Below are 50,821 nucleotides of genomic sequence, written 5' to 3'. Positions count from 1 at the left end.
GTTTGGCTCCATTCTGTTCTCAATTTTTTATATTAATTTATTGTTTTTATTTTTTAGACTTATTTTGATAAAATGGGCTTTATTTTATGACTTTTGAATATTACTTGACAAAATTTCAAAGCTTTTTTTCCATAAATATTTCTAAAAGACAATTTTTCAAGAACTTTTAAATTACTTTTACTATTTTAAATATAAAACATTTATTTTTATATCAGAAAAATTAAAGTTAATTATATATTAAATAAAAATAAAATTCAATTTAATTTCGGTAATCTCAATTTTTGAACTTATATTCTATAAACCATTCAAATATCTCAGTTGGATACGATTTTGCTGATTTTTTTCAGCCGTTTTATACAAATTTCATAAGATGAAAGCATCAACAGTTTTTTTCACATTAAATATCCACTATTTAGAACTCCATAATTAATTCAAGTTGAATTAATCAATTTGGATTTTATTTAATTAATAAAAATATTTTTATTGTAAATTTAATTACAAATGTTAATATATATATATATATATTTAATTACAACAAATAACTATTCAAATATCTCTAATTCATTAAAATAAAATTTTGGTTTAATGATAAAATTAATATCTAAAAATTATAAAAAAATCTCTAATTCATTTCGATATCACGAGTAAAATAACATCAACACAATTAGAGAATTAAACAAAACGTAAATAAAACTATTTAAAAAAATATAAGATGAAAAGAAAAACTTTTAGGTACTGTTTGGAATCACCTAAAAATTGGATCTAGTATACTTGCTTGTAGTTACACAAATATAACATGTTTGAGTAATCATTGTAATTGACAGATCCCATTGAATTGGGTCCAATTGGAGTACTTCAATTACAGTTTCTAATTCTTTGGGGATGGTGAGAATTGGAGTAATCACGCAAGTAATTACACCTAAAATCCAATTTTTTTTAAAATTATTTTATATAAGTTATAGAAATTATATTATAAGTATTAACATGCATGAGTTGAGATGATTATGACCAAAATGTTCTTATATTATAAATCCTAAGAAATTATATTATAAAATAATTTGTGTATTTTATAAAGTTATAACAAAAATATATTATTTAAATCCTAAAAATTTCTAAAATTATGGTCAACAAATTTATATAAGAAATAATTTTACATGTTATAAAAGTGTTATAATTTATTTATTTAAAAAAATTATGACTAATAAGTATGAACATAATTTATTTACGTGTTTATGCTATATATTATAAAAATAATATATTTATTCATAAAATATTATATTTTTTGTCATAACTTATTTATAAAAATAACTTTCTAGAGTTATAGCAAAAAAAAAATATTTATAAGCAGTGTTACGAGAGTTTTGAAAAATTTTAGAACTTTTCTTTTTATAAAGGTTAAATATAATAAATATTATATTATTTTTACTTAATTTACGTATTATAAAAGAGATATAACCTAGCATAAGTCTTTTTCCAAATTAAGTTTATATAAGTTTTTATAATTAAAGTTTTTGGATTGTGGACTCAAATATTGTAAGGTCAACGCTGATTATGTAAATAGAAAATATTTTCTTACACCGTATCGTGGGGTATGATACCATTTAAGAGAATGATGCTAGACACAAGTACAATAGACAACTTGCGAACTCTTTAATTTGAAATATTCAAGGCTTCGAAATGTGGTTGAGAAGACATTTATTATTCTAAAAAAATTTCTTATATTAACAATAACACCTTAGTATAACATGAAAAAAAAACCCAAGTTAGATTGTACTAGCATGTTTCATATTTTATAATTTCAATTATAGGTGGAATCGAGATGATTCATATTTCAAAGAGTACATGGAAGAAAGAGATCATGATAGTCTTAAAGATGCAGATTTAGATGATCTTGAACTTGGTCTAGGACCAACAGATGATGATAAGGAGCATATGTTGAATATTAAAGAGAGAATAACCCAACAAATATGAACTAGAACAGTTAGATAAAATTGCATATGATGTTTATTTTTCTTGTTATTTTTAGTAATCATATTATCAACTATTTTTTAGATTAACACAATACATATGATTATTTGATTTTAATTTTGTTACGTATTTTGAAATTATTTTATCATACTAATAAATTTTTGTAGTAGTTAATAGTTTAAAATGTAAATTATGTAATTATGTAATTACATTTTGTACTATCAAATATGACATAAGGAATTACGATATAATTACACTCATCACACAAACACGTCTAGGAAATTGCAATTTCTTGCAATTACAAGAGAGTGTAATTACTAGTAATTAAATTTTCATTTAATTACTATGTGCTATCTAAACCATTATTCTTTTTATTTATTTATTTATAGAAAAACACTAGTTGCTCAATTTTTTCAAACTAAATCTTTGCTTTGGCAGTGGCGGCACCGACTTTGAGGTTGGTCGCGGCTTTTTCAAAATTATTTTTTGTTGTTTTTATTTTATTTTTAATTTCAATCCACATTATTATTGTTTTGTCCACAGTTTTGTGGTTTTATTTTGTCTATATTTTTCATGATTTTTGTTTTGTCTTCTTTATTTTCTTTGAAAGCAGATGTGATTTTATATTTAATTTTTAGTTTCTAGTCATATTTTGGCGTATATATATGAGATTTTCCATTGTAAGGATGCCGCTAGATCTATTAGAAATCGTTCTCGAATGGCCTTATTATAATGGATTATAGTGATAGTGATAAATCCAAGATGATCAAGTTGATGTATTTTTAGTTTGTTTTTGAATTATTCTAGTGGTGCAATTACTATTAGTTTATCTTTCGTTTTTTTAAATTATTTTACAAACATTACATTTATACATTAATTTGTAGTAATTTATTTATAGTTTATATTATATGTCATGTTTTTGCATTCTTATTGTGGATGATTATGTGTATATATATATATATAAAAGATGAAGGGCGGATTTTTTTTTAACTTGAAATACTAATTAACAATCTATTAAGAAAATGACCTACTTTTTATTTTTATTTTAAACTCAAAATTTTCAATATGATATTTCTTCCAAACTTGCTAACATAAGATGCCCTTCTTTGTCTTTATGCTTGATGAATCTCTTCTACCTGTTTCAGACCATGCACGAGTCTTATGATCACATACACATGTATGTATGTATGTAAAAGGTAGTAGGGCAGAATTAAGAGAAGAGAGAGGAACTATATATATATATATCTTTAATAGTAAGTTGTCTACTTGTCAAATTGAGCATATCATATGACTTTAAATTGAAGGACCAAAGCTATATATTATATAGCAGCCCAACACTCTTCACTCTCAAGTCAAGTTTCAGTAACCAAATAGCCACTACCCATTTACCACACCCAGTCACCCACTGCATATATTTCAGGTGATGATGATGATGATTTACCACTTCAACCTTATTCATCTAGATTTTATATAGTAAATTATTATTCAACAAAAAAAAACTAATTTCAATTATACATGAAACACATGCCTGATTAATTCATATACATAAAAAAAAAAAAAGTAATTGGGTGAAACAACATAGTGCTTAAATGCTCAGTGGGCATCATAGGCATTCATGATGTGCAAGCACATGATACTATATAATATAATACAGTTTTTGCCTTGATCACTTAGTATTTGACACCTCTTCACCTATCAGTACACAAAAAAACAAAGAAGAAGAAAATTAACAGCTAAACATTGTAGTAAGATGCCGGCAAAGAGGGCACAAAAGAAGGGATTTTATGGGGATTATCAACTAATATATAAGACATTCACGTTGGTGTTTCAATGCAAAGATGAAAGCCGGCTGGCTGCCTTAGCTTATTAATTTTGATGAACAAAAGGCCGGCAGCCATTATCATCACTATTCGACAGTTCCTGACAATGTAATAGTGAAGATAACATGAGCTAACATCTCAATTCCCTTTTTTTAAATAAAAGAAAAATCGCACACAGCTTTTCTTCTAATATATGATTTATTGTAGGGAACTGTTTCATAAGAGTGGACAATACTGCTTAAATGCGATACTTTCGCATTCACTTTCTACAGGAAGATAAGATTTTTTTTTAAATAAAGAAAAAGATCGGCCTTGCAGTTTACAACTCTATAGGTTCAAGTTGTAGACTACATTTCAAGGAAATTACCTGATCAAGCCAAAATAATTTCCTTTCTTTCCAAACAAGCTGTCCAGTTTTCTTTCTTTTCTTTTTTCAGCTACATCTTTCCAAATTGAGGTTTAAAAAATAGGTGCAATCTGCAGGGTTGTAATTAACAGGAGATGAAAGTACAGTTCATTTGTAAGAATAGATCTTCTCAATCTCAAAAGTACAGCATTGCCCCCCAATCAAATCACTCCAATTGACATGGTCTCAACTCACCAAAATTACCATTCACCCCCCCTATTTGTAGTACCAAATAAGCATACCCTTTCCCTTGCTTACATCGAGTGAATAGCATATACATTTATTTATTTTTTTAAAAAAGAAGAAAGAATAAAAGAGTGGAAGCTTTCACTTAGAAGAGTGGGGACAGTGGGGAGCTGGCTATTCCTTAATAGCAAGACAAAGGAAAGAATAGTTAGGGAAGGGCAGTTAGTTTTATAGTAGCTCACTTCCTCCTACACCTTTGGGATGCTCAACCACTCAATAAATCACAGCCATTGGATATGGAACTAATTCATGTATTCATATAGTATTTTTTTTATAGGGGATGGCGTAGGATTCTCAGTTTGAGTGCATGTGCTGCTATCTTTCCTCTCTCTTTACTTTCTTTAACTTTTTTATTTTTATTTTTATTTTTTGAATCTTTGCTTCCATGCATGGATTTCTCCTCCAAATATAATCTAAGTTTTGTAGAGAAAGTGAAAGGAAAAAAAAAAACTGAAGAGAGAGAAGGGAACACTTACTCTCTCTATTTTTTTTTCTTTAAACTTTAGTTTTTGTATTTGGCTTTGTTCATCGCCATTATTAGCAACAAAGCTAAAAACAATAGCAAACAGAGTCCCCCACTTCTTCGAACTTTTTGATCCTTTTCTTCGTATTTCAAGTTCTCAAACTACCCCCAACAAGCCATATTTATTGTTATTTCAGTTAAGCTTCTTTGGTTCAGTTACCAGATCTGTTTCTAAAGTGTAGCCCCAAAAAAACCCCCTTAATTTTCTGATCTGAGTTGTTACTATTTTTGTCTTTACAGTGTTCTGTTTCATTGCCATTTGGCTTTTTTTCTATGTTTCATCAGATCAACTATTCCATCATCCTTTCCAATTCTTTGACCAGATTTTAAGTTCGGTCTGGTTTATTGATCTTTGAACTGCGAATTGTTGAGGTGTGTTTTTTTCAATGGAAGAAGAACAAGAATTCAAGCATGTATGCAAGTTCTGCAGCAAGAGTTTCCCTTGTGGTAGATCTTTGGGTGGTCATATGAGGTCTCATATGAACAACATCATCATCAACAACAACAATTCAATTGAAACAGATGAGAAGCTGTGTAAGAAAAAGCTTGTGACTCTCAACAATGTCGGCCATGATTCAAACACTGATGAAACTGGTGTTGATGGTGGATATATCCTGAGAGAGAACCCCAAGAAGACATGGAGACTGACAGATTTAAGTGAAGACAGTTCAGTTCATGACAAGGTCTGCAAAGAATGTGGCAAAGGTTTCCAATCATGGAAGGCATTGTTTGGTCACATGAAGTGTCATTCAGACAAAGAAAAAAGCCCCGTTAACAGCTTGGAAGAGCAAGATTCTTGGAGTCATGGTGAGCAAAAGCCGGTTGTTGATAGCCAATCCGACAATGAAACTGGTGTTCCCAGTAAAAAAAGGAGATCCAAAAGAAGAACAAGGTACATAGGAACTCCAAATTCTGTCATGTCTGAAATTGAGCAAGAACAACAAGAAGAGGTTGCTTTAAGTTTGATGATGCTTTCTAGAGATGTCAGACATTGGGTTGGTCTGAATTCAGACAATTCTATGTTTTCGGAAGCTAAAATTCAGATTAAGAATCCAAAGCTGAAGAACTTGGAATCTGCAGTAATGGAGTCTGAGAGAAAAAACAAGAACTTAGTGATTCAAACATATGATCAAGCATCTGATGTTGTTGAATCTGAATTCTGCAAAGATCCTCACAAAAGAAGCAAGTTCGAATGCACAACTTGTAAGAAGATTTTTCATTCATACCAAGCTCTTGGTGGCCATCGAGCTAGTCATAAAAGAACCAAAGGCTGCTCTGCTTCCGACAACAGTGAAACCAGCACTGAAACTGAAACCTCCCCGGAACCAAACCCGACATCCGCCACCGACACTGCTAACTTGGTTTCAGACAGCTATGGGGTTGTTAAGAAGAACAAAGGCCATGAATGTCCCATTTGTCTCAAGGTTTTCCCATCAGGCCAAGCTCTGGGTGGTCACAAAAGATCTCATTTAGTAGCTGAAGCGAAAGAAAACCGAAGCCAAACCATTGAAACCCAAAACCCAATCCCTGAAATTCGTGATTTCCTTGATCTTAACCTGCCAGCTCCTGTTGAAGAAGGGACAAGCAGTGTTCATATGGGGTTCGAACCATGGTGGGTCGGAACCACCCACAAACACGAACCATTACTGGGGTTGATTTCAAACTGAATCCGCCATTGTTGTTCCGGAATAAAAGCTTTCGAGGAATGTACACTGTACAGTAGAAAGAGAAAAAGAAATCTTCATATTATTTCATTCATTCTTTACGGATTCAAGGTAATGCTGCTTATTAGTTGTTTTGTTTGAAGTAGCCATTGATGTTCAATCTTACAAGTTGTTTTGTTTGGTCCGATTAACTTGTTGGTTCGAAATTTGTAGTTGATTGATCTGCTATGACAATGTACACTGCAATTGAATATTTCATGCTTCTTCTTGTCATATTTGGAATGTACCTTTTCAATGAAAAGCAATCATTTTTTCTTGGCATCAAAGGTGAAATGAGTGATGTGCTGAAGCTTCAATTTGTGTGCTAACTTAACCCGCAACATTATACAAAAATACCAGTAGATAATCGTCTTGTGTTTAGCATTATAACATAAAAAAGATTGATAGTGTACATGTGAGATGAAAGGTGGTTGTTTAGTCACCTACCATAAAGCATGACAACGCATCTCTCACATACTTGGTAGTCATTACACTATTGCTATTACTTTTATATTCTGTTTTTTTTACTCCAAATCTTGTTTTGCTTACACTAAACCCTTTTTCATCTAATCTTTTCCTTTTTTTTTTATTATTGGTAATTTTTTTATAATAATTCGGTTATTTTGTAAAAATCATCCCTAGCAACATAAAATATCAAACTTTCTTTTAAAAAATTGTTTTCCAATTTTGCTTTACGAGATGAGGATAGCTCGGGTTGAAAAAAACAAAAAAAACAAAAGAAAAAGAAAGAAAGAGGGAGGGGGAGATTGGACCACATCTTCAACTAGCTGAAGTAGGTCATTTGTTAGTTCTGCAAGAAAAAAAAAAAAAAAAAAGGCAGTACAGGGTCACAATTCACAATATCAGTTGAAGATATTAGAGTATTATTTATTTCAATTTACATACCATACATTAAATTACCACAGACTCCGGATTAAACCTTAGCTCAATTAGTATCAATATTATTGTTAAGGGTTGGAGAGAGATTAATGACAGTTGTATATAAAAAACCATCCAGATCGATTTCATATATTGAGAATAGGATGAATATTTTTGATCGATGCTGGGTCAAGTTTGGCCCCTAACTTCCAAACTGTTAGTGATTAGGGGCCTAATCTCACACATGGCGGCCAGCAATGGTGAATACTCCTTTCTTTTTGTCTTGCCAATTTAGAGTAATATTCAAAGCTTGGATTATTTTTTGTGTGATTCAAGTTGATAAGGTTGCATATTTGTGTAAGGTGGAAGGTGTGAGGCTAATAGTGTGGTGGTTCATTGGATCTCCTAAAATAGAGGCAAAACCAACCTACATCGCATAAACAAAATATTTGGGATCCGAAGCAGAGATGTTTATGTGTTGATTTGTGTAATATCATACTCGTTAACTAAGTTTAAGATTTTATTTAAATTCTTTCAATCTAAAGCTGATTATTTTTTAAGAAATTTGAAAAAATATATATTTTTTAATATTTAGTAATTATATAAATTTTTTAACATATATATTTTCTTTTATTAAAATTTTAAATATAAACAACTTAACATATTCTTTTTAGTATTCCTATTATAATATAGTGCACTTATTTTTCAAATTAAGTGCATTATGATATTTTTTTTTCTATTTCTCTCCTGGATAGTTTACAAAAGTTTTTACATTTTATTTCTCCAATGCAATATAAATGGAATTACTCTAGTGCTAGTGTTACACGTATTGAGGCAAAGGTACCTCCATCACCTTACTCCGTTAAACATATATATTTTGGACCTTCATCAATGATGTCCTCGTTGCAAGACCTACTTTGCTTCATGCACGCTTCACTTGTGATAAAAAATACACCAATCACTTGTCACACACATACCCTTTAATGAATCACATCAAATTTTATTACTAACCTAACAAGAAACTGTTATTACAAAACTCCGGTAAGGAAAATCTCGAACACACGATCGGAACTCGAAAAGAAAAAGAAGAAATAGGACAAGGCTCCAAGGCGTGTATCAAGCCACTATCTTTAAGGTTATATTCGCCCCCACTTATCTTCAGTGTGCAAATGAGTTCCAAGCAAATTAACCTCGAGGATACAATGAAGCCAATGACTATTTGCGTTTTGCACTGACGAGAATAGTCCACTATGCATCGAGTAATGTATAACAAAACTCAATTTCTACAAAGGATTTCTGCAGTAATACTTTATAGAATAATCTAATAATATTAGAAAATGAAGGATGAGAAGAAATAATATTAGAATTTGTTGATATATTTCCAAATGAAAACCCATTCCTATTTATAGGAATTTTCTTGTCTCTTCATAGAGACATCTTTCAATAGGTGTCTTTATGAATAAATATATAATAATAATTATTCATTTAATTTTGTAACTATTCAAATAATATTTTTTGAATAATTATAATTCTTTTTTAAAAAATCAAATGATATAACTTTTGACCAATGACCAAAAGATTTATCTTTTGATTAATTACACCCATTCATTTATAGTTATTGGGATACTATAAATATTTGAAAATGTTCCAACAATCTCCCCCCATTTTCAAAATATTTAGATTTTGATATTCTTGGAAATCAATTTGCATAAATAAAGGTGTCTTACAATTGAACCTTCACTTAGTGAAAAACATGTTAAAGTTAATCGAAATTGCATGGTAGACTAAGCTTTGAACCAACTATTCCATTTGATTAACTGAACACATCTCACACAATGATTTCAACATCAGTCAATGCTTAGTATCTAGGGACACTATTATGGCCATGTGTCTATGTCCTCTTTTCATGAGTGCTGTCAGAGCCAAGCCCTTAAGCTCCTAGAAGCGGCCACACTTCCACTCACATAGGTAGATCCCATCAAAAGTGTTCCCGTAATTATAACACTCTAACATATTTATGTTATGGGTCCATTAAGAGTATATTACTCATCCTTCCCTTATCATTACGGGTACCTAGCACTTTAATCTTAGGATGAATTTATTTATAGTGCTAATAAATCACATACTAATGATGTACTTTGTCTCATTGAACTCAAGACTTGACGTTATACCAAGCGTTGAGTCGAGTTTCCATCATGGGTGACTCTAATTAATAGGCTTGAGTCCCATCCCTTTTGAGGTCCTTTTCTGCATCTCTAGCAAGACTTTTGTCAAAGGATCGCCAAATTTTCACTTGACCTCACATAATTAATAGTGATCACTCCATCGAGATTAATTGTCGGACATAACTATGTCTTAATCCAATGTGTCTAGACTTTCCATTATATACTTGGCTATATGCCTTTGCTAGAGTAGCCTCACTATCACAACAGATAGAAATAGGTGAAATTGGCTTAGGCCATAAAGGTACATCATAAAGCAAATTTCTTAACCATTCGCTTCTTTAGATGCAATGCTAATGCAATAAATTCTCATGTCATGGTGGAATCGAGAATACATGTTTGTTTCTTGGAACCCCAAGAAATGACTCCTCCACCAAGAATGAAGATCCATCCACTAGTAGATGCATGATCTTCCAAACTTGTAATCCAACTAGCATCCGAATACCCTTCTAAAACTGGAGGATATCCATTATAACACAATCCATAGTTAATAGTTTTCTTTAAGTACCAAAGTACTCTATTCAAAGCTTGCCAATGCAAACTACTTACCTACTCAATTTTCCAACAGCATATGCAATATCTGGTCTTGTACAAGTCATTATATACATAAGACAACCAATTAGACTTGCATATTTCAATTGATCAATTTTCCTACCAGCATTAGATACTAATTTTAATTGAGGATCCATGGGTGTAGATGCTGGTATACAGTTGAAGAGACCAAACTTTTTAAGCACATTTTCAATGTAATGTGATTGTGATAAAGCTATAGTGCTTTCATCTCGGGTTATTTTAATCCCAAGAATAACATCTACTACACCCATATCCTTCATAGCAAAGTTGTTTAACAAGAATTTCTTTGTGTTTTCTATTTGTTCCAAATCCGTGCCAAAAATGAGCATGTCATCTACATATAAGCAAATTATGACACCCTTTCCATTATCAAATTTGCTATATATGCACTTATCGGATTCATTTATTTTATAGCCATTAGCTAAAACAACCTTGTCAAACTTTTGGTGCCATTGTTTTGGTGCTTGTTTAAGCCCATATAAAGATTTAACAAGCTTACATACCTTATGCTCTTGTCCTGGAACAACAAATCCTTCCGGTTGCTCCATGTACACTTCCTCTTCCAATTCACCATTTAAAAATGCAGTTTTGACATCCATTTGGTGAACAACCAAATTATATATAGAGGTAAGTGATATTAATAGTCTAATTGTAGCAATTCTTGCTACTGGAGCATAGGTATCAAAGTAATCAATACCTTGTCTTTGTGTAAAACCTTTTGCTACCAACCTTGCTTTAATTTTATCAATGGTTCCATCGATCTTCATTTTCTTTTTGAAGATCCATTTACAACCTATTGGTTTGGAACCTGGTGGAAGATCAACTAAGATCCAAGTTTGATTTCCCATTATTGAATCCATCTCATCATTTATTTCTTCTTTCCAAAAAGCAAAGTCTTGAGATTTCACTGCCTCTTCAAATGTAATAGGATCAGATTCGGTATTATAATAATAAGGTATCTTATTGCATATACTTTCACCTTTTCCTTCTACAAGAAACATAATGAAATCTGGTCCAAAATCTTTTACCTTTTTAATCCTCTTACTTCTTCTTAATTCTTGACAAGATTCATCATTATTATCAATTTGTTTCAATGGGATCTCATTCTCATTTGAAGAATGAATCAATTGTTGTGGTTGTAATTGTCTTGATATAGAATTAAATCTATTTTCATCAAAAATAGCATCTCTTGATTCAATAACAGTATTAATTGAAATTGAATCATTTGGTTCAATTACTATGAACCTATATGCCTTGCTATTATGTGCATAACCTATAAATATGCATTCAATTCCTCTTTCACCTAACTTTTTACGTTTAGGTGTTGGAACTTTTACAATAGCTCTACAACCCCAAACCTTCAAATAATTAAGGTTTGGTTTCCTTTTCTTCCATTGTTCATAGGGGGTTATTTTAGTTTCCTTATTAGGAACTCTATTCAATATGTGACAAGTCGTTAGAACGACTTCTCCCAAAAACCTTGTCCAAGACCTGAATATGATAACATTGAATTTACCATTTCAGTCAAGACTCTATTTTTTCTTTCAGCTACACCATTTTGTTGTGGTGTGTAAGGGGCTGAAACTTGATGGACAATTCCAGTGAGTTCAAAATAACTTGGATTATAGTATTCTCCACCTCTATCCGATCTTAAGCACTTGATAAATGATTCACATCAAGTTCAACTTGATTTATAAACTTTAAATTTATCAAGCGCTTCATCTTTTGAATGCAATAAATATACATAACAATATCTAAAACAATCATCAATAAAAGTAACAAAATATTTCTTTCCACCTAATGTAGGAGTATTATGCAAGTCACATAAATCACTATGTATCAAATCAAGCAATTTTATTTTCCTTTTAACCTTAGGGAAATGATTTCTTGTAATTTTAATCAACATACAAGTATTGCATTTTCAATATTATTATTAAAAGCATGAATTAAATCTAATTTATACATGTCATTCAATTTTCTATAATTCAAATGACCTAATCTATAATGCCATAAACAAAATGATTCAACCATATAAGCGAAATAATATTTTATTCTTATTAATAATATTAAGTTTGAACATGCTTTCATACATATACCCTTTTCCCACAAAAATTCCTCCCTTAGACAAAATAAACTTATCGCCTCAAAAACAAGTTTGAAACCAAACTTATTCAATGACTTCAGACACTAAATTTTTCCTAACTTCTGGTACATAATATACATCATTTAAGGTTAAAACCTTTCCAGAAGTGAATTGTAGTTCAACAGACCCTTTGCCTTTAATTGTTGCGGTGGAAGAATTTCCCATGTACAAGACATTGTCATTTTCACATTGTGTGAACTTTGTGAACATGCTTTTGTCTTTGCACACATGTTTGGTTGCTCCGGTATCAATCCACCATGTATTATCATCTTGTGCCATATTAATTTCAGATATCATTGCAACGAACTTTTCGTTATTATCAGCCTTAGAAGATGATTTCTTCTTTAAAAATCGACATTCATTCTTGAAATGTCCCGACTTTCCACAATGATAGCATGAGCCCTTTTGTTTCTTTTTGAACTTAGGTGCTCTATCAGCCTGATTGAACTTTCTTTTGAATGGTTTAGTAGTCTGTACTTCCTCCGTAACATGTACTTTGGCATTTTCAGAATTTAGGTTCTGATCTTGTTTTCGATACTCTTCCTCAATACGAAGATGATTTGCCAAAGCCTCAAGAGATATTTCCTCTTTCTTATGTTTTAGACTTCTTTTAAAGTCTTTCCAAGATGGAGGAAGTTTGTCTATTATAGAGGATACCACAATCATTTCATCCATTTTCATATCATATTGCTTAAATTGATTCAGCATCTTTTCAATATCACGAAATTGTTCCATAACAGAACGACCATCAACCATTTGATAATTATTGAAACGACTGACAAGAAATTTCTTACTTGTAACATCTTCGGTCATGTATCTTGCCTCCAATTTGTCCCATAATTCTTTAGCGGTGACGTCGTTTTGGTAGGTGTCGAACAAACCATCAGATAAACCATTCAATATGTGGCCCATGCACATGTAATCAACATTGTCCCATTTTTGTCATCTCGGGTTGCAAAGAATGATTCGTTTTCATTCTCTTGGTCTTGGAGTATCCAAAACATAAGCAATCTTCAAAGTTGATAACAAAAGTGCATCTTTTTCGCCATCGTCAAAATTGCCACCATCAAACGATCAAGTTTAACAAAGTTGGAAGCCAACTCCCTTAGTGTTCCACTTTCATGTGTTGTGGTAGTCATCATAATATAACCTTAAAATTGTTATTACAAAACTCCGGTAAGGAAAATCTCGAACACACGATCGGAACTCGAAAAGAAAAAGAAGAAATAGGACAAGTCTCCAAGGCGTGTATCAAGCCACTATCTTTAAGGTTATATTCGCCCCCACTTATCTTCAGTGTGCAAATGAGTTCCAAGCAAATTAACCTCGATGATACAATGAAGCCAATGACTATTTGCGTTTTGCACTGACGAGAATAGTCCACTATGCACTGAGTAATGTGTAACAAAAACTTAATTTCTACAAAGGATTTCTGCAGTAATACTTTATAGAATAATCTAATAATATTAGAAAATGAAGGAAGAGAAGAAATAATATTAGAATTTGTTGATATATTTCCAAATGAAAACCCATTCCTATTTATAGGAATTTTCTTGTCTCTTCATAGAGACATCTTTCAAAAGGTGTCTTTATGAATAAATATATAATAATAATTATTCATTTAATTTTGTAACTATTCAAATAATATTTTTTGAATAATTATAATTCTTTTTAAAAAAAATCAAATGATATAACTTTTGACCAATGATCAAAAGATTTATCTTTTGATTAATTACACCCATTCATTTATAGTTATTGGGATACTATAAATATTTGAAAATGTTCCAACAGAAACTACCAAATTACAGGCTTGCCCATCAGAGGAGGACATGTTGTGTAGAAAGGTCAATACTAATATGCCTTTCCTAACTCTTTGGAAGGAGATCTTCTTCTGCTTCAGTAACAACTGACTTTCTCTCCCCAACTTTATAGTATCCCAATTGCCTCCTCCTCTCTTCATGACTCTTTGCCCACTTAAGGTGAATCGCTTTCTCTCCCCAACTTTACAGGTTATAAATATTTAAAAAATAAATAAAAGTGCTTTTATAGTCAGATCAAACTCTAACAAAAATCAAGTAAGCAAACCAAAATTAATCCAAGTCAACAAGCTTATCTCATACACCCGATCCTAGTGTCCATCCTAATCCTAACATTATCAATAAGAAACTTAAAAAATAGAATTTAGACGAGGGATGAGATCCCACACAGTACAGTTTGTATAGAATAAAGCTTCCCTAACTTAAATATACACTCAAAACATGATTTGATCCCACACAGTACGATTTGCATAGAATAAAGCTTCCCTAACTTAAATATACGCTTAAAACATGATTCGTGAACATAGAAACACCTTGTTGTTTAAAACAACCTTTTACCTAGTATTTCATTAGTGGTTTTAAAAAACTTCGTGAATTAACTTAGGTTACAAGCGTGGTTCTAGTTGTGTTGACCGTATCTTTTGGCATAACAGGTTATTCCTTACCTCGGGACCAAATTGGTTATTGGGCAGTCACAATCATAACAGGCATTCCGAAAGCTATTCCGGTAATAGGATCACTTTTGATAGAGCTATTGCGTGGAAGTGCTAGTGTGGTACAATCAACTTTGATCCGTTTTTATAGTTTACACACTTTTATATTACCCCTACTTAGTATTTATGTTTATGCATTTCCTAATGATACGTAAGCAAAGAATTTATGGTCTTTTATAGATGTCACACCCCGAAATTGGGGTTAGAAGGATCAAGGTTTGTAGGATAAGTCAGTGGTTCTAGATAGACTTTTATGTTTATCTTTACATTTTAAGGTTAGAATGAGCCTGTTCGTTCAGTGGTTAGGAGTTAGTTTACCACTTGGTCTTATGTTTGAATCCCTATGTGTGCAATCAGGGATTATTATTTTTGTTATTTTTCTATTGTGTAGCTAAGTGGTTAAGTTTAATTGAAATTAAGTTCCGATGTGTCTATAGGTGGGTTAGGTTGGGTTTAGTGGGAATCCTAATTTTAGAAAAAAAAATCCTAAAATTCTCTCACCTTCCCACTCTCTCATGTAAATATCTTTTCACACTTTTCTAATTTGAGTTTTGGGATTCTTTTGTTATGGTATGATTGTTTCTTTCTTTTCCATTATCATTCTTGATTCTTTTATTTTGTTCTTTGCTTTGTTCTACTGTTGATATACTTCAAAGTTTTAATAGTTTTGAGTCGCCCCATTTGTTCCAAGATTATTGTCAATTGCCGCTTCTCAAGACTTTACTTGTTCTCTTGTTTTCGTTTAATCAGGATCTTAAGGGGGAAAATGGTAAGTATTGTTGTTTGAGTTTTAATCAATTGTCTTCGAATCTTTCTATTCTGTTACGGCCAAAAACTTTCTTGGTTTGTGTATTTGTGAAATTAAGTTTCAAATTGGTTTAGTGGAGGTGCTTTGGTCGATTTTTTGGGCTTTGAAAGCGCATTTTAGGTGTGTTTCTTAAACACTCGTAATCGGGGGTGAATTAGATGTTAATTTCCGTGTTTTACAACAAATTTGGGTGTGGTTTTTGGACCACACGGGCGTGTGCTGCGCACGGGCCATGGGTGTGTGCCGCTTAAAAAGTTAGTGTAATTTTCTTGTCACACGACCTGGGGTGAGTCACACGAGTTGGCCACACGGTTGCCTGACCTCTGTTGGGGATTTTATCGATTGCTTACGGTCTGAGGAGTTTCCACACGGTCTAAGACATGGTTGTGTCTCCCCTACTTTCTAAATTGTGTAATTTGTTACATGGCACAGAGAGTTACACGGTCTGCCCACACAGTCACATGACCGTGTCCCTCAACTACACAGCTGTGTACCCCTGTCACACAGTCTGAACCCTCCCACATGACCTAGCCATATGACCGTGTGGTCCTATTTTTCAGTTTTCAACTATTTTTACAAATTGATTCGTTTTAGTCCCTGAGTGATCCCTTGCATGTTTAAGCCTTTGTAGGAGTGATTGAGACACTATTACTAGTTGTGGAAGATCTATGAAAGGCATATTACTGTTAGAATATTTATATATATGTATTTATAAGATTTAATTTTGTTATTCACACAGGTTGTGTAACAGCCCGATTCTGGGCCTAGTCGAAACAGTGGTTTCGAGGCCACAAATCCGACGAGGGAAATTATTATTATTATTATTATATTTTTATGGTCTACAATTTCACGGAAAATTTTTGTAAAAATTTCGTTCGAAAATTTCGACGTTTGGGCACTCAATTTAGTCAAAAGAACTAAATTGTAAAAAGTGCAAAAGTTGAGTTCTACATCTTAGAGGTGTCTAATTGTTATGAAATTTTAAATTGGAGGTCTTTATGTGGTAATTAGACCATTAGTTAGTTGATGGACAAAAATGGGCATAGAATTAGTAAAATAGATTTTTTTTAAGTAAGGGCATTTTAGTCATTTGGTAATTAAATAGAATTAAATGGGAAAAAGATGGCAAAATATGCTCATCTTCTTCATGGTGAATGAAATCAGCAAGGGGGAAGCCATATTTAGGGTTTTTAAGCTTCCAAGCTCCATAGTAAGTGACTCCAAGCCTCGTTTTTAATGTTCTTTACGTTTTTGGAGTCCCGGTAACTTGGTTTAGCTTATTCTACCATTAATTCGTGTTAGGGTTTATATTTGGAAAAATACCCATAGGTGAAATGTGTTTATTTTGCTGTTTAATGGTAGAATATGAGGCTAGAAATTATGTTAAATAATTTTTGCTAAGCGATTTTAAGTAAAAACGGGTAAATCGATATAATCGGTAAAAATATTTATTGTTCATAAGTGTATGTTAGAGTGAGAATTTGATGTTGCCATAGAAGGGAAAAGTGTTCAGCATGTTGTAAAACATAAGAATAAGGTGTGAAATTTAATTTTCGAGCTTAGGGACGAAAATGGAAATATGCAAAAGTTTAGGGATAAAATCATGATTTTTGTAAAAGTTGAGTCGAGGATTGTTTTATTAAATGTGAATGTTAAATAAGCTAAATTTGCTATTATAGATCAAGAAAGACGTGAAGACCACCTTAAACGGGGAAAAGAAAAGGTCGAGGAGTAAATCGCAAAATCACAATATTTTGTTCCGAGGTAAGTATGCATGTGATTTAATGTATTATTTTAATGTTATTTTATATATATTGCTGGGATTTGATTGAAAATGGAACGAATACTCGATATAGACTCTAAAATGTGGTTAAATTGAAAGGTAGTAAAGCGTTGAAAATCAAAGTTTCCAATTGAACTCTCGGAATAAGCCGGGATACATTGAACAGAAAAGGGGGTTGCTAAGTGTTGATTCCCCCAAGGGGTTGCTAACTGCTGATTCCCCAAATCATCGGTGGTTGCTAACTGCTGATTCCCCAAATCATCGGTGGTTGCTAAGTGCTGATTCCACCGTAACAGAATGTATAAGGGGTTGCTAAGTGATGATTCCACCATATTTTTTAATGTGCAAAGGGGTTGCTAAGTGCTGATTCCCCCAAGAGGTTGCTAAGTGCTGATTCCCTGACTCATTGCTGGTTGCTAAGTGCTGAATCCACCAAATAACGGTTAATATTCTGAGTGTTCAACAGGAAAATTGGAAGGGTGATTGAACATGTAAATTAAATATGATTTTGTGGGGAATATTGGGTTTGATATTTAATCAACCCATGTGTAAGATGAATGGAAGTATCAAAACTACAAAAGAGCAAGTTGGTTACAAACAGATTAAAACAACAACAGTTGGGTAACTTGGAAAATTCACCATAAATGGTGGAATTTGAATTAGAGGTTGGGTAATATATGAAATTGAAGTTGAATGAGTCTATTTTCATATGAAAGAAGCATGGCAAGCAAAAGAGTTATATATTTTGAGATATTTAAATTTTAGTGAGACAGGGCTGAATTGATTTCGAGATCCCCTGTTCCAACTTTGGAAAATCACCAAAAATTGTACAAAAATAATTGTGGGTTGAAATTTATATGCTTAAATTCCTCATTAAGTTTATTTTCTGTATAAATAAATAAGAACCTTATATTAATTTTTTACAGAGAGTTAAATAGATTTTAGTAAAGGGTGGTCAGAGTTGTCAAGCAGTGAAATAGGAGAGAGTTTGAAAAATAAACTGTACTAATTTGAAAAACCAAAAATTCTGAAAATTTTATGGTAGAAAGGTATATGAGTCTAGTTTTGGATAAAATTTACGGAACTCAATTTTGAGCTCTGTAGCTTCAGATAAAAATAAATTAGCGACTGTGACGCAGAAAAACAGCTTGCTGGAAATTGAGCAAACAATGAAATTTATGAATGATTAAAATTATATCACTTTGTAATATTATGAGAAATTTATTAATTTGTTATGTGGTTACTTACTAAGCTATATGCTTACTCTTCTTTATTTTTCTCTTGATTATAGTGATAACAATCTGCCGGAAGTTGGACAAAGCCAGAATGTCATCCACACTATCGTCATCTCTCGGGGTATTTTGTAATCAATACTTTTGAAACATGGCATGTATAGATGACTGAATGTAATATGATATAAATATGTTTGTAAAATATTGTTCGGTTAAAAATGTTGGTGTTTATTATTGAATAAATTGTGTATGCACATATAATACTGTAATTGGTTGAAATATTAAGATCATTTGAAATTGTTCTTTGAAAATTTGCAGGAGGTTTTATGTAAAAATAAGCAGAAATGCTGTTGAAATTTTACAAAAAAAATAGTAATACCTCGTGCTCTATTCCATCAAGGAATACGGGTAAGGGGTGTTACAGGTTGTTTATATGACGTGGTATACCAAACTTGATATATGAAAATGTCTGGATATGATAATTGGAAACTGTGTATATTATTGATTCCGCTAATTTGTAATTGATTATGAGTATGATGTGAAATATTGGAAACTAAATATGGGTATGTTTGATTCAATATATTTGTGTGCATTGAGAGTTTTGCACATGCATTATGGTTGGGATTTGATTATGAAGAGAAGGAAGTTCATTTGGCAGTTAAACTGCATTGATATAATTTGACGGTAAATCTGCAACAATGTTGGCAGCTTGGCTACATAACAATCAAGTGGCACATGACCACTTTAAGGTGTGTATCGGTTGGATGGATCAACCATAATCTAAATTTAGTGTGTAGAGGATGGAATGGTCCAGAGTACCCTATTTGGTGTGTGTGGGATTGATGAAGATGGTGTGTAGCGGTTGGATAGGTGGTGCCATATCACATTTGAATAAGATTTGCTTATATGTTTAATGATTAAGTATTATGATGCTCTACTCTATTGTTATTTCTGATTATGATTTGAATTTGGCTATTGTATGTTTAATCAATTGTTGTTACTGCTTTGGTTACTTTTGTTTTAGACTCACACTGAGCTTCATAGCTTACCCCCTTAGTTTTCCTCTTTCAGGTAACTCACGTGGTTAGTTTTCAGATGCAGCAAATCAGAGTTCTAAGAGTTTAACGTTTTGGTTTGTCTTAAATAAAGTTTTTCTAAGATTTAAATATTAAGGTTTAGATGGATTTGTAAAAAAAAATTAAGTGAACTGCGATATGAGTTTCCGATTTTGAGTTAGCTTTAGCATTTCGTGCATGGACATTTATTATAAAGACTGTTGTTTTCTTAAATAATTGGTCAGGTTTTAAGTGACTGTTTATGGATTTTCAATCAAGGTAAAAGGTCATATTTTACGTTGCAAGACTGATTTTGAAACTTCAGTTAACAAAATTTCTAAATCCGATTTGGGTACAAAATGAAAACATAAGTTGTTAATTTGGTTTTAAATTAATTTATGCGATGATTAAATTAATGTTGGTAAGCGTAAAATAAATTTAATGCTAGATTTCGTTAAACATGAGAAAAAAAAAGTTTTTTTGAAAAGAAATTAAGAAATTTAAAGAGAGATTTACTTTGGGTCATTCCAGTGGCCAATGTAACCTCCAAAATTCGGTCGAAAATTTTGGATCAAGTTGTAAGGTGTTATAATAGAGAATATAAACCATAGCTATATTGTAACCAATCATTGCTACAAATATGGATTATTGAAAAAAATAAGATATGTATTTGGATATTTCCTTTCAACCCCACCATATTCTATTATTTATTTGATATGACATGAATAGTTGAAGGAAATTCTCCAAAGAGAAAATGGATTATGGTGAGTGTGTAGCTTGAACGCGTTCGATCGAATTGAGTAAAAAAAATTCAAGTTAATTGAGTTGACATGTCCTATTTTTCTAATTCGATTTGAAAAAAATTCAAATTGAATCGAGTGAAATGAAATTCAAGTCGAGTTAAATTAAAAAAGTAAACATGTTAAAATTAAAATTTTGTTACAATATAACTAATTTCATGTTAACGTAAATTTGAAACCATATATATTTGAAATCTTTTCAAAGCAAAATAAGAAAAAGAAATTTCTATGATAAACTTAAATTATTAATTAACTTATTTCGGTCCCGAAATTATTATTTTAATTTTCTTTTTAAATTTTAACTTTATTTATATATTCAAGTCGAATAACTTGATTTGATTAACTCAAAATTTTAATTTTTTTTTCAATTTTCTCAAATCGAATCAAATTTTACATACAGCTACTTTTAGCCAAAGAAACAGCTAAGCTTTTTAGAATTGTTTTACCCACCGAAAGAGTTTTTTTTTAACCACCAAAAGCGGCGTTGATGCATGAATGTTCAGTTATTTTGTAATATATATATTTTGTTATTTCAGTTTTATTTATTAAGTATTGAATGTATTATGAACCACTACAATTATTAGTTACTTTTAAAGTTTAAAATTTAGAATTAGAAATAAACCTTTATTTGTAAAAAGAAAAAAGAAAACTTTAGTTGGGAGCAAATCCAGTATAGCTTTCCGACCAATAATAAGCCGTAAGCTTTTCGACCAATAACATCTCTTAAAAATATGAAAGAGATTCTTATGGAAGGGACAAAATGAAAAGGTAAAAGAGGGCAGAGTGAGCTGGAAACAAATTTGTAAGCCAAAAAATTAAGCTTGGGTCTTAAGGGTATAAACAGTTGAATAATACATGTGTAATACAACACCATTGGGTCATTCTAGTTGAAGCTGGTTCATGGCGTATAGCCTAGATCAATGATTAGAAGATTTGTTATGCATTTGCCATTAGCTCAGAACAGTAGCTTAGATCAATGATTAGAAGATTTGTTACGCATTTGCCACTAGCTTCACAGGCTTTTCAAGCAAGGGGCTGGCCAATGCAAGGGTAGAGATACCTTGTGAGTAAAGTCTAGCATGAAATAAGGCCAAAGGCAAGCAAAGTGCCTTGGAGTAGGGTCATTTGGTGCCCACTTCATATTCCCAACCATTCCTTTATATCTTGACTGGCTACAAAAGATAAACTATGGGCTTAAGGGATGAATATTGATGGAAATCATGTAACCGCAGGGCAGGAGACAACGGATCACTTGTTTGTAGAATGTTTTTACTCTAGAAGAATATGGAATGCGGTGTTGCAACTTAGCACATCGCAAAGAGACCTAGGAACAACAATGGTTACATGCAAAACTGAAAGGAAATGCTTCATTACAGTAGTTCTTAAGCTGGCTTGGAATGCTCATGTTTATTGGATATGGACGCAGAGAAACAGTAGGCAATTTAGAAGCCAACAAAGATCTGATTAAATAATCAACTCTTTTCATTAGATGATGTATAGGTGATTGTTGGTTGTACAGATGAGCAGTCTGATGTAATTTTTTTAGGCATACTGGATATATATTCATACCCAACACTCACACTTGAGTCTAAATAACATAGATGAAAGTATAAGCTTTGGCTAGGATCAAGGAGATCATGTATGCACCTAACCAAAAAAGAATCCCTCCTATCTTCATTTCTTGTAGGAAGAGATGGGAGATCTTTAAGGTAATTAGCATCTGTAATGAAAACCAGTAGACAAAGATGAAGGGCAAAATCCTTAGATTATCCACTAACAGAAAGTTTACATGCATCCGCAAGCCAAAACAAATCTAATGACTAGTGAAAGCCAAATTGCTGAATTGGCAAGCGGAGAGTCCCATCTCCAGAAATAAGAACATCACAATGTGGAATATGTTTCTCAAGGGAAAAGGTAAATTATAAAACCTAACAGAGTAGGCCAATGGCACAACTGATCTCCAAGTAGTAATAACCAATTGCCTGACATTTATCAAACAAGCTAATGCAATTTCAATGAAGAATTACAAAGGGAAAGTCGAATAAGTTGCATCATCTAAATAATGAACGGCCAAAAAATTTATAATCCTGATCTAAAATGGAAAATGCCAGAAAGAGGGGCATGATTGCAGTAGTATTTGATTCAATAGATCTATAAGAACCACAAACTGAAGATACACAGTGATTACTAAGAGAAAGATGAGTAATTTGCTAGCATAAATGTTACTATGGAGTGGTAAACTTTTGAAAAGTAAGCAAAGAGATCAGCATATTTATGCTAACAGTAGGAAACTCCAGGGAATTTATGGACCTAGGCCTCTAACATTGTCTAAGGGTGCCTAAACCTGCTCACATTACCTTTCAGTACCCATTCCCATGACTCAGACTTGAATGCTGGATAGGGGTATGTTCAACTTTTTGTATTTGGAACGTCATATCCTAATATCTGTGTCTAGATTATTTGTGCCAAACATAGATAATTCAAGAAAACTGAAAAGTCAAAGCAACAAAAACATGGAATAGAATAAGCAAGATTGTTCGTAGCAATAAATGATTTAAAACCCACCTTATTCTCTTTTCTATCCATAACAAAACTTCAATATTCTCAATACAAGTTCCACTACAGCAGTTGAACCTTTGTTCACAAAATATGGCAAGGAATTCTTACCCTGCAATATGTACAAACTTTGACAAAAGCATGATAGCCATTACCTAAAGCTCGGAAATGCCTTTGAACTTCCCGAAACCTTCATCTAACGCCTATCATTGTTACTCAAATTCAAGTGCGAATATTAGATTTTTCTAAGTTTTTCATGTATTCATAACCCTATGCCAGACATGAGTGTTGGGGATGAGTACTTAAAAATCTTTAACTATCTCTACTATCATACTTTTGCCTAAGTTCTCAAAAGAAAACAACTCAAAACTTGGAATGGATAACCAAAATAATATGAGAACCAAGGTTATCTGGACCCGAGTTATGCGTCCAACATGAACATATTCATTCTTTCTAAGTTCTAAGTGTCAAAGCAACATAGATGAGAAAAACATATCCATAAAATCAACTTAAATTTCTACTTCCTCACAAAAAAAGGCAACATGAAAGAACAATCTAGGTATGAAGAAGCTTCCTTATCTGCATACCTATTCAAGTTCCACCTCCTCTACCACCAAAACGCCCAGATTATCTTTCAGCTAAATAGGCTAAAAAGAACTAAGCTTAATAACAAAAACAATCATAAAATTCAACAACAAGAAGGAAAAGCATAAAATAAAAAGAGAACCCCACATGTCATCCCAGACTGTTTATTACATAACTATAAAAATAAAAAAATAAAATCATGCGCTAAAAGAACTCAATTTATTCTCTCAATAAATCAAAGTTTATTCTTTTCTTAAGGAGCTAGAAATAGTGATATAAGTATGTATATGGTTAAGAAGAGGGTTTAAAAATCCATGATGCTTTTGACCTTTGGAGGATAGAGGGAATAGAGGAGAGATTGTCTTTTGGCAACTTCCAACTGAGCTTTACCGTGGGAGAAAGCGGCGGACAGCTGAGAAGGGTCGCGTAAGTTCTTGTTGTCTCGAAACGCATCCATGGTCCGACGTTTAGAGTACTCCCTTATGTTGTAGTCGCAGAACTGACGCGCCACTCGCAGCAGTGAACGGTAAAGCTGAAGAACCTCTCTTCTCATCGGCACACCTGCCCCCGACGCGGCCATTTGCTTTTCTATTTTTTTAAGATCTTACTTTTATCACAGAGAAGAAAGAGAGAATGAGTTGAGAGACTGCGTTTTCTCAAGTTATACCGTGGAAAACACAGAATCTTCATGCTCCGCCTCAAAAAAACAGATATTGGTTTTTCGGAGTTTTTTTTTTTTTTTGACTTTTGAAATTAAAAAGAATAAATTAAAAAAAAAACTTAAAATGAATAAATTACTTAATTATTGATAAAAGTTAAATAATCTAATATCAACTCAATTATAAATTATCAACATAAAATCTAAAAAGAATATATCTAATAAGATTTGAAAAATTTCAATGCGTTTTAACTAAAACATCCATTATTTTATATTAATTTTAATAAACATATTTTTATATAATTTTCACCTACTCCTAAATATGTTATGATTTAATTATACGTATAAAAGAATATATTTACATAAATTTAGTATATTAATAATTCGTAATTTATAATTTTTGAATTTATCCATATCATATTCGCACTGCATTATTTTTTTATGGCTTCATGTTTTGATGATTCAATTTATAGTCTTCCTATTTACAATTAAATCTAAATTAAAATAATCTTTTATCACATAAGCAATAAATCAATCTGGGTCAGTTGAACCTAATACGGATTGTAAACGTCGATAATGACAATGTATCGTAAAGAAAAGAGAAAGAAAAATAAAAAAAACACACAGATTTTTATGTGGAAACCTTTTTAAGAGAAAACAACGACGAGAGAGAAGATAATTCACTATGTCAAATTTGAATAATTACAAGAGTAACAAACTATATCTATTTATAGGCTTGTAAAACCATATTCTAATAGGAGTGTAGTAAGGTTAAAACACCTTATTCTAATCAATATAAAATAGATGAAGTGTAATAAGGTTGAAAAACTTTATTCTAAAATAAAATAAAAGAAATATAGTTCTATATGGGTTTTACTTTTATTTTATTTTATCACTGTATTTTATTTTAATAAGGATTCAAGTTACTCAATTCTGACAATTTTCATATTGACATGAATTCTCAGTGAACAAGTTCTTCATCGCGAACTCTCAACGAACAAGTTCTTCATCTCTTCCATAAAACCCCTTAAGGGTTTAACTTCAACAATGAACACCGACCAAGTCTAAGCAATGCACAAACTTGGTTATAGGAAGTGACTTAGTCATCATATCTGCAGGATCTTCATGCTTACTAATTTTGCTCACAATAATATCACCACGAGCAATAATGTCACGAACAAAATGATACCAAATATCAATGTGCTTTGTTCTCTCATGAAACATTTGATCTTTTGTAAGAAAGATGACACTCTAACTATCACAAAAAACTATACTGATTTGAAAGTCTTCATTGAGTTCACTAAAGAGTCCCTTAAACCAAATGGCTTCTTTACAAGCCTCAGTAATCGTCATATATTCAGCTTTAGTGGTAGATAAATCGATTGTACTTTGCAAAGTGGCTTTCCAACTGATTGCACAACCTCCGATTATAAAGGCATAACCTGTGAGAGATCTTTTATCAAGGTCTCCAGCAAAATCAACATCAACATACCCAATGACTTCATCTCTAGTTCTTCCAAATTGTAAGCAAACATCAATAGTATCTTGTAAGTATCTTAAAATCCACTAAACTACTTTCCAATGTTATTTACCAGGATTTGTCATATATTTGCTAACTACACTGACTGCATATGATAAATCTGGACGTGAACAAACCATAGCATATATTAGAGATCCTATTGCACTAGAATATGGAACATGTGACATGTATTCAATCTCATCATCTGATTATGAAGACAAAACCGATGAAAGTCTGAAATGGGCTGCTAAAGGAGTACTAACAAGTTTAGCACTCTCCATATTGAACCTGCAAAGAACTTTCTCAATGTACCATTTCTGACTTCGGTACAATTTACTTACTTTTCTATCTCTAAAAATCTCCATACCAAGTATCTTCTTTATTGGTCCCAAATCTTTCATCTCAAATTCTTCACTTAGTTGAGCTTTGACATGTTTTATCTCTCCTTTATATTTTGTTTCTATTAACATAAAATCATGAGTAGATACACAAAAGAACTATCACTATTTTTTTAAAGTAAAAACAACTGTCAAAACTATTTCTGTCAAAACTATTTCTTTTGAAATAATGAGAAGTCATAAAAGAATCAAATCTCCTGTACCACTGTCTTGGTGACTGTTTCAAACCGTAAAAAAAGACTTTTTCAGCAAGCAAACATAGTCTTCTTTTTCTGAGATTGTAAAGCCTTTTGGTTGTTACATGTAAATATCCTAATCAAGTTCTCAATATAAAAATACAGTTTTTACATCTAACTGCTCAAGCTCTAAATCATGCATGACCACAATACCAAGCAAAACTCGAATCGAACTATGTTTTACAACTGAGGAGAACACATTTGTGAAGTCCACACTTGGAATTTGACTGTAACCCTTTACAACAAGCCTTACTTTATATATGGGTTTTTCAACTCTTAGAGTCTTTTTTTTTCTCTTTTTAAACACCCATTTACAACAAACAACCTTTTCGTTTTTAGAAAGTTTCACAAGGTTTCATGTTTTGTTTTTGTGGAGTGATTTCATCTCATCTTGTATAGCAAACATCTACTTTTCTGAGTCTTCACAGCTAACCGCCTCAGAATAATTAGATGACTCTTGATTTGCATCTATATCTTCAGCCACATTTAAAGTATAAGCAACTAGAACAATCTCGACATACTTTTTTGGAGGTTTAATCTCTCTTTAGTTCTATTTTTGGCGATAGAGTATTATGGTGAAGAAGAAACTCTATTCTGAATTTATGTACTAACTTCAAGAGTTAACTATGTTGTAGGTTCTCGATTAATCTGATGCTCCACTTGCTTTTGTTGTTCTTTATTAGAAAAGTCTTTAAGAGATAAGTTAGATAACATAGCAATTTCATCAAAAACAATATAATTGCTAATCACAACTTTTCTATTTTCGGGACACCATAACTTATACCCTTTTACATCAGCTTTAGAACCAAGAAAAACACATTTAATGAATATTAGTTCCAATTTTCCATTATCAACCAAAGATCTTTTAATCAGAATAATCAGCAAGATTATCAGACCATACCTCTTGTGGAGTCTTTTTCTCAATGACAATGGATGGAGATCAGTTGATCAAAAAATATGCAGTAGAAGCTGCTTCAGCCCAAAACGACTTTGGTAAGTTAGCATTCGATAACATACATCGAACCTTCTCCATGATTGTTCTGTTCATTCATTCTGCAACACTATTTTGCTATGGAGTATGATGAATTGTCAAGTGTCTTACAATTCTTTTTGACTTGCACAGTTCATTAAACTCATCAGAACGAAACTCTAAGCCATTGTCTGTGCGGAGGTGTTTTATTTGTTTTACAATCTGTTTTTCAATCATAGTTTTCCAAGACTTGAATGTAGAAAACACATTGCTTTTCTGCTTCACGAAAAGCGCTCAAATTTTTCTGAAAAAACTATCAATAAATGTTAGCATATAATTAGCTCCACCTCTTAAAAGCACTTTAGATGACCCTCATAGATCATAATGAATATACTCCAACGTTCCCTTCGTGTTATGAATTCCTCTGGTGAATCAAACTCTTTTTTGCTTTTCAAAAACATAGTGCTCACAAAACTTCAGTTTGTAAATTCCTTACCTATTAAAAAGTCCTCTTTTGCTCAATTCTTTCATGTCATTCTTACTCATATGCCATAGGCGTATATGCCAAAGTCTAGTAATATCATCATTTGACAAGGAAGAGAAAGCGATAGTTGCATCATCAGTAACAGTAGAACCCTGCAAAATATATAACTTGGCAGTCTTTCTCTGCCATTTCATCATAACGAGGGAACCTTTAGAAATCTTCAAAACCCCACTTTCAGCTGTGTATTTGTACATTTTAAAAATTAAGAGTACTCAATGAAATTAAATTTCTCTTCAATTCTAGAACATGCTGCACGTCACTAAGTGTTCTGACAATTCCATCAAACATCTTAACTTTAATAATTTCAACACCTGTGATTTTACATGAGACATTATTTCCCATCAAAACACCTTCAGACATTGTTTTATAAGTTATAAACCAATCCCGATTGGGACTTATGTGGAAGGTGCAGCTCGAATCAAGTATCCACTCCTTGCTCACTTTAGAATTTTTGACAGAAGCGACTAAAAGTTCACCATTGCTGTAATATTCTACAACATCAGCTTCACTAGATTTTTCTGATTGTTTTCCCTTTTGATTCGTAGCCTCCCTTTTGATTTTGTTCTGCAGCTTATAGCACTCAGATTTAATGTGCCCTTTCTTCTTGCAGAAGTTACAAGTTTTACCTCTGTTCGAACACTTCGATCTACCCTTAAATTTACCACGAGGATTCTGTTCCTATGTCATTCCACGATCATTATCAGCATTCCAATATTGTCTCTCATGAATAATGAGACCCTCTCCCTGAGAGTCAGATTTAACCATAAGATGCATTATCTTATCATACGAGGTCAAAAAATCATAAAACTCATCAACTGTGAGAAACTAGCAGCTATATAAAATCGTGTCTCTAAAGGTTGAATAAGACGGGAAAAACGAACAAAGTAGAATCAACCCTAGATCTTCCTTATCATATTGAACCTCTATGGCCTTCAAGTTTGAGAGAAATTCTTTAAACACTATTAAGTGTTTGTGTGTAGACGCACCTTCCTCCAAACGATGAGCATAAAGACGCTGCTTCATTTGCAACTTGCTGGTTAGAGTTTTTGACATACATATTTATTCTAGCCTCTTCTATAATGTAGCGACAGTCTTTTCCTTCATCACATCCTGCAAAATTTTATTAGAAAAATGTAGATGTAACTGTGTTAACGCCTTTTGACCTTTACACCTCTTCTCTTCCTCCGTCAATATCAAAAGCATCTTATCTATCTCTAGCAGGGCATCCTCTAAGTCCATCTGTGCAAGAACTGTCTGCATCTTTACCTATCACAACGCGAATCTGATGTTGCGATCCAATAACAGAATTTAATACTTTAAGGACGCCATTACCGTGATTTGATATGAACAACCCGAAAGCTCTAATACAAATTTGTAAACAATAGAACATTGATAATGATAATGTATCGCAAAGAAAAAGAGAACGAAAAATAAAGAATACAAATTTTTACGTGAAAACCCTTTCGGAAAAAAATCACAGGTAGAAGAAAAGATAATTCACTATGTCGAATTTGAATAATTACAAGAGGAGTAAATTATGTCTATTTATAGGCTTGTAAAACCATATTCTAATAGGAGTGTAGTAAGGTTGAAACACCTTATTCTAATCAATATAAAATAGATGAAGTGTAATAATGTTGAAAAACTTTATTCTAAAATAAAATAAAAGAAGTGTAGTTCTATATGGATTTTACTTTTATTTTATTTTATCATTATATTTTATTTTAATAAGAATTTGAGTCACTCAATTCTAACACAGATAGAGTTTGTTAGGTTTCAGATGGACTGCTCAGCCCATATACTTAAGGCAGCGCCCAAATTTATATGCATTTCGTTCCTGCAGGTTCAGGATTTTGGATATTGGCATCATCACTGTGCCATTACTATTAAATAAAAAGAATGATATGTATACAAAATGGATAAAAAATATCAATATAACTGGATTGCAACCATGATGGCCAATTTACAGGCTATATACATATATATACATATCCCACAAGTATATGGCATTCATCAAGTATTTCCCCTTGAGATTGTTAGATAGCCCCGAGAGTATAGCAGATCTTCGTCACCAACCAGCAAAAACCTATAAAAGTATATGAGCAAACGTTTCAGATACATACCTCTGTTGGAAGATTGTGTCGATGTTGTACATAACAGATCAAAAGGGACGAGTTCAAGTTAGCCAATGCAAGACATTATAGGATGACATGGAGGATGCTTTTTCACTTTTCAGTTTGATGACCATTAAGGGTTTGGGGGATTCTTCAACTCAGATTGAATGTTGTAGTTTACTCCCCCAGAATAAGCACTACCAGGTACATTGACTAGAAGTTCATCCTCTGGTATGTCCTCAACTATCTCTGAGGGTCCCTGATCCTGAAACAAACCAAATTGTAGATACATAACACCTAAAATATGAAATTTATGTTATAATAGAATACCATCATCTTACGAACTTTCCTTTCCCTAGTTTGAAACATGTTATGACATAGAAATGAACAGCTATAAAATGTGTAATAACCACCCTTGCTTATTTACCTTTCCACAAGAAGAATTATTTTCCATATTCTCGGCTTTTTTGAGGCCAGCCATGATGGCTTTAAGCTTTTTCTTTGCTTTGGCCCGAATTGAACGACGTTCAGTGCATTGTGCTGCAGTAACAACAGCATGACAGGCCACACAAAGGGTCCTCATATTCTCTAGCCTGCATTCACCTGCATAAAATTTCGGCAACATATGAAAATCGAAATCAAGCTCAATTTAACAGAAAAGCAATAAAACAAGATAGTCAAGATCAAGAAAGTACTAGAAAAAGTTTGTGAACAATAACATACCTCCGCCTCTATAAACAGGGACAATGTGGTCCGCATGCCATGCATTGCCCTCGGAAGGATCACTAACAAGCTTGTCAACCCTGCAGAAGGTAAACTAGGAAATTGGTTCATAGAAAATACTGTGATCTCGAAAGTACTACTAGTGTATGACTTATGTGGCCATATGCCTACAAAGCTGTTTAATACTTTATATGTCTAGCAGATTTCTTCGCATGACACTCATACAGTCACTGCATAATTTTCTACAACAAAATATTCTGCAGTAATAAGGAAACTGCACTGGTAACTTATCCTGATTGACGTACAAGCTCTTCTGACTTGCAATCTTTGGTGCTACTCTTGCAATATACTCCCGCCGCCTCTCTAATGTTAAAGGTTTTAAGTGCTTCACAAGTTGGTGACAGTCTAATTGGCAATTTGTGCAGATACCGTGCTCAAGTTGAAAAAGTTCCTGGAAATATTGAGTTGTCACATAAAGCATGTAACCCAATGGGAAAAAAAATAATCAAAAGAATAGATATATTGGTCAAGTAGTAAAGAAACATATGCACAAACCTCACGGATGAAACTGCTGCTAGTTCTTAGGCGGTATTCTTCATAGCAGCCAAGTTTACAAAAAAGATCCTCAAAATATTCAGGACTCTTGGCATTTCTCCCCCTGAAGACATAGGAAGCCAGTGACATATGTGACAAATGGTAAAGCAAGAGAAGGCTAATTAGTCCTTACTCGCATGGTTTTTGGCAGAGTTTACAGAGTGGTTCACCAGTCAGCGTCCAACCCTGAGTATACTCTTTCTCCTTTTTACTGTAACTACGCTGTAGATGGACCTTTTTCCACACAGCATTTGGAGGCAAAGAAACATTTATCTCACAAAAAGGTGTTGTGCGGCGCTTGCTCCCACCTTTTAGCAGTCCCTGCAATAGAATAAAAAGCAACACCTTGAGTTATCCATAATGAAATAAAGGATATATCCTAGAGTAGAATAAAATTCATTCAGACATACCCCAGTATTATGGTTAATGCTTTCCTTCAAGTAGCATAACTCAACAGACAAAGGGAGTTGCAAAGGCTTTCCGCGTAGTTTTCTTTGTTCAATGGGTCTTAGATTATTCCATTCATCAATGAAGGCCCAAAGAGCATGCCTATATGTGGGGTTGTCCTTGAAATATTTGGAAACCGTTTCCTTACTACCACAAGCAAGAGCATTTTCTAACTCAATTTCCTCTTGTCGAAAATTCTCAAAAAGTGGCACAGGTCTCAAATCTTTCCCTTGGATGCAGGAATACAGGTGGATTCTTCCAGTATGGGCACTTACCTGTATATTTCAAGTACAATGTAAATGTTTAAGAAAAGAAACCAACTGGATTTATATTCCTATTTATTGCACTGTCATTTAATGTAAACTCCAGACCACTAATAATATCATCATTGTTGAAACCTACAGTCAACTATCTATTCGAGAGAGGGGGGTATTTTCAAATGATGTTTTTATGGTTTTATCTCTAGAAAGAGATGAGTTTTCCTAGAGAATTAAGGTTGTATGTGGGTAAAGGATTAATAGGAAGGTTGGACAAAAGTTCTACGGTAGAGTTTAATCATTGAAAAGGTAATCTATATAATCAGTTCATTTATTGAATGTATGACAACAATACCATTTTTCACCCATTTTGTCAATTAAATCACACAGGAGATACAAGCTTTGGAATGAAAGTTTTGGTCAAGGATCAATCAAATAGCAAATGCCTGCAAATACATAAATCTAGGGGAAATTTTCAATAAAAAAGGCATAACACTGGAAGGATTTGACAGTTCTTTGATATATTTTGTAGACTGATATAATTAGCAGCCAACTACTTGCTATCATTATAATTACTTTTTGGCTGGGTTTTGGCAACTAATTTGTAAGTCCAGCTTGGCTTGCTTCCTTGCTTGAAATGTTGAATGAAACATTCTCTGAAAATGCTATAAAATTTATAGCATACATTCTGAAAGAATTTTCTATCAAATAACTTGAAGCTCATCTAAATCTTGTATGGCCATATATGGTTTTGAATTCATAATTTAGGATAATCTCTGTACTAACGTGTGAAATTAAGAACAAACAAGTCACCATGTTAACATCTCTTTACATGTCTACCACAAAGACTACTTAAAGGACCAATTTGAAATGGAGAAAATTTTCATCCGCTGCGCAGGGTGAGAAAACAACTAGAGTTTTGCTTGATGCAAAATAAATCAGAATCTACAATCAGGTATAGTTTGTTTACCTCAAACCGCAGAGAATCAACTTGAATAGTATTACATTCAGCGTCTGATGGTTGAACTAGTGCACCAACATCTGCTGTGGTTATCTTTCCCTGCATTAACATAGACTTTGAATTAGCTAATTTGAAGCCAAAATCTAAAGGACAAATCATTTTGCTGTATTGAGAAAAAAATTTTCAATTAGTACATTTGGCAGTGGATTTTGATCTTCGCTTCTGTTATCCATTTTAAAAGGAGGGCATACGTCGCATCGTCCAATATCAGCTGCAGAAGGATGCAATTCTTTTTCATTTCCCATGGAATTAAGATCTTGGAGTTGTCGATCAGGAACCACACCACCCTGTATATCAATAGAAGCATTATTAACTTGTAATAAACAGGAATATAGCTCAAAAGTGAAAGAGAAACAAGAAAAACTAATTCACTTGAATAGGAAAATAGTAGCAGCAGGTGAAGAAAAGCTTCTCCAACAAGGTTAGTTTAGCTGACATGTAGGTATTTTCTGCATGTGCTTGGTCAAAGGGAAGCTCAAGCATACAGGTTAACCATTCCAGCGAAGCTCCTTCTAGTAAATATAAAAGAAAAACTACTTTTTATTCTAATAATGTTAAAGTTTTACATCATTATGACTGTAGCTGTCACCAGTTTGATTCATTGTGTCAGATCTGTCATTCAATTCAACAGCAACATCAGCAAATGCTTCTGAAGGCTGCAAATCCTGGGAATATTCAGGGTCTTGCTGCTGCTCTAAGTCCAGTGAAAGTTTTCCAGGTGCTTCTTTCATCAAAATTTTTTGCTTACAATTTGCATAAGGTGTTACCATATCAGAAATGCCTTTAACCTACCAAACCAGAAGAATAAAGTTTGATCTTTTAGAAAAATTAAATAAAATAAAAAATGAAACGATATGATGCCTGCTAAACAAAACAAACCACCAATTTAAGTCATGCATTTTACCAAACATGCATATCCACAGGCATATCATGATTGGAATGGGAAAAAAGAAAAGATTTCTACGAAAGAAAAGAATTTTTTTTATACTAGTAATGTTAAAAAGTTTTACATCACTGTCATTGTAGCTGTCACCAGTTTGATTCATTGTGTCAGATCCATCATTCATTTCAACAGCAACATCAGCAAATGCTTCTGAAGGCTGCAATTCCTGGGAACATTCAGGGTCTGGCAGCTGCTCTAAATCTACTGAAAGTTTTCCAGGTGTTTCTTTCACCAAAATTTTATGTTTGCAATTTGTATCCGGTGTAACCATATAAGAAATGCCTTCAACCTACCAAACCAGAAGAATAAAGTTTCATATTTTAGAAAAGATGATCATGATGCCTGCTAAACAAAACAAACCACCAAAACAAGTCATGTATTTTACCAAAAATGCACATGCACACACATATCATGGTTGGAATGGGAAAAATGAAAAGATTTTTATGCCAATCAGGTTAAGTTTCAAAACACATTTAGCACTAGCACAGACAGAAAGCAATACTGATGAATAAGCATCAACAATATAATATTAATAAGTGTTTGGCTATGTAAGGCTAAAGGCAATCTATTGCATGGAACAATTCTCAGCAGCCACCAACGTACATAAAATGTGATTAACAGGCAAAAGCAGTCAGAACAGAAATCATGTAATCCTGATGTCTCCTTACAATAGTTCTGAAACAGTAGAGAGAAAACTTAAAATGGTGCAACAAAACAATGTCAATTACACCCCCATCTTTGCCCTGCTTCTCATTTTAAGAAAGAACCTAAACTCTGCTAAGTATACCACAAACAAATTTATTGTAAAAATATATATATTTTTGTATAAGATCACTCCAATATTAGGAAGTTGTCACTTATTGTATGAATAGTAGCAAATGCATAGAGAGAGAGAGAGAGAGAGAAAGAGAGAGAGAGGAGGTACTTCTATCTCTTTCATTGCGTCATATTTTCCATTTGTTGTAGATGAAACACGGTGCAGACTCTTGTTTAGATTTTGCCAATGTGACTCATCCAACGTATCCTGTAGTATGAGAAAACTATAAATAGCATAAAATAATATGAACTGTCTGACAAATTTGCTAAAATTTCTTCCATATATATGCACACCTTTGCCCAGAGGATGTAAATGTTGACCGCACTTGTTTGCCCTCGTCTGTGAGCTCTATCCTCAGCCTTTAAAAGACAAAGGATGGAAGGGGAAGTAAGGCAACTGATCAAATTTGAACAAGCAAAAGTATGTATTTATAAAGCTCTGAGGACGATAGGTCCTTAAGCAAGTTTGGGATTAATACAAGATAAACCAATAAAAGATTGTAAGAGCTCTCTCTATCTCCCCCTCCCTTCCTTGCCAAGATGATGCACAGGAAAGTTACAGAAATCCAATTCCACAACCTTAATTATTTTTTAAGCTTTGTTTTACATTCCTGCCATCGTTATTGCTATTCTCATTCCAGGAATAAAGACCTTAACATATGCATTCAGAAAAATGCAGAAATGATCAACTACTTTTCTGCTTTAACTGACATTTCAATCAAGCAGAAATTTTGATGCATATCATCAATTTTTTTGCTCTTTTGGATGTGTACATTATCCTGCCATCTAGACTAGCAAGCAACGCATACTGGATAACTGCCCTATAAAATATTTGCTTCTAATTTCATCCATAATCTTCCTTCATCAATTAGGGAAAAAGACCAAGGGGGGGGGGGGGACACTTCCTTTTACAGTATTTAAAATAGTTTTAAAAATGGAAAATCAAGAACACGTGTCTAAAAGGAAAAAGCAAAGAGAATAACAGGCCAGTTGGTAAATCAAAATAGGACCACAGAAATCTGAAGCTCCTAAAAGCTCTAATAAAAACAGTGGCACCAAAATAACCTTGCGAAGGTGATTGTTGGTATTGAAATTCGAAACTAACCTCAAAATTTTTAAACATTTAACACCATTCTACATTAAATTCAGCGCATTCAAAATTTTATTGAGACTGGAACAGGATTTCTTAAAGAGTAATGCTATAATTCAGCAAAAAAAAAAAAAAAAAAATCTATATGTAAAAACCTGAAGCATCAAAGATGGTGACTGAGGCAACTCCAAGAACACAACATGTTTTGCTGATGAAAAATCAAGTCCAACACCCCCAGCAGTTATTCCAATTATTGCAATTTTGGCCTGATGAATGAGGCTGGCTATGGTCAGTATAATACAGGAAAAAAGTAGCTTGGCTGCAAGTCAGAAACTGGTCTCTTTAGTAATGTCTGCCACACTAGAAAATAACACATAGGACATATGTAGAAAATGCTTGTACCTGTTCATGCTTTTTCCAGTATTTTTAAGTATCCAGGGAAGCACAGAACATGAAAATTGTTGCATGGATGAATAGATTATTGGAGTAAACATCTTGGGTTAGAAAATAAAATGTATAAACCTAAATTAACAAAGTAACTATCAAAAAGAGAAAGACATTGTATCAGACACAGAAAATCTTGTAGCAATATAACCACTTTTTGAGTATAGAAATTTCAAATTTCATGAGCTATGCAATTCAACGTGTTTAATCTAGATAATAGTTGATAATTATGCTAAATGACAAAAAGGTCAGTAAAGACAATCCAAAAATGTTTCTTAAACGAACAAAAGGAACATAGACAAAGAAAAATGTAACACAAACCCCATTTGGTGATTTAAATGACAGTACAGCTGATTGTCGATCTTTTGGAAGTGTGGTTCCATCAATACGGACAAAACTAATTCCTTTCTCACATATGAAGTCCTGGATAATTTAAAACAGCAAACTTCATGGATTGCCAAGGAAAAAATAAAGATGGTAGTCTTAAAAACCATTTATTTAAAGTTAATAAGGTGTCATCATGGATCTAACCTACTAACACAGTAGCATTCACTATTCAGAGGGCTACAGACTAAAGAAAAAATTTTAAACAAAAATATTTTACGCATCAAAAGATTTGACTTACAGCCCATCAAAACGAGCGGAAATAAACCTAGACAAAATATCACAGCTCCATTTTTACTTTAAACTAGAAAGTAATTAACTGCTTAATTTCATATTGAAAACCTAATTTTTCTTTTTTTGTATATTGCAGATCATCAATGAGACAGGACAAATCTATCATGCACAAATTCTGTGCAACTAAAGAAATAAAGAGAATCTTTCTTTTTGTCTTTATCAATGCTGATAGTAATTCTTCCACAGTCAAGTATGCATCTCAATATTCCATTAGATGTTACTCTAGTGAATGAAGGGCTTATTATATCTTACCTGTATTCCATCAAGAACTTTATGGTGATGGGCAAAAATTATCATTTTATGAGAACTGGAGTTTAAACCAAATTCTTCCACGCCATCTGAATTTGCAATTAGTGGGTGATTAGAAAACCATTTACGAAATCCACGAAGCTTTGCAACACCAAGTTCTTGATAAGAAAGTTCACTAGAATTGCAATTGTGAATGCCATCTGGAAGCAACAAGGAGCAATATATAACTACAAAAACAATACTCAGATACGGCCAACTGTGTATTCATGACATCTAGCACAAGCAAGCAAAAACTTGCAACACCAGCATGTGACACCAAGTATGGAATTAATTGTATTTACTTCCTATTCATGAAAGTTTTCTCATAATGGTTCAATTAATCAAAGATTTCTAAGCATCCATTATACAAAATATATACCAACTATAGATATTTGTGTCTCTATAAACATAATGATGCAGAAAATAAAAAATAGAGAAAATCACTAGAAAACCAAAGACTGAAATTTTCTCAAAGCTGAGATAAATTTCTAATACCTTTTTCAAGTATCTGAAAGACCTCCACAATCAAAAGCCAACTAAAATTACCGGCATAGTTGTTTATAGGCTATTTGCCTAATTCCCATACATTATACACGGCAAGATCAGTTAATAGAGAACCTAATGTCCTAAACAAAAATAAAATTTACAATTAAAGCACAAGAAAATAAAAGATAATTAAATAGCCCCTACTAATACGCATTACATGATCTTAAAGAATGAAATAAGTTAAGAGTGCACGCAACCTTAAGTTAATTCACATTAAACAACTTCAGTTGCATTATGAACAAGAATATCTCCAAAACACAGTGAGAAACATAGGAATTGAAGATTTCATCCCAAATAAAAAAGGAATCTATACTGGAAATAAAGCACCACAGTTTGGAAAGAACTGGAACAATGAATCACTCAAAATTTCAATCTCTCTATAGTGACCAACATTAAGAAGAAAAAAGAAAAGAAGAAAAAAAACAACTCTTCATGTCTAAACAAGATTCTACAGGGAAAGGAATGCACTTGTGCTAGTTTTAGATGATGACGCTCTATGTGAAACCAAATTCAGTTTCCAATTCTTAGAATGCAAGAGAAAGTTATGCTTCAACTCTAGAAAACACGCTATTTGCAATGCACCTTTGGGACTACAGCTAATAGAATATCGGCTTACAACAATTAATCATGTGCCATCAATATGACAAATTCAGCATATTCCAAAGGCATAAGCAACACAATATACGCAAAGATCATCTAGATAAAAATTTTCACCATTTATCCGAGTCATATGTGTTTGTTAAAACAGAAAATGTTTAAAGAGGAATCTGTATCAATGGCTTAAATGGCATGAAATACTGCCTAATCTTCTGTAGAAATAAATAGCTCTGTTTTGGTCTATCCAACAACCAAACAAAATATAATGAGATCAACATCACAGAAGTTGAGTAGGCAGAGAGAGACAGAAAACTAGCATGCAGGGTTACCTTATAACATTGAATTTCTCACATGCAATACATACAGAAATGTCCATAATTACCATTGTTTCCGCCCAGTTTCTCCATAGCAATATCGTTGGAAGCATTATTTTCAAAAGCATCAGCGTTGGAAAAACTGACAGCTGCCTTGGCTGAAGCTATGTCTGATTTCTCCAAATGCAACCTTATAAGCTGCCGACGTTTGGGAGGTAACTGGACCAGGACATGTTCCTTCAGACGTCTTATCTGCAATTGGTCAGCATCTATCTATGGAGCAGTAACTTTTGAAAAGATATAGACCAAAGAAGTACAAACATAGTATTCCTTTAATAAAAAGACTTGGCAGATAAAAATGGTAATTTAAAACTGAATAGAACTTCCAAATAAGAACAATCACTTAAAGATTGTCTTGAATGTACATGGAAAAAATGGAAATCCACATTCAAATTTGAATGGTTAGAATGCAGGATGAGAAAGTAACCTTTTCATCAATCATTATTGCAACTGCTAAAACAAAAGAAATTTATTCTTATAGAATGTGTGAACGGAACAACTAATAGCCTAAATAGAGCACAATGATAAAATTATACCACAAAACCATCCCCATTTGCGGGAAAGGCTTTTCAGTTGAGCACTCAAAAAGAAAGAGTTTGCATTAGTATCTGAACTATTGCTTATATTGACTGTTTAAAATGGTAAGTGCTCAAAAAAGGTACATTGATGCTTCCTTTTGCCTCATTAATATTAGATAATAGCCAAGCAGAATGTTAAGTGCATGAAAAACAAGGACAAACCATGACTGTTTGGCTAAGTAACACATTCAACTCCTCCAAGCGAACACCCTTTGAGAAATCCTGCAGGACAGCTTCATCAAATGTGTTAAGACTTTCATGCTAACAATCAAACCAAAAAGTAGATGTTGATGAATATATAGAACTTAGCACCATAATCCTTTACTTATGTAGCTACCAAATCACTCAACCAAACACAGTCATATAACAAACTGTTACACATAGCCACTATGGCTACACACAAAAACTCTTAAGGAAAAGAATTGAAGAACTAGCTTATAAAAGCAAAAATGCAATTTTGTAGCAAAAGCAATTGACCACATTACCAAAAGCAGTTGACCTTTTTATAAGAAATTGATTAAGCAACAGTAACTTAATACCACGCATAGGAAAAATTCTGGAAGAAACTATACTGTGTTTCTTGAAAGGCTGCTCAAATGTTACCTTAAAACCTTGAGTGGTCTGAGCAAAGTTGACATCACAGTAAGTTTCTGCAAACTTGTACTTGGTCACTCCCAACAAACCAGGCCTATACAACAGAAGCATGGTAAACCAATTGCTAACAAACCTAGAAAAATTGCAAGATTCTTAAGTGTAAAGAAAGCTTACCACAAAATATTTATCTGATGAAAAATGTCATATGGCCTACATTGGAAAGTATAGAAAGTACGATTTTAGATTGCACTAACAAAAACAACATTAAGATAAGAAAGCTATCAAAGGTAGAATCACTACTGAAAATTATTAGATATATATTATGCCCATGCTAAACTTAATATAGATGATGATGGTGCTATTTTTGCTTCAAATTCCATGCTTCAACCTTGACAAAGAAGGTGTTCCTGATAAGAGTACTATACGCCTGACCTTCTCCGCCAAATCAAGAACTGTTTGTATCTGTTGATACAGGACACATCCCAATATTCAGTAAAGGATATTGAGCACTAAAACTACAATAAATGAGCAATAGCGCTCATAATATTACAAGTAATTTGATTCTCTCATTCTCTAGAGGAATTATTATCTGATATAGTCAACAAATATAAAGTATGATTAAAGCAAGGGAGGTGTTTACCTCTGCTGATTCAGTTGATTTTCGTGAACATCGTAGATGGTGAGATTCATCAACTATTAATAAAGCCCATTCATGTTCAAGCATGCTCTTCCGCAAGTGTTTAAGCATAGTGTAAGAAATAACCACAACTCTAGGATATTTGTCTAAGTAGGCAGGATTATCCCGATGACCAAAAACTGAAGTCAAATAGAATATGGTGATAAAAATAAAAGAATTAGTCCTACCACCACAAAGATTCAAAATCTTCAGATGAGAAAGGGGGATAAAAATTGACGAATATATGCTACAATGACTTGTCAACATAAATATCAGTATTTTGCATCGGCAAAAAACTAACATACTACCTGAGATTATTAAATAAAAGAGATTACTATTACATCAACGCTTTTTCAACTATCAAAACAAGCCATTTCCCATTGTTTGAGGTTCACAATATGGATCATATGTGCATCACTATGCTCGACTTAGGATCATATCCTAAATAAGCTTAGTAATAGTGAAGTCCCTTTTCATGTGTATGAACCATGCCATTAGATCTTCTTCCTCTCTCCACATGGTTTTCTTCCATTTATTCACAACTTCTTACAGAAAATTTGAGGGTTTCCAGTTTTCTTTTAGCATACCGCTACCACCTTCACATGTTTCTCGTTTAAAGAATGGAAATGTAAAAAAATAAAAAACTAGTTACAAACTTCTCATCACTCTTTAACGTAATCTCTACACATTTCTCTTGTAACTTTTAAAGTTTTAGGTCATATTTTTCCTTAACTGATAACTTCAGACAACAGTATGATAGCAATCGAGCAAAGGTCATATTTTGATTAGGCACTGATATGGAAGTTGTATCAATTTTTCAACAAGGTTACTGAAGTGGTACTGTTCACATTTCAGAATGCTACAGTAAAGTATAACTTGACAGAAACTACTTCTTATGGTTCTAAATATGGGTATCGCTTGAGTCTTTCTATGGTTTTCATCTTTCTTAGACAATATTGTGCTGTCCAGGACTCCAAGTAACCTAATGTCAATGATACAGATTTAGTTGTTATGGCTGAATCTTGGAGAACCTACCTAAGCTCAAGGGCAGTGCTACATCTAGGTTTTGAGATCAAATTATAACAAAAAAATATTATATTTTTTCAATATTGACCCCACCTAAATTACATAATATAAGAAAAGGGTCAGTGAGTAAATTCCACATCCTTTTTGTTATGGAAATTGAGTTCAACCCCCAATTCTTACTAACTACTAAAATTTCCTAAACATATCCCCTTGAAGGCTTTGTTCTATTTTAAACTAAGAATAATTAACAATGAAACATATACTCTCAAAAAAAATTTTGGGCTAGAATAAAAAGAAGTCAAAGCTTCCTTTGCTATATCTTTGATTGTTTGCTTTCCTAACAACCACCCAAATTCCTCCACCCCTAACCCCAAAAAAAATAAACCAAAAAATGAAAAGATGGATGTATGCTAAATGTTACCAAGATGTATATCAGAAGGTAAACAAAAGGGTAGCCACCGCTCCAATTCTTCTGCCCATGAATAACGCAAAACAGCAGGGCAAACAACGAGAATAGAACCTTCATTAATGAAACAACCAGCAATAGCAATAGCCTGAACACAAATCAGATACGTAAACAAAACTTATTTTCATGCCATCTAAAATCAGAAGCCCAAAACCTGAGAGTTCAAACAATCTTCCAACTATAAACAGTAAAAGGAATTATGCTTTCTCAAATCTAAAATGTAGCCATTGCACTTAAAAGGAAAATATTGCATATTGCTTGCCGAATGTAATGACAGCATATACCACACAAATAAGTACAATGATTTTTTTTGTTATGAAACCATCTGCAGTGCAGTTTTTTTTTTTTTCTAGTGTGGGGGGGGGGGATAGAAGCTGGAAAAGATTTTCAGGCATACAGGGCAGCCGTGAAGCTACAGCCATATAATTCATGTCAAGGGATTAAAAGCACATAGAACATCATACTCATACAATTACCTGGACTGTTTTGCCAAGCCCCATTTCATCTGCAATTAGACACCGACCGCCCCTTCGCAAACCAAATTTGATACCTTCAAGTTGAAAAGGCAGAAGTGAATTCAATAGTGTTTCCGGTAGCTTTGTGATTAATTCATCAACATCCTCATCAGATAGATGTTCTGGTCTACACGGTCTCCATTGTCCAGCAACAAAGCAATGTGAAAATGTTTCAACAACTCTTAGTGTTAAATGGGGTATCTCCTTGATCTCAATATCCTTTGACTTCCTTAAACATGACAAAACAGAACCATAATCCCTGAGCTTATAAACACATGCCTTTCGACCTCCACTGTCTTGGGTGTAATGTGAGTGCATAACCTATCAAAATTGACACAACAATATCCAATAGAATGTCAAATGCGCGAAAATAAACAATACAAAGAACCTAGAGCTTGATTGATTATTTAAAATTAAACGATTTCAAGGAAATGAAAATAAATAGAATAAAACTTCAAAATTATTTGGTATAAGAAATAGGCAAAGCTGTAAATTTAAATCTTGACCCCATATGAATTGAAAGAGAAGAAATAGAAAAATTCAAAGAACTCAAAACTAGAAACCAAAAACCCAACTCACATCATATAAAACATCCCCCAATCTTCGCAAGCACTCTTCATCGCCCGGGTACAGACAACCCTTCAGCGTCTCCGGGGTGATCGAGAAAGTGTCAGGGGAGCAAATTTCGAGCCTGGCCTGGAACTTTTTAGACAATTGGGTACTGGAAACTGGCATCGATTTCGAATCTTGAGGTCGTTTTGGGATCTGGGCATTGTCGTTTGCGAGTTTAGGGCACTTGGCGAGCCTCCAATAATGAGATTGGTTTTCTTGACAGTGAATGTCTGCACTGGAGGATTGTAGTAGCGCTTTTCGCTTTGCGATTGCAGCTAACCGGTTAGCTTCCGCTTGCTTTCTTTCTCCTTCTGTAAGCTTCATTACTGTAAGTTTTTTTTTTCTTTGGGTTTTGTCTGTTTAGGGGGGAAGGGGCGGGGGGTTGTTAGGGTTTTGAAATGAAGTTGGGAGGTTTTGAAATTGGGGGAAAAATAACGGGAAAGTTATCCGTAGTTTGGGATTCCGACACGTGGCTACTGGACTTAGGATTCATTTCAAAGTACATATTTTTTTTAGATTAAATTTAAGTCGTAATATAAATTTTAGCCCTAAATTTAGTTCCATTTTGATACATGTATTTTTTTCACTTTGGTACATAAATTTGATAATTAGATTTATTTTAGTACTAAACTTGGATTTCGTCAAAATTTAATGATGTGACCAGAGTTTTTAGAACATGACTAGATTGTCAGTCTTATCGATTGAACCAAAGATCGATTGTTATATTAGTCCAACCAAAGAGATTGAACCAATTAAAAGGGAAACAGCTCGAAACCAGTGAAAATAAAAAAAATTAAGACAAAACCAGTAGTTGAACAAGTTGAATTGATTTAATAAAATAATAATTTTTAGATTTTATGAATTTTAATTAATTAATTAATTGTTATTGGTTTAGCAGATAAACCAATCAAACCAATTGAATCGAGAATCAACAATATGATCAATTCAACCATAAGTCTAGTTATTAGAATATTATATGCGACACTCTAAGATTGCACCTGATCATCATCTCTAGTTTTATATAATTTTTTAAATTTTCAAGTGACAATGTGGCATAATCAGAATGTCATGTAATCAAATTGTTATATTTTTTAAGTTCAAGGACCAAAATTATATTGTAAAAGTAATATTAAAAGAATTTAAGAACTTGTATTTTCCTCAAAATTGTATTTGATTAATTTTTTGGGTACTTTTCATGTCGTTTTATGGTTCATGTTCAGGGTTTGTGATTGTCGCTCACAATAATAATGTCTCCAAATTTCGAACTCCATTTGTCTCTTAGGAATATAATGTGCCTTATCGATTACCCAACACTTATTAGTATTTTACTTAATTATTTTATATTAAATTTTTACATCAATTTGGTAATTAAAATTGTAAATTTATAAAAAAATGTTGACATGGCTTGATAAGAAAGTGTTGGCATAAAAAGTTATTCTTAAATTTTTTAAAAGTATAAAAAACTTTTCAAGAATTACAAAAAATCATTTAGTATATAATTTTTTTAACATTTGAATAAAAGCTATTTTTATATGAAAATTTAATAATTGCATTTATTTAATATTTTTAATATGTAGTATTTATGTGTTTAAATTTAATTTTACTTACAATTTAATCTAGTTTTGATTTTAATATCGTGCATATTTCATGTATTATTATTAATTAGTTTTAAACTATACATTTCATTATTTATATTCTAAATATGTAGTTTCTACATGCATATATCACGAGGTTAGAATTTTAGTTTGACAAACCGCGCGACCTTAGTTGATTTCTTGGGTTCAAGTCTACCTAAGTTAGCCTTACTCTCGAAACATAAGAATTCTCGCAGAAATTCTCTGAAGCTTCAAAAACAAAGCGGAAGCAAACTCGAAAGAGAAAAAAAAAAACCATGAACGAACAAAAAAGCTACAAGAAAATAGCGCACATAAATTGTTTGAGTAAATGCTCTTAAAAGTATTCTATTACTTTGAAGGTTTACAACTAAGTATTACAAATAAGGGAAAAACCTTTATTTATAGTTTAGCTCCCTTAGATTCGACGATACAAATTGAACTACATCAACAACTGATATTAGTATCTATCTACAATATGAGAGTTTTAAGGGATTTAAACTCTATACAATCTTATCTCTTAGAATTTACGTTAATCATGATAACTCTAGTTTTATTGGAGTGTTTCACTGGGATACCAAGGCTTCAAGTAGATGGGTTTATCTATGTGTTTCATGAATTGGGCCAGTTCAAGTGAATCAAATGGACCCTATTTAATCAGTTGACATCTATAGGACATTATGTGCACATTCATCATAGATTTTATGTAACACCTAGTTTCTAATAAACTTGTAATTAAGGATAATTAAAGGACTAAATTGAAAGAGACCGCAAGCTCACGGCCTCTATTGGAAGAAAAAAGAAAGCTGGAAACTGAATTAAACATAGTTGAGAACCAAGCCTGGTTTGGTTAGAATGGAACCAACCGGTTCTTTAGAAGGATACATAATAACTAGCAATGGACGATACTCATAAGGCCAACAATAGAGCAGGAAGAGCTATAAATAGCTGGGAAATGGCTTTCCATAGATGATTTTCTTCTCGACTCAGCTTCATTTTCTCCTCTTCATCTTCTTCAGTAGTTCAAAAAAGGAACAACCATAGAAGGTTTTGCATGGAGTAGACTTCGTGAGAATAGAGGTGGAAAAGTAAAGAAACTAGCAACTTGGTAAGGTTCTTAACCCTTTTAGGTATATTAAAGTTAAGGAAATAAAGCTATGAATATTCAGAACTATTTTAAGGGTTTTGCATGTTATTAAAGTTTAGGTTTTTAAGATAAAGTGCAAGTTTAACCAGTGGCTTTTGGTTGTAAATTCTTAATTGTTAGGAAAGTGGAAGCTCTAACATTCGAAGAAGCTAAGCTGTGGAAGTGATGAAGTTTTAAGTGAGTTCTTAAAACATCATGGATGTTATGATTTATGTTGTCTAAGCATGCCATGGTTGCTTAAACATGAAAAATGATGATATGTGCATGCATTGCATGACTGTGGGGAAAACCTTAAAAGGATAAATAAAGTTAAGATGAGAATAAGAAGTGACCTTATTAGGTACTGTCTCAGGCGAAGCTCCATGCCTTACGGAGGGAACACTGTGTTGTTTAAGCATTAAGGTTAGGTGGAGTAAAAGCGGTAATGGGAGGAGGATTTAGGAAATCTGTATTATAGAATAGTATTTACCACGATGGTGATATCGACTAGTCCTTCGGGCGACACTGTGACGACAGTATATGGCGTAAGACAATAGATAAATGACGCTATGATAGTTTGGTATGAGTTATGCAGTGTAAGACCATGGATGAAAGATGCCATGGCAGCATGGTACACGATAAAAGGTATATGTCATTATACAATGGATGAAAGATGCCACGACAGCACGATATAAGATATAAGGTATACAATGTAAGACCATTAATAAAGATGCTATGGCAGTTAGGTATAATAAGTAAGACTATGGATGAAAAACTTCATGACATCATGTGATAAAACGCCAAGATGGTGAATTGATGTAAGACCATGGATAGAAGACTCCATGACATTCACATAGATAATTCGTAGAGACAGTAAACACGAGATAAAGTTTGCTAGGACAGTAAACACGAGATAAAGTTTGCTAGGACAGTAAACACGAGATAAAGTTTGCTAGGACAGTAAACATGGGATAAAGTCTGTAGGGATAGTAAACACAGGACAAAGTCTGCCGGGACAATAAATAGAAGATAAAGTCCGTAAGGACAATAAACATGAGGTAAGTCTGTTGGGACAAGAGAAACAAGAAAAAAAGGGTATAAGACCATAGTTGGGCTACGACAATCTATAGAGTTAACCAAGACCTCAAGTGAGGGGTATGTGGCCAGTGCGCTGAGTATAAGAAGCCACGTAGGTGGAAGAAGAGTTAAAAGAAAGTGTAAGTATTGGCAAGCGGATCTTGAGGAATCTGCCAAAAGTAATGAAAACAATGGAGATAGCCATGAAAGTCAAAAAGGCATGGGCAAGGACCTAATAAAATTTAGAGAAAGATAGGTCGTATGAGAGCAGGCCTAAGTATGGAAAGGTAAGAGGAGACAGAATGTCTGCCAAGACTATTCCTCTTTGAGGAAAGTCCATTTCGAGTACATCACCATAATGAAAGCCCATAAGGAGACAATGAGCAAGTGAGATGATAGGCTCGTATAGCTATAGGACGATAAGTCAGTTGTTCATTATGGGGACAAGTAAGGTCTCAAGTTAGTCTTGTGCATAAGATGGATTACTGGAAGTAATACCGCTATTGTTACCAGTGGGATGGAATAAGAATGGGTTTACTAGGATGGTGAGGCCTATTGAAGGTCAACATAATACGAAAATGTCAATAGGACCTTTAAGACTAGTGTATATAAAGAGGGAGTCTGCTAAGGACCGGATCCACCATGAGAGTTTGCCAAGAAAGGTATGACTTAAGGACCTTTGGGCTAAAGATAAAAGAGCGCTACCACAGAGGTACAAGATGGTAGATGGGTGTACTCCCAAGTAAGATAAAGGACAACGAATACCTTGCATGCGGGGTGTATGAAATGAAGAAAATATGAGAAGTAAAGATGGGTTTTGCTGATCGAGCAGAGTAATTGAAATATGGTCGGGTGGAGAGTGACTAGAGGAAGGTATTGAAAGAGAGCGATGAAGCTCGGAGGATTGGGTGGAGTCCGCCACCCTGATGTTCAATAATAAACATGAGCAAGCATGGAATATTTTTATGTTTAGTTTGTTGGAAAAATCTTGATTTGAAAATAATTTTCTTACACAGCGAAAAATTAAAATTTTGAAAACCGACTCGATTTGTGATATTTATAGCAATAAACCTTAACCAAAATCTTGGATTAAGTGGATCCTTGATATTTTTTAGATTTTAAATAAATGATCTTCTTCGCTATTCTCGTACCACAAACTGATTCGAGTGTGAGCTCGAACCAATTGAATCAAAACACAGATCTAGAAAAAGTTTTCCTTTTGAGGTGAAAAAGAAAATTTCTCTTCTTTAATAGAAACCAGTAAAAAGAAAATTTCTCTTTTTTAATAAAAACCAGTAAAATTGTTGTTCTGAAAAATATATTTAAAAGTTGAGAATAAATTCTCTCTATTTTTCGGCAGAATAACAATCTCTTAAAAATTGTGTAAATAGCTCTATGGATGCCATCTATTTATAGGAAGAGAAGGTAGAGAACCCTTTTAGAGTTGTAGAGGTTTATTTTAAATAGAAAAATAACATCCTACTTAGAGCAGGAGAGGGGTGAATGTCCCACCATTGTATTTCAACTAGGGTTTTTGCCCCCTTCATGTTATATGATGGGTTTTAGGCCTCTCTAATCCTAAGTCTTTTTTGACCAGTACTATGAAATGTGATTCAAATTGATTCAATTTTTCTATTTCCTAAAACAAAATTTAATATTCATATATATATAAAAATTTCTCATCCCTATTTTACCTTGACAAAATTTTAAAGATTTTACCATTTATAAAATTTTGACAATTTTGCCCTAGTAAAAATTCGAGAAAATATGTTTAATATTTCACAACCCAACATCTTCACTATGACCAAATGATTTATTTTTATTTTTAGGCTTCAAAATAGTCCAAAATCTAAACTTATTCTTTCATCATTTTTTAAGTAATCCTATACAGGATTGCAACTTTCCATTTTCATTTTTATTTCCATTTCCATTTTTGGAAACCTACATTCATTTTCAAATGATTCCATTTCTCCATTTCAGAGACAACCATAATCATTCCTGAATGTTTCCCATTTCTCTTTTTTTTTATTCATTTCGTTAATTTTTATTCAAGCACACAATTTATTTCTGGTTTCAATGAGCTAATGGAGGGACCGATTGGACATATGTAGTTGAGGCTCAAATGATTTATAAATAAGTTCCATATTTTCACCTATTAATTATAAATTCATTTAGTCACGAAGTCATTCCACTATAGTATTGTGACTGAGCTCTCTTCAATGACATACCATTACGAAAGCAACTACTCAGTGCTCGTCTAATGATCTTGTCATAAGTGTGTTACCCTCATAGGGTATCTTTGATCTCTTTGGGATAATATCCGTTCTCCCAATATGATCCTATTTTATCTCATGGTAACCATTACATCTTCCTTCATGAAAAATCAATCACTATTAAATAGTGATCAAGTCATCCATCATAAAGATAGACGACTCGTGGCCACGTTTACTTTTCATCAACTATGTAATGCCAATGAGAGGATATTATTTACCCATATTTTGGGATATTAATTCCACTATTGCGAATGGCGCTACATACTACAAAAGTCGTACACCCACACGAGCTTTCAACTCATTATATATTTGAACTCAGGCTTTTACTTACATCAAAATGTATGAGTCATGCATACATAGTCTACCATACACTCAGGATTTAGGTATGCCACACTATGAACATTAAGTGATTAAATCCATAAAAAATTTAAGATCTATTCTACTTGGGTCCTGTTCGATGTACTATCAGTCCAGTCAATCACATCTATGTCTCTATCTTCTGGGAGTCATCCATTCTGATGCCCAAGACATCTCCCGTATTAGACTTGATAGATGACGTATTATTCTTTCAATCAGTTTGCTTATTTTTTTATTAGACTAAGGACATGTTTAGGTTCATTTAATAATACATGTTTAGGTTCGTTTAATAATACCTTTTAGTATTAGTTAAACAATAAACAACCAATAAGTAACATTTTCTTCTATTTTGCTTTGCGTGCAAAAACCATTTGAGGATAATAATACAAAATACGTTAATCATAATCAATGAATTTGTTTTATTAACCAATCCATTTAAAAAATTACAAGTGTATATTGATGAAAATACTACACTTAGGGCACCAGACCCAATATAGTTTACTTTACATATGTTACCCTCGTGTGATAGGGTTTAATTATGGTGTAATAAAGGAATTCACTAATTTCATTTGGACTTATTGGAGTTTGCGTAATGATCATATGATTTATGAGGTTGATCGAAGACTTAGAGGAGGGATCAAGCTAGATGTTGCTGAAAGCGGGGATCACATGCTGTTAGAGTCATGCACATAGGAATGGGGTACTATTGGAGGCTTCACCCTAAGATTTTTAATGCTGTAAATGTCAGTGTGCATAAGTTCTAGGGGTTTTCCAACCCTTGTTCCTTTTTCATTAAAAGATCGCTTAGTCATCTTACCT

The 50,821-nt window shown here is 33.0% G+C and overlaps 3 protein-coding genes across 6 annotated transcripts; 1 reads left to right on the top strand and 2 right to left on the bottom strand.

Moving 5' to 3' along the window:
• Positions 1-4,768: 4,768 nt before the first annotated feature.
• On the top strand, positions 4,769-6,900 carry LOC105788449 (zinc finger protein ZAT1). The gene has a single exon (XM_012615359.2). It carries the CDS (start codon positions 5,350-5,352, stop codon positions 6,628-6,630), a length of 1,281 nt encoding a protein of 426 aa, XP_012470813.1. The 5' UTR covers positions 4,769-5,349; the 3' UTR covers positions 6,631-6,900.
• A 17,034-nt stretch (positions 6,901-23,934) lies between these two features.
• On the bottom strand, positions 23,935-24,544 carry LOC105788447 (uncharacterized). The gene has a single exon (XM_012615358.2). The coding sequence runs from the start codon at positions 24,410-24,412 to the stop codon at positions 24,137-24,139; it is 276 nt and encodes a 91-aa protein (XP_012470812.1). The 5' UTR covers positions 24,413-24,544; the 3' UTR covers positions 23,935-24,136.
• Positions 24,545-30,008: 5,464 nt separating this feature from the next.
• On the bottom strand, positions 30,009-43,962 carry LOC105788446 (uncharacterized). Of its 4 annotated transcripts, XM_052627296.1 has the most exons (26): positions 43,524-43,962; positions 42,906-43,265; positions 42,385-42,517; positions 40,902-41,077; positions 40,650-40,723; positions 40,436-40,471; positions 40,271-40,355; positions 39,830-39,889; positions 39,098-39,281; positions 37,537-37,733; positions 36,928-37,029; positions 36,318-36,428; positions 35,367-35,432; positions 35,182-35,280; positions 34,324-34,545; positions 33,880-34,101; positions 33,448-33,600; positions 33,263-33,352; positions 31,999-32,310; positions 31,722-31,909; positions 31,550-31,652; positions 31,300-31,445; positions 30,995-31,074; positions 30,699-30,874; positions 30,387-30,536; positions 30,009-30,243 (listed from the first exon to the last, which is right to left on the bottom strand). In XM_052627296.1, the coding sequence occupies exons 1-25, from the start codon at positions 43,878-43,880 to the stop codon at positions 30,405-30,407; spliced, it is 3,864 nt and encodes a 1,287-aa protein (XP_052483256.1). In that variant the 5' UTR covers positions 43,881-43,962; the 3' UTR covers positions 30,009-30,243; positions 30,387-30,404. The 4 variants fall into 4 exon arrangements, with proteins under 4 accessions (XP_052483256.1, XP_012470810.1, XP_052483259.1 ...); XM_012615356.2 differs by having other exon boundaries at positions 30,009-30,536; XM_052627299.1 differs by lacking the exon at positions 36,928-37,029 and having other exon boundaries at positions 30,009-30,536.
• Between the last annotated feature and the right edge of the window lie 6,859 nt (positions 43,963-50,821).

This window comes from Gossypium raimondii, chromosome 2 (assembly GCF_025698545.1).
Source record: "Gossypium raimondii isolate GPD5lz chromosome 2, ASM2569854v1, whole genome shotgun sequence".
NCBI classification, from domain to species: domain Eukaryota; kingdom Viridiplantae; phylum Streptophyta; class Magnoliopsida; order Malvales; family Malvaceae; genus Gossypium; species Gossypium raimondii.
Note: the sequence above shows the minus strand (reverse complement) of the source record. Positions and strands in the feature narration are given on the sequence as shown.

Coding starts and splice junctions, on each gene's coding strand:
- LOC105788446 (XM_012615356.2), bottom strand. CDS start 43,880: ATGAAGCTTACAGAAGGAGAAAGAAAGCAAGCGGAAGCTAACCGGTTA. Junction 40,356..40,435: donor CATCAGATAAATATTTTGTG/GTAAGCTTTCTT, acceptor TCTGTTGTATAG/GCCTGGTTTGTTGGGAGTGA. Junction 35,281..35,366: donor TTTACATCCTCTGGGCAAAG/GTGTGCATATAT, acceptor CTCATACTACAG/GATACGTTGGATGAGTCACA.
- LOC105788449 (XM_012615359.2), top strand. CDS start 5,350: ATGGAAGAAGAACAAGAATTCAAGCATGTATGCAAGTTCTGCAGCAAG.
- LOC105788447 (XM_012615358.2), bottom strand. CDS start 24,412: ATGGCCGCGTCGGGGGCAGGTGTGCCGATGAGAAGAGAGGTTCTTCAG.